The 72089-nt window shown below is 41.0% G+C and overlaps 3 protein-coding genes across 3 annotated transcripts in view; 2 read left to right on the plus strand and 1 right to left on the minus strand.

Annotated features, from left to right (window-relative positions):
- The first annotated feature begins 16019 nt into the window (after window positions 1-16019).
- On the plus strand, window positions 16020-18052 carry LOC120105816 (protein STRICTOSIDINE SYNTHASE-LIKE 13-like). Its single transcript, XM_039118571.1, is given in 6 exon segments — window positions 16020-16137; window positions 16140-16386; window positions 16502-16786; window positions 16909-17076; window positions 17652-17700; window positions 17702-18052. Coding segments are annotated over 6 exon segments (1218 nt in total).
- An 8302-nt stretch (window positions 18053-26354) lies between these two features.
- Window positions 26355-55650, plus strand: LOC120105817 (single myb histone 6-like). Its single transcript, XM_039118572.1, has 6 exons — window positions 26355-26446; window positions 26809-26820; window positions 34836-34920; window positions 53380-53463; window positions 54030-54377; window positions 55259-55650. The coding sequence occupies exons 1-6, from the start codon at window positions 26355-26357 to the stop codon at window positions 55265-55267; spliced, it is 630 nt and encodes a 209-aa protein (XP_038974500.1). The 3' UTR covers window positions 55268-55650.
- An 8197-nt stretch (window positions 55651-63847) lies between these two features.
- Window positions 63848-72089, minus strand: part of LOC103697707 (putative pentatricopeptide repeat-containing protein At1g31840) — a 15950-nt gene continuing 7708 nt past the window's right edge. The window contains exon 2 of the mRNA XM_039118573.1: window positions 63848-65577. Within this exon, the coding sequence (XP_038974501.1) occupies window positions 64202-65577 (1376 nt within the window). The 3' untranslated portion in view covers window positions 63848-64201. The remainder of the gene's footprint in view (window positions 65578-72089) is intronic.

Raw genomic sequence — 72089 nt, forward strand, 5'->3', positions numbered from 1 at the left:
AGCCCGAGTCGACTCCGAGACAGCGCGACCCAAAAAAGACAGAAGACAGTATTGTTGTCTCTGAGACGCGAGTCGACTCCAGGACAGTTCGAGTCGACTCCAAGGCAGCGCTACTCCAAAAAGACAGAAGACTGTTTTTCGGATACTGAGAGCCGAGTTGACTCCGAAACAGTCCGAGTCGACTCCAAGACTGCACGAGCCAAAAGACAGAAGATCGAAAGTTCGGGCTCTGAGCGCCGAGTCGACTCCCAGAATTTCCGAGTCGACTCGAGTGAGCAAAGTTGAAGAATACCTCTATGGATTCCTTGGAATGAGTCGACTCCAAAAGTGCAAGGTCAGCTCCAGTTTTTGGAGAGTCGACTCCCAGTCGAGAAGACCCCTTTAATTCAAATCCGGAACAATTGTCGAGCCGACTCCAGAAAAGCATGAGTCGACTCCTGCTACAGCCGAGTCGACTCCAGATCGCGCGAGTCGACTCCGATCCCAACAGACACATTGTCAGGATGTGCAGAATATGCAGAACGGCTAGTAAAGTGTGTCTAACGGCTAGTTTCCGTAGGGAATGGCTTAAATAGCCACAGAGGACTGTAGCAAAGCAGAGAAGTGACATTCCTTACAAAGAAAACACATAATCTTCATCTGCCAAAAAGGATTTCAACGAAAAGAAGGAAGAGGGCCATTAACTCCATTCAACCAACTCATCCCAGCATTAAAGAAGTCTCCTTCAGCCTTCAAGTCTTCAAGAGATTCAAGAGGAGACCCAGAGTTCAAGAAGCCCTCCTCTACATCATCATAAACTTGTTTGAGGGCTCTTAACTTTTCTCTTATTTATATCGCTGTATATTTTATGGCCGATCTTCTTTAATCCAAAGCTGGTGCAAGCGATCTCATAGGTGGATCACGGGGAATAACTCGAGATAAGAAAGCATTAAGCAATCATTCTACTGGTTGATCCAAGAAGGAAACTGGCAAAGATCAGAGTTCGACGGACAATGGAGATTGAATATAAACATTTCCAGACTGTGGGTGCTTTCTCCCCCGTGACGCAATAGAGAGAGAGATATATGATATTCAAATATATATATAATTTTAAAAAAATCTCATTATATATAGGAATCGAATATACATCCCTTTAGATGTCTATGTATCTATTATTTAATCACCTTGTCTTCTCAAAATAAAGATTTGGCTCAGGATTGCCCATTTTGAATTCCAGGGTTTCTCTGAATTTGGAAGGGCGCAAAGAAAGCAGGAAAAAATGCAGTCAAAAGAAGCCTGCCTTAGTCTCCTTTCCTTATAAGTATTTTGTCTCCTTCATTGATTACTATTCTAGAGTGACTTGGATCTATCTTATGAAATTGCTTTTTAGAAGCTCTATTTTTCTGTTTGTCTTTGTTCAAACCGTTTGTTCCTTACTTGATTCAATCAGGGGATTGAATCAAGGGTGTAAAGGTTTGTTGGTGAGCCTAGGTTGAAACCAACGGTGTAAGGGTTCGATTGAGATCCCGGAAAAACAATCGGGTGGTTCTAGTCGGTGAGCCTGAGAAAACCGACCGAGTTCGTTGTGATCTCGTAAAACAACAAGTTGGGTTATGAGTTTGTAAAACAATCGGCTGTAATCCGAGAGGTTATAGTGAATTCCCAAGTGAGGCTTGGGGAGTGGACGTAGGAGCAAGGGTTAGCTCCGAACCACTATAAATTCCTTGTGTTTGTGATTGCTCTGTTGTTCTTTATCTTCATTTCATTCACAGCACATAGCATCTAATTAATCAACTTGCAAAAGGTGTTAATTAGTATTTCATAAATCAAATAATTGTAATAATTATTTTAAAACCCAATTCACCCCTTCTCTTGGGTTGTCTATCTGGGCAACAAGTGGTATCAGAGCCGGAACTCTTTTACCCAAAGAGTAAAAGATCAAAATGACAACCCCATTTGGATCTTCCCACATTGAGGGCCAGTCCACCCAAAGACCCCCATTCTTTAATGGATCCGACTACTCATATTGGAAGGCTAGGATGAGAATATTTATCCAAGCCCAAGACTATGAGATGTGGACCATCATAATAAATGGACCATACATCCCATCCATTTATCTAGAGGGTGTCACTGTACCCAAACTTGAAAAGGATTGGGATGACAATGACATTAGGAAGGCACAACTCAATGCCAAAGCAATGAATGTGCTTTACTGTGCATTAGATAGAAATGAATTCAATAGAGTCTCTACTTGCAATTCTGCAAAAGAGATTTGGGATAGACTTGAAGTGACCCACGAGGGCACGAATCAAGTCAAAGAATCCAAAATAAATATATTAGTTCATAAGTATGAATTATTTAAGATGGATTCTAATGAAACAATCACTTGCATGTTCACTAGATTTACTGACATTGTCAATGGCCTAAAAAGCCTTGGCAAAAATTATACTAACAGTGAGCTTGTCAGAAAGATTCTTCGCTGTCTACCAAGGTTATGGGAAGCCAAGGTGACGGCAATCCAAGAATCCAAGGACTTGAACAAGCTTCCACTTGAGGAGCTTCTTGGATCCCTAATGACGCACGAGCTCACAATGAAACAACACAGCGAAGAAGAGTCCTCCCACAAGAAAAAGGTAATAGCCCTCAAATCTGTTTCTATTAACAAAAACTTATCTTGCAGCAGCAACAGTGAAGAGGAAGACAATGAGGGAGATGATGATGAGGCTCTTCTCGTACGTAAGTTCAGAAAATTCATCAACCATATCATCAAAGGAGAGGCCCCTCAAGTTCCTATCACAAGGATAAAGGTAAGGAAAGGAAAAATGAGGGAATCAGATGCTACGAATGTAAGAAGCCGGGACACTTCAGAGCAGACTGTCCTTTGCTCAAGAAGGCCAGCAAGTACAAGAAAAAGAAGGTCCTCGTCTCCACCCTATCGGACTCCGATACATCTTCATCATCATCGGATGAGGAACAAGAAGAAAAGGCCAATCTATGCTTTATGGCAAACGAAAATGAGGTAACATCTGAAACGCATTTAGATTTTACCTTTGATGAGTTATATGATGTGTTTAATGAATTAATGGATAAATATAAGACAATAAGCTTTAAGAATAAAGAGCTAAAACTAACCAATCAATCTCACCTCCATAAATATGATAAATTAGTTAAGGATAAGGATTTTATCACTAAAGAAAATTTAGAACTTAAGACAAGCAACCAAATGTTAATTCAAAAAACTAATACCTTGAGTAAAGATAACGAAAAACTAGCCAAGGAAATTTCTGAACTTAAAAAGGATAAACAAACTATTGGAAGTAATTTCACAAAAGACTTAGATGCACTAAAAACAGAAAAACAAAAGTTGGCACTAGAACTTGAGAAGTACAAGCCTTTTGTAGAAAAATTTACTTATAGTTCAGAAAAATTAGAAATGATACTTAATAGTCAACAAGCTGTGTTCAATAGAGCTGGTTTAGAGTATAAACCTAAAAATAAGCAAAAACTCCTTAGTAATTTCTTTGTTAAAGCAGGAGAAAGCAAAACTAAGAAAATAATATGTTTTTGCTGTGGAACATTAGGACACAAAGCAAATGTGTGTGATTATAGAAAAGGAAAAACTAAAAGAAAAATTAAAAGGGTTTGGGTTCCAAAAGGAACCAACATTACTAACCATGAAGGACCCAAGAAAACTTGGGTACCTAAAATTATATGATTTGCTTGTGTAGGAGTGTCTTGCAGCCAAGGTCGACAAAAATTGTTGGTACTTGGATAGTGGCTGCTCAAGACACATGACGGGTGACAAGGATCAATTCTTCACCCTTGAAGCTAAGAAGGGAGATGCTGTGGCTTTTGGAGACAATAACCAAGGTCACATCATTGGTATAGGTAAAGTACAAATTACCCCTTCAACTTTTATTGATAATGTTCGATATGTTGATGGTCTTAAGCATAATCTACTTAGCATTAGTCAATTGTGTGATAGAGGTTTTGATGTTTTGTTCAAACCATCCCTATGCATCATAACCAACTCAAATGACAATAGTTTAGTTTTTAAAGGAATAAGACGTGGGAATGTGTATGTAGTAGACCTTGAGGATCTTGCCAAACATAACCCATGTTTAGTTGTTAATGAAACTAAGGATAATGATGCTAGTTGGTTATGGCACCGTAAGTTAGGTCATGCAAGCATGGACACAATATCAAAACTAGTTAAAAGAGATTCCGTGATAGGTTTGCCAAAACTAAAGTTTGAAAAGAATAAAATATGTGAAGCTTGTCAATATGGCAAACAATCAAGGAACTCCTTTAAATCCATTAATTGTGTCTCTACCTCTAGACCTCTAGAACTACTACACATGGATCTATTCGGACCAACTAGAACCACAAGTCTAGGTGAAAATAAATATGGTCTAGTTATTGTAGATGATTTTTCTAGATACACTTGGGTCATGTTCTTAGCTCATAAAGATCAAGCATTTTCAGTTTTTAAGAAATTTCATAAGAAAGTAACAAATGCTAGAGATACTTCAGTCATAGCTATTAGGAGTGACCATGGAACCGAATTTGAAAATTATTTATTTGATAAGTTTTGTAGTAAAAAGGGGATAACTCATAATTTTTCTGCACCTAGGACACCACAACAAAATGGAGTTGTAGAAAGGAAAAATAGAACTCTAGAGAAAATGGCTAGAACTATGTTATGCAAAAGTAACCTCCCTAAGTACTTTTGGGGAGAAGCCATTAATACCTCGTGTCATATTTTAAATAGAGTTTTATTGAGACCCATTATAAAGAAAATACCTTATGAACTTTTGAAAAACAGAAAACCAAAAGTAAACTATTTTCATGTCTTTGGTTGTAGGTGTTTTGTTCATAATAATGGGAAAGATAATGTAGGAAAATTTGACTCTAAATCTGATGAGGGTATATTTTTAGGGTACTCTACAACTAGTAAAGCCTATAGAGTTTTTAATAAAAAAACTCTAGTTATAGAAGAATCTATACATGTAGTTTTTGATGATTCTAGTGATATCTCTTCTAGCAAGAGAGTTAACCTTGATGATGATGCTAAAATTCTTGAAGAAAAGATTGATGAGATGACATTACAAGATGATGAACAAAAATTAATTGGAAATGCATCATCAAGCCAAGAGGCTATTGTGGATCATGGAATGGATAAAGCTTGGAGGTATGCTCACGGGCATCCTAAGGAACTGATTTTAGATGATCCATCTCAACCTGTTAGGACTAGAGCATCTCTTAGGAACTTAAATAATCATCTAGCTTTTGTCTCACATTTTGAACCCAAACACGTAGAAGAAGCTGAAAATGATGTAAATTGGATAAATGCAATGCAAGAGGAATTAAACCAATTTACTAGAAACAAGGTATGGAACCTAGTTGAACGACCCTCTGAATATTCAATTATAGGTACCAAATGGATATATAAAAATAAGCTTGATGAAAATAGAATTGTAATTAGGAATAAGGCTAGACTAGTAGCAAAGGGCTATAATCAAGAAGAAGGTATAGATTTTGATGAAACCTTTGCTCCTGTAGCTAGACTTGAGGCAATTAGATTATTACTAGCATTTGCATGCTCTAAGGAGTTCAAATTATTTCAAATGGATGTAAAAAGTGCATTTTTGAATGGGTATATTAATGATGAGGTATATATAGAACAACCTCCTGGTTTTGAAAAACATCAATACCCCAATCATGTGTATAAATTGAACAAAGCACTTTATGGTTTGAAACAGGCACCTAGAGCATGGTATGAAATACTTAGCAAATTTCTACTAGAACATGAGTTCTCTAGGGGAAATGTAGATACAACACTATTTCTAAAGAAGAAAAACAAAGATATGCTAGTAGTACAGATTTATGTTGATGATATTATTTTCGGTGCTACTAACAATCGCCTCTGCGAAGAATTTGCTGACTTGATGCAGAGTGAGTTTGAGATGAGCATGATGGGAGAACTGAACTATTTCCTCGGGCTTCAAATCAAACAATCTAAAGAAGGGATCTTCATCAATCAAGCTAAATACATCAAGGAGATGCTTAAGAAGTTTGATATGGAGGGAAACAAGTCAATCAGCACACCCATGAGCTCATCATGCAAATTAGACCAAGATGAATCAGGTAAATCTGTAGATCAAAAGATGTATAGAGGTATGATAGGATCTTTATTGTATCTCACTGCAAGTAGACCTGATATCATGTTTAGTGTATGCATGTGTGCTAGATATTAGTCTAATCCTAAGAAATCTCATCTAATTGCAGTCAAGAGAATCTTTAAATACCTAATAGGAACAAAAAATATAGGCTTATGGTATTCTAAAGAATCTAGCCTGAACTTAATAGGATACACAGACTTAGACTTTGCTGGTTGTAAACTTGATAGAAAAAGTACCAGCGGGTTGTGTCAATTCTTAGGAGAAAATTTAATCTCATGGTTTAGCAAGAAACAAAACTCGGTTGCATTATCTACTGCTGAAGCTGAATATGTTGCAGCCGGGAGCTGTTGTGCTCAAATCATGTGGATCAAACAACAATTGGAAGATTATGGAATTAAACAAGATAAAATTCCCATTAATTGTGACAACACAAGTGCTATTAACTTAACTAAGAATCCAATTCAGCACTCAAGAACCAAACACATTGAAATAAGACATCACTTCATAAGAGATCATGTATTGAATGGTGATGTTATACTTTAATTTATTTGCACAGATGATCAACTAGCAGACATCTTCACAAAACCCTTGAGTGAAGAGAGATTTAGTGTGCTTAGGAGAGGATTAGGAGTGATTGATCCATCCTAGTGATATTCTCCTCTAGTTCATTGATTTTGATGATTAACTTGTGTTAAATATGGAGTTTCTCATATATAATCATCAAATCAGATCATAACTTAGTGATTGTCCCTTGTTTGGTACGAAAATAGCATAATTTTTAGGTGCATGCCAGAGTTCGAGTCGACTCGGATACGTTTCAGAGTCGGCTCATGACGAGGAGTCGACTCGCACATAGACGGGAGTCGACTCGAGGCCGATGGAAGCATAAGGGGAGTCGACTCGCGCATATTTTGGAGTCGACTCGAGGTCGAGTCGACTCGCGACTTACAGGAGTCGACTCGAGGTCGGGATCCGAGTTTTTAACCCTAATCCAAGCATTTAATCAACACTTCTATTCACCGCCTCCACTGTTCACAAACCCTAGAGCCGTCTCCGACAACGTCTTCGACCGTCGTTAGGGCTTTTTCGTCGACCTTCTTCCGTCCCTTAGGTTTTTACCCCATCCCTAGGTCAAGGATGCCTTGGAAAATGGTTGTCCCAAGCCGGAAGAGGCCCCAACCCACGACCGGTGCCGAGCGACGGTCCAAGGCTCGGAACGATCCCGTGAGGCCACAACCTCCAGTTCGTTCCCCGCCGAGGCCGGTTCCCTCACGACCATGCGCCGGGAAGGCGGTCTCCACCGGAAGATACGTCAACTTCGACTATCTCTCCCGGGAGGGCTTCACCATAGGAGATAGGTTGAGGGGCCAAGGTTTAGAGTTCTTTTGTTCATTAGATCTCCCCACATACCCAGGTCTTGTTAGGGAGTTCTATGAAACAGTGCATAGGGGCAATGGGGGGATACAGGGAACCGTAGCGGGTGTCCCTCTATTCATTTCTGAGGATTTCATAGCACAAATCCTACATCTTCCCCAAGTTGGGGTATTTCCTGCACACCCAGAGGATAGGACTGAGGCCCTTACGACCATTTTAGGGAGTCCACCCCAGTCCCCACTCGATGAGGTGTCCGCTAGTTCACTGTCAGTTGAAATGCGGCTCCTCCTGAGCATTATTTCTAGGACACTATTCCCTAAAACCGGCCGTTTTGACTTTGTGTCCGAGAGGGACCTAGCTCTCATGTACTACATTCTCCAAGACACCCCTATTAACTTTCCCAAACTGATCTACAAATACCTATGTGAGCCACTAGATAAACCTAGGCTCACCCTTCCATATGGGATGCTATACACCCTTATCTTTAGGGAGTCTGAGATCCCCATTCCTGAGGGGGAACCCTCTTGCGCACTGCGATGGACAGATCGCATGGGTGAGGGAACCCTACACAGCATGGGATTTCATAAGGTAGAGGGAACCTGGGTCAGAAAACCATCCTCCTCTACACCTACCACTAGACGCTCCCCCAGTCCTGATCCAGATTGTGACTATCCTACCTTTCCCTCCACCTCAGCACCATTCACCTCAGCCGGACCCTCCTCCTCAGCTCCACCCACTCAGCCGATGGAGGTCCGGATTTCTCCTGAGCAGCTCCGGGAGTTGCGGCAGGAGATTGTACAGGATCTTCGGGACGACCTGCTGAGGGAGCTCCGAGGTCCAGCCACTGCCCCTTCTTCTGCGTTAGTTCCCTCCTTATCAGCCGTGACCGAGATGACGGCTCATCTGAGGGAGGAGATCTTCAACGTCAGGAGCCTGATACAAGCCCAATTCTCCAACATGAGCGATGTCACAAGCAACACAAGACAGATGCAAGATGACATCCGACACGACATGGGCAGCCTGAATCAGGGGGCCGAGCGCTTGGCGAATGTGTTGATCGCCAAGCTGGATACACTTCAGGAGACTCTGACTGAGCTCTCCACGACGCACAGTCGGGCCACCTCGGCCATTATCACCCAGCTAGGGAACGTCACGGATGGAGTCAGTCTCCTAATGGAACAATCAAGACTGAGCAGAGGAGCCACATCCTCGAGGAAGCCCTAGCTTATTTTGTGTATTTTGACATGTATTTACTGCTTTACTCTTTGTATTCACAAATGTACCTACACATACATCAATACAATGAGTAGACAATTTTCTTCAATACTGTGCAATTTAATCTCTAACTGCTTGTGTGTTCTGCTTACTTCCTTTTTGCTATGATGACAAAAAGGGGGAGAAATATATTGAATAGACATGTAAAGGGAATCAATGAAAATCAATAAAAAGAAAACTTTTATAACACACAAGAATTTGTTCTTAGTGGATTCGATACCTCGAGGCTCATTATCTCTCTGTTGGAGCTCCTAATGGAGTAATCTCCAGAATCTATTCAAGGGATATTCGGAGATTAGTTGAATCATACTTAAGAACAAATTGGTAGATTTTTCCTCTAAAAACCAAAAATTTAAGTTCAAAAGCTTCAACGCACTAAAAGAAAATTCAGAGAATCGAAACAAAGTTGAATGCATATGTTGAGGGGGAGAATCTGAATTTTTTAAGAAAGCAAAATCATTAAATATATATAAGCCAAACAATTGATTGCATGACATGAAGGCCTATATAATTCCAAATGAAAGGGGGAGCTTTAACTCCAAAATTTATTATTTCACACCTTTCAAGTTTGGATAAATTAAATAACCAGACACTTGAATTCATTTTAAAATTTTATTATAAATTTTCTTATTTGTTGAGCAATTCACTTTACATATACTCAATGTTTTGTCATCATCAAAAAGGGGGAGATTGTGGTGTGATTGATTATAACCCTATTTGATTTTGATGAGCTCAAAGCATTTGAGTATATCTTATGTTTACTAATGAATTCAATCTAGTGTTTCAGTGAAAATCTTGTAAATTTATGGTTAAGTGTCTCTAGATTTGGTTCAAGACATTTTGGATAAGTTAAGAAGTGAATCTGAACCAAAGTCTGAGACTCGAGTCGACTCCGGGATATTACGAGTCGACTCCAAGCGTATCAGAAGCATTGGCATAGGCTTGAGTCGACTCCGGAACGTTTCGAGTCGACTCCGACTGAGAACTGACAGACAAACAGAAAGACCCAACTCAAAATCTGTCAGCGAGTGACTCCTGAAGACGCGAGTCGACTCCGATGCTTGCCGAGTCGACTCCGGAGTAGTATGAGTCGACTCCAGGGAGTTACAGACAGAAAGACAGAGAAGGTATTTTGGTCCCTGAGAGCCGAGTCGACTCCTGAGGAACGCGAGTCGACTCCGATGGTTGGCAGGTCGACTCCAAAGAAAGCGAGAGTCGACTCTCAGTGTAATACAAGGCAAAAGTCAGAGAGCAACTTTCGGACACTGAGAGCCGAGTCGACTCCCGCAAAGCCCGAGTCGACTCCCGCAAAGCCCGAGTCGACTCCGAGACAGCGCGACCCCAAAAAGACAGAAGACAGTATTGTTGTCTCTGAGACGCAAGTCGACTCCAGGACAGTTCGAGTCGACTCCAAGGCAGCGCTACTCCAAAAAGACAGAAGACTGTTTTTCGGATACTGAGAGCCGAGTCGACTCCGAAACAGTCCGAGTCGACTCCAAGACTGCACGAGCCAAAAGACAGAAGATCGGAAGTTCGGGCTCTGAGCGCCGAGTCGACTCCCAGAATTTCCGAGTCGACTCGAGTGAGCAAAGTTGAAGAATACCTCTATGGATTCCTTGGAATGAGTCGACTCCAAAAGTGCAAGGTCAGCTCCAGTTTTTGGAGAGTCGACTCCGGGTTAAGTCGAGTCGACTCCCAGTCGAGATGACCACTTTAATTCAAATCCGGAACAGTTGTCGAGCCGACTCCAGAAAAGCATGAGTCGACTCCTGCTACAGCCGAGTCGACTCCAGATCGCGCGAGTCGACTCCGATCCCAACGGACACATTGTCAGGATGTGCAGAATGTGCAGAACGGCTAGTAAAGTGTGTCTAACGGCTAGTTTCCGTAGGGAATAGCTTAAATAGCCACAGAGGACTGTAGCAAAGCAGAGAAGTGACATTCCTTACAAAGAAAACACATAATCTTCATCTGCCAAAAAGGATTTCAATGAAAAGAAGGAAGAGGGCCATTAACTCCATTCAACCAACTCTTCCCAGCATTAAAGAAGTCTCCTTCAGCCTTCAAGTCTTCAAGACATTCAAGAGGAGACCCAGAGTTCAAGAAGCCCTCCTCTACATCATCATAAACTTGTTTGAGGGCTCTTAACTTTTCTCTTATTTATATCGCTGTATATCTGCTTTTTAGAAGCTCTATTTTTCTGTTTGTCTCTGTTCAAACCGTTTGTTCCTTACTTGATTCAATCAGGGAATTGAATCAAGGGTGTAAAGGTTTGTTGGTGAGCCTAGGTTGAAACCAACGGTGTAAGGGTTCGATTGAGATCCCGGAAAAACAATCGGGTGGTTCTAGTCGGTGAGCCTGGGAAAACCGACCGAGTTCGTTGTGATCTCGTAAAACAACAAGTTGGGTTGTGAGCTTGTAAAACAACCGGCTGTAATCCGAGGGGTTATAGTGAATTCCCAAGTGAGGCTTGGGGAGTGGACGTAGGAGCAAGGGTTAGCTCCGAACCACTATAAATTCCTTGTGTTTGTGATTGCTCTGTTGTTCTTTATCTTCATTTCATTCACAGCACATAGCATCTAATTAATCAACTTGCAAAAGGTGTTAATTAGTATTTCATAAATCAAATAAGTGTAATAATTATTTTAAAATCTAATTCACCCCCCCTCTTGGGTTGTCTATCTGGGCAACAAATACTATGATAATGAAGGTTATATCTTAGCGTATCAATATCCTACTAGTGGAAGTTAAACATTGGCATATCAACACCCTATCAGTGGGGATTATACATTGGTACATCGATACCTTGTTAGTGGGGGTTATATGTTGACACTTATTACCTTGATAATGGAGGTTAAATGTTAGCAAATACCTTACTAGTAGAAGTTATGTATTGGTATGTCAATATCCTTCAATTGGAGGTTATACGTTGGCATATTGATCTCCTACTAGTGGAGATTATGCGTTGGTATTTTGACAATTTTAAGCTTATTATCTTAATTTTTTATACACCTGTATAAGTTATTTGTTTTCGTACTCTTACAAATTATTATTTTTTGCATGTATGCTCTTATCTCAATAAAGATAGAAGTGAAGAAACAAATAATTTATAAGAATATGCATTCATATAGTAAATTTGTGAGGGTATATTTGTAAAAAAATAATTTGTAAGAATATATGTGTGTGTGTGTGGATCTAAGATTGCAAATGGGTCAGGTTGACCCATGACCCAACCCAATTAAATCCGATTCGACCTATTTTAAAGGACCCGTGGGGCTGGGCTAGGTTCTAAAATTAGACTGTCCATTTTTGTGGTTGAGTTGGAGCTTTTGAATTCAGACCCGACCCGACCCAACTTGATCCGTTTGAAATTTGAATAATTTTGGGTTTGCAACCCCACAACTCGAGTTGACTCGACCCGAATCTGCTAGACTATTTGGGCCCGCAGACTGCAGGGGTGTAGGCCCAACTGTCCAGGTAGTTACGTGCAACATGGAATAGAGCAATACATGCTACTACACTCTTAAAATCATTATCAACTAGGCATGTATTGACCATGTGTTGACTTCTATTGCTATGACCTAAATTTAGAAGAAGAAAATAGCTGAAAGCATATAACTGAGAAGACATTTTAACAATAGGAGCTTATTTCTTCCAAAAGGAGCACAATCTTTAGGAGGTAGCAGCGTCACGATGCTACCCCGCTTATTTAAATTGAACCATATAGAAATTTGCTTACTCTGACAAGAAAATGTATATAAATTGTCCATTAGAATTCTTAAAATTATAAACCCAGCTAGTTGACATCTCCACACCACATCCGAATGGCATAGATCATATCATTTTCTCTCTATTTCTCTACTTTTAAAAAATGATCTTAAAATTATAATAAACTCTCTAGTTTTCTGTAGCATATCCATGGGGTTTCCCATCTCATATTGTTGAAGCAATTTTATCTTTAATACAACTAATAATTCTATGACATCATTGATGCCTCCATGTTCTTATGTCGGCAACTAATAATTCTAAGCATCAACTAGATTAGATTCCTTTTCATATACCATTTTTTGATGCCTATTACCTAAGGGAGAAACTATAGTCTCATGGTCATGGGTTTGGAAACCATCCAAGATCACCATGAAAATGGAAACACTAAACATATGAGGTCACATCAGAAAAGAATGATAACTCACTCGTAGATGGGATAGAGGGACATGGTTGTGGGTGATCATCACATCTGATGCTGAAATAATGGAGAAGAGAAAGAGTGCTAAAGCATCGAGAAGAGTTGGGATGATGAGCAAGCCTATAGATGGAAGAAGAACACTCGATAAAGTAAATCATATGAAAGATGAATGTGGTTCTATCTCAGAAGAGAAAGGAGGCGCCTAAAGCTGGGAACAACCTGGGAAGGGAATGGAAGGACCAAGCTACTGATTTCAGCAAAATAAATATTTGCAGTGTATGCAAAGTCATTAGAGTATTGGCTTATATTCTTACACAGACCTGACTTTGACTCGGACCTAAATATTTTGGGTTGGGACCAGATTATACATGAACTTGACCCAACCCGAATAACCCATTAGATTAAAAATTGTAGTTGTGGATCCGACCACTATAGAAAAATTAGTAAATACCAACTGTTATCAGCTGGTGCTAGAAAGAAGTGTCGGTAAGTTGGCTACTACGCCAAAATTTGCCGACGCAATTTATTAACATTGGAAGATTACGATACTTAAAAGTGTCGGCGAGAAAGGACATAAATTTTTCAACACTTTTGATAAGTGTCGTTATGTTATGACGCTTAAAAGCATTATCGGAAGCCAATAACATGATGATGCTTGACAACGCTTATAAATGTCATCTAGTTCCATATATTCCCTAAATTCCTATCTGACCCACCATTAGCCCCTTTCCTCTCTATCCTAGAAAACTGTTGGCCAAGCTCCTCCTCCTCTACCTCTCCACCGGTCTCCTTCTCCTTCTTCGACTCTCCGCTGGCCTATATCTCCTCCTTTGCCGGCTTCATCTCCTCCCCCTCCTCCTTCTTCTCCTCCTCCCTGCGGGTAGCCCCTGCCAATCCGTGGTATTTTTTGAAACTCTAGCTAACTATCCTCCTCCGTCAACATCATTGTTTCCTCCCCGTAGATCTCAGCCGACTGACTTTGCAATAGCGATTTTTCGTTTCTTCTCTCTAATGATATTTTTGCTTGATACCCTCATAATCCCCTTTTGATTTTTTGTTTGATTTGAAGTGATTCACTTCACAATTGGAACATTTAGTTGGTGCCTTCTATTTTCGGTGGAGCTGGTATTTATCACAAGTTTTTGCAAATAACTAAGCTGCAAAATCTGGAGATGAAACCAATTCCTTCTCTAATCTACTTTAGGAACTGAATATCTCTTACAAAAAAAAAAGAGAACTAATTATCATGAAAACAACATTCTGTTAAAATTGTTGAGTTCAAATTAGTAGTTAAAATACTATTTAGTGTTGAGTATGACATTCTGCAGGGATTTCAGCACAGGATAACCAAAACTCTTGCATAGCATCCATCGTTCCTTTTTTAAATTGTCTATAATCATCATACCATCCTTGATTGTTCAAATAACTAGGTTGTTCCAACAAAATTTCTTTGATATGCTTTTTAATTTCTTTATCCTGCAAGATGGAATGATATTATTGTCAATAGGTAAGTGTTGTAATGGGCCCGAGTGTTCCTCGCAAAATGATTGGCTTTGGTATTTCTTTAAGGTTGTCAAGAGGTTTAGCAAAATAAAAACACCTACCAGATTCTTTGCAAAACATGCTTGCGTGCTACTGTAGATTTATTTATTATTTTCTCTCCAGCATGTTCTTGGGGAAGATATGAAAAGACTTGATACATGCATTGTCCCCTCGTATATATGGGAGGTCAAATTTTCAAGAACATGTTCCATTTCCATATCAGGAGTGAAATGCTTTCTCATTGATATAGTGAAGGACATCACCTAGCTGGCATCAAAATCTGATATGCACCTAAATTTCAGTTTTATCTGAGACAATTTTGATAGGCACAAATATAAATATATATATACCACACAATTTCAGTGTTGCTATGAGGGAGATTTCTAGTAGGCAGGAACCGCTTAACTATATATATATACACACACACACATCACCTCTCTCTTCCTCCTTCTTTCCCCCTTTCCTGCTTTTATATTTTTTTACATCCATTCTTAGCACATGCAAAATCTTATTATTATTATTATTTATCGGTTCGAAAGTCCTCTACTCTCCTATTTCTATTAATCACAATTCAAGTACTAACTCCTTATCCCCAATATTGTAATTCTGAACTTATTTAGGGTGTGTTTGGTTCGCAATTAGAATTAGAATTGGAATGGGAAGCAAAATGGATTGGAATGGTCACATTCCTCGAGGCGTTTTCTTCGTGACTAAAATCAGAATTGGAATCAGATTTGAATATTAGGTGAGAGTCCATATTGGATTTAGAGAATTGGGATATTCTCTTTCCCCTCTAGAATCAGAATAGGAATGGAACTCTTCCTAACCAAATAGCTGAAATTAGAGTCACCTATTTTCATTACCACTTCAGAGCCCAACTCTCTCTAACCAAATACGCCCTTATTTATTATTTTTTTATAAAATTCAAGAGAAAGGGAGGGAGGGATCCATGCTTCCGAGACAATGGATAAAACAAATCCATACTTGTACTGCCACTCCTTTTACTATAACTATTAATTGGACGAGTACTACTTGGTTTAAAAGGCAGCGAGGTATTGGGATCCATTTCTTTTCATTATGTTCTCGCAGGTGCTTGTATTAATGGAACAACTTCTAATTGGTTTAGGAATTAGGGTTTAGCCTATTCCTGAAGTACTCTTTTTAGCTTATTTCCAACTATCCTCCTCGAAAACTTTTGTATTATGTAATGGGAGTCCTCTAAAACCGTTATTAGACACCATTATAGACCTCAATCCCATGTCTAGCTCCAACCATGAACATTTTTTTTCCAATGACATGCCAGAGGCATTTTCCAAAGACAAATTTATAGCTAGCCATCTTTTAGGTCACCAAGAATCATAGCACACCAAATACATGTGTGAACTAAAAAGCAAACCTACTCCTAAACCGTCACCCACTCACGCTAGCTTCATGATCCATGCTTCCAATAAATAAACCTCAACGTAAGCTGGAGCGTCCCAATGGGGAGATTGGTTCTGGGTGCGCAGGATGGCCTTCCGCCAAACCCATGCCTCTTCTTCGCAGTCTTGTTTCTTGGTCTAGTTCTCATGGACCCGTTTCATCTAGGTCCACTCAGTGGCATGATTATAGACCAGTGAAGCATGCCATTGCACCCTACAAGCAGGTCATGCAGCAGTGGCCTAGAGACAACCAAAGCAGGCTGAGGTTTGGAAGGCTCGAGTTCGTCGACAAGGTCTTCGGGCCGGAGTCGATAGAATTCGATCCAGAGGGGCGAGGACCTTATGCAGGCTTAGCCGATGGCCGGGTTGTCCGGTGGATGGGCGAAAACATCGGATGGGAAACATTTGCAGTTGTTAACCCTAACTGGTGAGCAAGACTGAAAACATTCATCTCCCTTCTCTGTTTCTCCATTCAATGTTCTGAACACTATATATATATGTTGTATTAAGAACCAACAATGCTATGATTGTTGCCATGGAAGGTCTGAGAAAGTTTGTGCTAATGGTGTGGACTCAACGACTTCGAAGCAGCATAAGAATGAGAAATGGTGCGGCCGGCCTCTTGGCCTAAGGTTCAATGAGAGGACTGGGGAGCTTTACATTGCTGATGCATACTTTGGACTCACGGTTGTAGGATCGAATGGTGGCGTTGCAACACCTCTAGCAACTCATGTGCACGGGAGGCCTATTCTTTTTGCAAATGACTTAGATGTGCATAGCAACGGGTCTATTTTCTTCACGGATACTAGCATGAGATACACTAGAAAGTGAGCATTTTTGGTTCATAGACTTCCATACTATTATTATTGATCTTTTAGTGCTAATTGGAAACTGGGTGCTGTAGAGATCGTTTTATCTTTGTGTTGATTTGTGAAACTGGTTGATGTAGAGATCATTTTCTAATATTGCTAGAAGGAGAAGCCACAGGAAAGCTTCTCAGGTATGACCCAGCATCTAGGACTACTCAAGTTGTACTGCGGGGCCTGGCTTTTCCAAATGGAGTACAGATATCAAAGGATAAAAAGTTTCTACTCTTCACAGAGACCACCAATTGCAGGTATCTCTCTCTCTCTCTCCCTCCCTCCTCCCTCCCTATACATTTGTGTGTGTATGTGCATGCACAGTGTGCATGCGTGTTCCTGCACATATTTGTTCACTTATGTGCTAGTTTGCATGCAGCTTACACCTTGGTTGCAGTTTCACCTATGTTGCTGAATCCAATTAAGAACCTCTGTCCCACTCCCACTTCACCATAGCATGCACTTGTTTACTAGTATTAGCATCACTAGCTACTACTACCATAATTTGATCCAAACAAATTGTATCTAAATAAATTTTTACTAATTAAGTTTGAACTGTTTGAATCTTATGAAGAAAAATCTTATTAGAAATGAATCATTTGGCAAGCTTTTATCCATGATCATTTAGAAACATTCGTATAAATTAAAATACGCCTTTCTTTTAACTAGTATCCTACTTCATGTGATTATCATTGAACACTAAAATGCAACAGGCATTTGGTGATACACGATGCAATAATCGCTTGAGTTTGTCACTGTTGCGATGTGCACAAATAGTTCTCAAAAAGACTTTATGTAGTGCATATCTTAATGGATTCATGGCATGTTGCAGGATAATGAGGTATTGGCTAGAGGGACCAAAGATGGGGAAGTTGGAGGTCTTTGCCAGACTTGCCAGGGTTTCCAGACAATGTAAGGATGAATGAGAAAGGCCAGTTTTGGGTGGCCATCGATTGTTGCCGGACTCCAGCCCAAGAGGTCTTCTCGCAGAATCCATGGCTAAGGAGTATATATTTTAGATTGCCTCTGAAGATGAGCTTTCTGGCGAGGCTGGTGGGGATGAAAATGTACACCGTCATCTCTCTCTTTGACGAGGAGGGAAAGATTGTCCAGGTGCTGGAAGATAGAGGTGGTGAGGTGGTGAAACTAGTTAGTGAAGTTAGGGAGGTGAATGGCAAACTTTGGATTGGAACAGTAGCTCATAACCATATTGCTACTTTTCCTTGCTCCTAGTCTTGCAAAGAATTAAGGTACTCTGAAGAGATGTTATGCATTTGTAGTTCTTAGCTGCGGTTTTAGTGATATATACCTTGTTCAAAACAGTGTAATCACATTGACTTGCTATCTAGTTAAGGTTTGATTGCATGATATTTGCTCATGCCCACAAATTAATTGCTTCACTTGGTCAACTATTCCATAGTAAAAATGTGAAGCTAAAATAACATGATGCACTCCTTACTCTTTTTTAAATTCCATGAGATTCTAAAAGTACCATATTTGATTGGTTCGATCTTTACATTCAGCAAGAGAAGAGATCTAGGGAGAAATTTGTGTTGTCTTCCTTGATCGAAAGTGCACAAATTATTCATCTTTCAGAAAAAACCATGATTTTCAGTACTTGAGAAACATGGTGAATTTATCCTAATCGGGATATATTAAATGGAGTCTTTAGTTTGATAAGAATTAAATAAAATGATAACCATGCAGCATCGGTCCTACTGGATCTGATCTGACAAGTTGAATACTTTTAACCTAGTGAACAAATTGGACTTAAAAATTCAATGTATAGTAAGAGAACCATGTATATTGAAGTCAAATATCACTTCATCAGTGAGGTTGCAAATGGATGGGTGATAGTTGAGAAGATCTGTAGCACATAACCAATAGTTACAATGACTAAGCTTATTACTATTGCCAAGTTCAAGTATTGTTGGACTTGGTTGATGTTCGTGTGGCTACGCCTTTAGGGGCTTGTAGAGGAGATGGTCAGGGAGCTTGGTAAATATAAGTCATAGTAGAGATTTATTATGGCGTCTTATATTTAGAGAATAGATTGCTAAAATAACCTCTATGCTTGAACCCTCAACCTAGGGATTAAGGTCTATTGCAAAGGCTAGAGATTTAGGTGTGAATGTCTTCCAATTGGTCTATCTTGGAGTTTGAGGGTGGAGATCCCAACACCAATTTTTTGAGCATACAAGTATAGCTTTTACCTATCATAGGGCTTTGGGGATTACACCTTTATATTCTTTTTGGATCTTTTGAGTGCTTATTGGATTCAATGCTTTTATAATTGGTACAAATTTTTTTAAAAAAAATCTAAGAACAAAACATAGCTAAAATTGATTTTATTTGATAGAGACCATAGGTTGGGAGGAGGGTAAGACGGACATAGAAAGGAGCTTAACTTTTGTAGATGATATCTAAATAGTGCTCATCTTTGGAGTGGTCATTGATGCTAGTAGATGACAAGGGTCAAAATTTGAACTCTTGGATCCATCCTTCAACTTTATTTATTTTTTAATATTTTATTTCATGAGATTGTAAAAGGTGGAGTCAAAAGGATATTAGAGTTGACTTTTGATTTTTATTTGCATGCTAGACCCAAGAAAGTTGGGTCATAGTCTAGGATCTTGACCTTACTCGTATATAGTATAGATGGTTTTTACTTTTTTTAAGAAAGAGATTTCGGTTAATTGTTCAACTATTTTGAAATATACGAGCTAAAGGTCTATCCCTTAGGTCTTTTGTCATCTCTGGAGTTTGAAAAATAACTTTGAGGCTTTAGTTTTTCACCATTGGTGGGATTCCCAAGTTACATAAAAATTTTGAGTAGTATGGTAAAAGAATAAAGGTCCAACTTTGCTGAATTGTTTTATTACTAATATAAATGTATCCAATTGGTAATTTTGAAGTTAAAGGATCTTTTCTCTTAAATCCATCTATTAGTTTTTAGGGCAAGTTACACTTTGACACTCCTCAACTTTGGTTGAGTTCTCTTGAGTCCCTCTAGTTTAAAAGCTTTCAATAACTAGTCCTCAATTTACTTGTTTGACTTAGTGTCGTCCTTATGTCCATCTCCATTGACATGGTATGTAGGAATTGGGTCAAATGCCTATGATTCCTACCTATTAGTGTCATTCAAGACCAAAATATCCTTAGCAAATTTGTCACAACTTGTTGGATGGAAAGCCATTGGCGCCAGGTAGCCTAAAATCAGATGACCTCACGTGATTACCATCTTTAATAACAAGAATTTCTCTTCTATGAGAGAAACCATAAGGTGAGATAGAGATACTTTTAGAGGGAGATCCTAGAAAGTGAGGGGTGGCAGAGTGGGAGAGAGTGAGAGAGAGTCTCAGCATGGAAAGCAGGTGTAGTAAGCTCTGGTTTCTTTTCCTCTTCGACCCACCTTAAGGACTTTTGCCATTGTGGAAGAACAACCTCTCATTGAAAATTTTGTGGACCAATGAAAATCTTGACCTACACTTTTATGGATACTCATATATGAGGTGTTGTGAAGCACATATCGCCCTTCTAGTTCTTCAAATTTTCAGTTCAATCTCCCATTTTAAAATGTTGTTGGATGTAAAAAGAAGTTGTATTTATTTTGCTTGGAGCAATCCCCCTATAATGCATGAGAGAAAATCATTAACAAGCTAATCTAGTGCAGTAAGAAGCTTAAGGGTGAGCTCTGTAGCTACAAAACAAATAGGAGTTATATAGCTTAGTATATGCTAGCTTCTTGGTTGCGGGTGGTTGTTTGGATTTAGGTTGAAATTTGAAATTTAGAGTGTCTGTGAATGGTTTTCTATAGTTGTCTAGTGGTTTTAAGGGGTCGTGATGGCTATGTATGAGGGTTTCTATATCATTAGTGTCTTAGGACTGAATGTTTTGGCGATTAAGACCATATGGTGGGTTAAATATATAAAGGGATATAATTGGGGAATATGTAATGAGGTCATCATTTACTAAGTTTGTGCTGTAATCAGTAGCTATAATTTAATGAAAATGAATATATCAGTTTAATTATTTACTAAGTTTTTATGGAGTTTTCGCTCTTATAAGTGTCCAGTCGAGTTTCAGTCAGGTCCAGAACTAATATGAAATGAAGCACAACTGAACTGAAAGCAAAATGGATTTCTTGTAGGATTCACTATTATAAGTGTTTAAAATTGATATGAGATGAAGAGAAATAGGACTAAAAGCAAATGAGTTTTTACTCAATTGATCTAAAATGATCCCCTGACTTCAACATAATAGCACTACTATTTAAATATAGTGCACAATATAATCATAATATGTGACCCATAGTCTTTCTCAACATGCTATTTAAATAGAGCTAAGTACTAATATACACTCTCCTATTTGGGTTACTTGTGGCAAATACTTAATATAGAATAAAGTTAATCACATACATTCATAATTAATCACAAGTTCTAACCATAGTATAAATTGCCTCAAAGCTTCAATTCAATAAATTGTCAAACAACCAAAATCACATGGATAATAGTGAAAGTACTATCAACAGTCTTGAAGAGACACTCCTCAAATGCTTGTAAAAAAGAGAGAACTTACACCATCTCTAAATACAAAATGTATACCACATGCAAACACAAACTATACCAATTAAAACCAAAATCTCTATATCATATACACCAAATATTCAATGGCCATAAAACAAACCAAGAGTTAAAAAATGTTTCACAGACCAAACTCAATGTCATATACCAAAAATCAAGCCAAGTTTTAAAAAGAGTCTAGCCTAATATTCCCTTTACATTACCTCTACACATTTGGTTCTTAGGATCTTGTTGAAAGTGAGTGGAAGCATCATCTAGGATGCATCTCTTTTGGTTCTGACAGTTGCATCTAAGCATGTAGCTATAGCAGTCCTAATCACCTTAGCTACTGAACCCACATATTGTCCTTCTACATGAACCTAACCTCTTGGACACCATAGACTGAGGGAATGGTTGGAGGTACTGCTCCATGACTTCTGGATCCCATTAATTTAAAATTTTCTTATAGAAACATGCACCCATATACACAAAGCACTTGCAATTCAATTAATTGGATGGCATATAATCCAGAATCTATGTATAGATTAGTATGTAAGAGATGACATGAGATGCATAGTTGCCTGTACTCTAACTTGAGATTTGGCACTACATCTTGATACTGATAGTCCTAATTGATTATCCTCTGACTGTGTGACCTGAAATTACATCCAATTAAATTGGGTTATAAATGTTGGAAGGAAAAAAGGAGATATGTCATAATAACTAAATTATATGGCTTAGAAGCTGACTAAGGGATTTCATTCCTTTCATTCTTGTGCTCTTTCCGCCTCCCTTTTTTGTTGCAACCTTTTCCTTATGCTTTTGCTTCCATACCTAGCCTTATTTGCTGCTTTGTCCCTGATTCCATGACTTTTTAAACTTCTTTCTTTTTCATTTTTCTTTAAATTCTTTAGAAATCCTTAATTGTGCCCCAACTCCTGACAATTATCACATTTGAGTGGAGTGCCTTTTTTTTTTTATCCCAATACTACAACTCACATTATCATCATTCTTCCTTCTTACTTTCTTATGAGCTTGCCAAGAAGCCATGATTGCATGCCTGCGATTGGTTGATTACTAGGTTCCTATGAGTTAAGGGCCATGATTGCATGTCAGCACCCGGTTGATTAATAGATTCATATGCATTCGTCTATGTTTTCTGAAATTCCATTCACTAACATTGGTCTAAGCATTCTTTCTTATGAACAGCGTGACTACCATAGTATGACAGCATCGGATTTTAGAAATATCCTATTTTTTACATTCACGAACCTTTTCACCCAAGTTCACCACAAACCTTTCATCTTCATGGTCAATTTCAAACCTATCCCTTCTCTCTAGTAAAGTAGTAGTCCATTGCCCCCATCTTGAATTTCTCATGTTTCTTTTGCATATTTGGATAAATGGGGCCTTCAAATTTGCCTATGTCCTAGTAAATTAGTAGTCTAATGCTCCTATCTTAGCTTCCTCCATCTTCTTTTGCATTTTCGGACAAATAGGGCCTTCAAATTTGCTCATATACTCTCTCTCTTTGCTTGAAATCTTTGCATCAAAAATTCTCTTATTATCTCCAACATGGTGATATTGGCTTATCTCTAGCATTAACAATATACTTGTTGAAATATTCACAAAAATTAGTCGATAGCATGGCTAATTTGGGTTTGGGGCTAAATGCATGGTAGCCATCAAGAGCAATGAGTGGTTTGCACCCTTGTAAAAAACCCTTTTTGGAAACATCAAGGCAAACATATAGGCTCCTAAATATAAATCTTTTATTTTACCTAGCCTCTACACGTCCAACAATAGTTATTGAGGTTTGTTATTCTGATTACCTTGTAGTATTCCTAGAGATGACTATATTGCTTCTTATAACTTCTCTGTATGATCTAAGTTGCCTTTTCTTTCAACCTTATGGCACCGTGATACTTTTACGTTCCTCCTAACCTTGTATTTGAATCATTTCAAACTTTATTTACTGTAAGAGCTAATGTCCTCTATGTATCTCTTAGCCAGACATCTAGAGTTAATATTATGGTTATAATATTTTCTTCCACACAGGATGAAAAGTTTAAATATGGAATTTGACCTCTATTTGCATTGGAAATGCATTTATTCTCCACCTATAGTGCTTGCAAACTATTATGACTCTCCATCTATTTTTTTCATGCACTTGAAATCAAATTCCTCTAGAAGAGTACAACTCAAGGGCCTTCTTAAAGACCTTATAATTATTGAATTTCACTTGAAAATGAAGTTTGATAGGTTTTTTAAAATTAGACCACTTACTGACTTCAAAAAACCTTGTCCTTTCATCATCATCAGCTTTACTATCAATGTCGAGACTTCTTATATCCTATTATGATCATTATTAGACTTTGACTTATTTCCTTCAATGCTAGCAACATCTCTAAGCACATCATCCTCAATATTAACCCTAAATTGTTCAATCTACTTCCTTAAGTCTTCCTCAACCATATTTCTATTAATATTCTCCTCCAATAGATTCATCATCAGCCTCCCTTAGTTCACTAAGAGCAACTGGGAAATCATTATTACTTAAATTACTGTCATGCTGCTTGCTCCCTCTCCTCATCTTCATGTTCAATAGGTGCCTTTTCTTTATGTTCTATTAATGTTGTGGAATAAAGGATCTCGAACTTAGTCCACATCGGCTAGGTAGTGGAAATGTCTGTGCCTTAAATGGATTGGGGAACCCTTTCCCTCGCAAGGCACCTTTTGTGGGTAAAATCGTGCGGGAGGAAGAGACAATGAAACTTCTCTCCAAAACGGACAATACCTTGCAAGGAACGCAACCATTCTTCTACTTACGATCGGTGGGAACTAAGGTCCAAGGTCGGAGGATACCTTTGACCTCATCATTGGTGCTTTCATTAAGAGCTAAATGGATAGGAGAGCCCTTTTCCTTTCAAGATGCTTTTTATAGAGCAAAACCATGAGGAGGGAAAGAGACTATGAAACTCCTCCTCAAAGCGGACAATACCTTGCGAGATGCAGCTATTCTTCTGCCTACGATCGGTGAAGACTAAGGTCTGAGGCCGGAGGATACCCTCGACCTCATCAAATGTCTTTACAGATTTTTTCCACTCTCTTTGCCTAGGGACCCTAAAATCACCTAGTATCAATAAGATCATGAACCTACACTTCGCCACCATTATTCGTAGCATAAACATGCTTCTTTTCTTGTGTGGCCTGCTCTCCTAATTGCTATGATGCATAAAATAATTTAGATTAAGCACTTCATTCTCCTTCTCTCTTCCCTATTCTTATGTCTGGATCTCGAGTTTTCAACTATGATCAACTTATATCCAAACACGATCCAATAAGAGCTAGGGTCTAATGTCGAGAACCAAACCGTATCCAATAGCCTATCGGGCCTATCTTTTAAATCAAGTCTTACGCTTTGGATCACTTTGGATGATCAGGTTGCAGAGTTCCCGGTCTCCTCATGCATCCCTAGCCCTACGAGCATTTCTCTCAGGTGCATAGCACGTGACACACGAGGCCTGTACGAACAATATCAGGGCAGCCGCGGCTGTACCGGGATAGCAACAGTTCCGGTCAGGGACCAGCAATCGGGACAACGATCCCCGCGGGCGGGGATGGAGTTGCCGCGCCATCTCTCTTTCTCTTAATCCTAGTCCCCCTCTTGCGAAACCCTAGCGCTTGCGAAACCTTCGCCTCCGCGGCGTCCTCAGACCCCATCTCTCCTTCGCCTTGCTCCTCTCTCACGACCTCCGTGCCGATCGCCGTCCACAAACTCCAGCGAGCGGCTATTGGCGTAGAGACGTCCCGTCTCGACCGCCTACTAGGCAAACATCTGACCTTTGTTACCTTTCTCTTTTCTGTTCTGCGGCTTTCTTCCTCTCTCCCGTTTTTGGCCAGATCGTCGCCGCATTTTCAAGCTCGAAAACAACGCTTTGGGCATTTGTCTAGGACAGCCGCACCGAAATCGGCCTTCACCTCCACTTGTTTTTAATTATTCACCGACCTTCCTCCTGTTGCCGAAACCCTAGACTTTTGTGCGAAATACATTGCGGATTTCTTAACCTCGGGTTTTTTCCAATGGATTGGGGGATATTTTCACGTAACATTTTGATTAGAATCAGTTGTATTAGATCAGGATTGTATTTTTTTCCCCATCCAGCCTTGTTTTCTTAATTAATTCTCTGTTGTTCTCTGAGTAGGGTATTTTGGTTCTACCCGCAAAGATCTATATGCTTGTACTATCTACATCTATCATCCAGAATTTTCTTTTTTAGTTTATTTAGTAGTTAAAACTGGAATCGTTAAAAAAAAATCTTATGTCTTGGCAATTTAAAAGACTCGTTTTGATGACAGAAAACAGGGCTCCAGGACATGATTTGAAATCATTTTTGAATTTTCTGATCTGTGTTTTCCAAATTGGTAGTTACTATCATTGAAACTGAACGTCTTTTATATAATTTCTTATGTCTTCGTACTCCACTATCATAAATTTCTGTGGTTTTTTATGTATGAATTTTCTATATCTGTTAAAATTATAATAGTGGCATCAATAGAAGCGAGGAAAGCATATTCTGTTGTATTTGGATTCTCTCTTCCCTTTGTGTTGTTTATACTTATTGCCAAACGGGGAATCAAGTTGCAATGAACGCAGTTTGGTTGATTCTGTTTTTCATCCATTTGTTTTTCATCAATTTGATTAATTGTCGAACTTTGAAATTGTGATTACGAAACTTCACTCATTTTGATCGTTGAGCATGAAATTTTTTATTTTTCTGTAGCTTTTTGTTTGATCAATATTTCCTTTCAACTGATTGTGGATTGATATGTGAATATAGGTTAGTAGGGTTACAACATCAGATTCCTCCTGAACATTTTTAAGGATTATCCTATGGGTGCTCCGAAGCAGAATGGACCGCAGAGGAAGAGGCTGCACTCAAAGCTGGAGTTGTTAAGCATGGGGCTGGCAAATGGCGCACGATATGAAAGATCCTGAATTTAGTGGCATCTTATGTTTGAGGTCGAATGTTGATCTCAAGGTGAAGTCCTTTCTTGACTTAATGTAACTTAACATGTTCAGTTATTAATGAAAAAGAAAATCATCAAATTTTGTGAATTAAAAACACGAAGTATGGTTTTCAAATATGTGATGTCAAATGCTGCCAATCAATCTAAAAATTGCTATGCTTGTTTTCCTTTTATCTTATTGAATTGGACAGGAAAGTGGCGGAACATAAGTGTGACTGCAAGTGGATGGGGATCACGGGAGAAGGCCAGGATAGCTTTGAAAAAGAGCAAACAAGTTTCCAAGCATGATGATAACCTGATGGCACTCAGTACAATAGTTAAGGATACAATGATGAAATTGTTAATGCGAGCCTCTTGCAGTGTCTAGTGAATCCTTACGGATTCCTGGTCCTAAAGATCTAATTCAAGGTTTGTGTATTTTGATGCTCATTGCTGCCTAATATGTGGTTGCATTACTAGTTTCACTCTTTGATCTGTTGGCCCATTAGTATAATATCAGTTGGGTCCGGATATGTAATTTGAGTGAATGTATTTGCCTTTGTATTTTTGCGAAGGTAGTTTATTTATATATATAAGAGATGCTGCAGGAGATTTCATCTTGTATGCACTATAACAGTGTCAACATATGTTAATGGAAGGTGGTTTAGAGCTGTTGAATGGAAGTAGTTGTTTAGATTAAGCTGGAGAAACAAAGAAATGCATACCTTTTCTAGAATTATATATGTCCATGAAAATTGGGAAAGGTAGTAAGTTGGGCTAGGAAGATAGATTGATGATGTATGCTTTATTGTTGAAATTTTCAGTAAAGTTAAAGTTGCCCTATGTTTATTGAGCAAAAAATTAAAAGTTCTGAATCTTTTGGAAGCTTTGCAAGATTTCAAATTATTATATGGTTTTGTTATAGTTAATAATTTCATTGGTTTAGGAAAAGGGATGAAATAATAGAAAAAGACGAGCCCAGGAAGAAATGGTGTGAAGAAAAGTTATGTAGGTGGAAAGAAGATGAGAATGAAGGCGCAGGAAATAGGTATTAAATAAGGAAGAAGTGATCTATTCTATGAGCAGGGAAAAGAAAAGGTTAGAGGAAGGAGTCATAGCTTTAGGAGGAAGAAGTGGTGAAGGATTGTTGCAATTGATATATTGTATTTGTTGAAGTCATTGAAATAGTTTATTGATTTACATTAAGGTTTAAAGAGAGTCAGAAAGAAGAATCAAAAAACAAAGTGTTAAAAGGGGAGACCTAATAGGTCGAAGATTGGAACACTAAGCATTGTAAAAAGATTTGGGGACGAGGAGGCAGGAATGGAAAAAGAAGAGAAAAATAAGACTAGAGGAAGAGGGCTGTTAAAGAGAAATTGAATGTGAAGATTATTACTTGTCTATCTTCTTAAAGATAGGAAGGAAGGAGAAAAAGTTTAAGAAACACCATGGGAATTTGTAACCCGAAGTCATTGTTTTGCAAAAAAATAAACTCTATTCAATTGGATTCTCTCTTCATAAAACTATAAAGAGTTGAGCAGCCCTAAGATTATTGAAAAGCTGTTGAGTATTGCAGTATTAGTAGTATATCTCAAAATGTAGGTCTGCTTTATTTATTTCAAGGTTTTGTGGTAGGTCTCTTCATGTCGATTTGATGTTTTGTGGGGAAAGCTTCCATCAGGTGGAAAGCTACTTATAAAACAATTTTAGATTTACTAGATCACATGTTAACCATAAAACTGATGAGCATAGTGCAATTGGGCATGTTGATTGTTTCCAAGAACACCTGCTAGTTGACTGGAATGCAAAAATAACATGTGGTATGTAGAATAAAAAAGGCAATGATTGTAGCAAGCTATTAGAGGCTGATTTATAGGAGATCTCTCATTGTTTATTCCCATATTCACCGGTGATCGGCCATATGTCTGCATCCTTATGTAACCATCTATATTTATATTGTTAGTTTCCTTTCTCAGGACAATGTGGCATGTGCATGTCAAATTAGCAGTTCATTGAGATTTGTAACTATGGAATAGGAAAAATTAAGCTTGAAGACTCATGCCTACTAGCATTTAGCACATGCATTGCATGCATTGGTTAAAGAAGAATAAGGATTTGATGATGCTATGATGGATAAGGCTTTCAAATATGCTACACCACAGCACAATTAGAAAATCTATTATCTTCACTAATATTTAACAAAAATGTTGGTTTGTTTCTGATCATGTCATTATTAGGTGCTCTCCTACCATGGATTACCTACATGCTAAACTAATTTCAAGAAGCGGAGGGGAAACAGTTGATTTGTTGTGATCATGTCATTATTATTTAATTCTTTTGGTCCAAGTCACATGAGTTGAAAATGCGCTCTTGCATTTGGTGTTGCATGTTTTTATTTGTCTTCTCTACAAGGTTGCAGTATCGATTTGGGTACCTATACAGGTACCCAACTGGTGTGGTTTTTGTATGTTTCAATTCTTACTAACACTTGGTAAGGGTGGCATAATGAGTTTTAGTTCCCTACTGATAGAAGTCGGCTGGTACATATTGCTACAGTTAGATTCTGCAAACATGCTTCTTTGCATAATTTTTGAAGAGAGAACTAAAGGGGGTTCATTTATTGGAATAGTATGTGCTTTACATAGATAGTCTTATGGTGGTCTTATATAGATAGTCTCTAACCACATGTACTTGATGTCTTTTAAACTTTGATAAAGTTAGAAAAAACTAGGATGTCTTGTTGAGAAAGTGGTGAACCATTGCTAGTAGAGTGTGCCTTCAATAGAATGAAAAGTGTGCTTTTTCAGTATGGACACTCTTGTTTGAGATCTTTAGAAGTTATGAAAATTGGAAATAACTAAGTGAGAGGAGAGAATTAATCACTAACCACCCAAACTAGGTAGAGACATAGACTCATGTATGGGCAACAAAAGTTTTTGCCAAGATCCTCCAAACCGGTATCGGGACTCATACTGATCGGCAGGCAAGTCAGTATGATACCAGTTCAGTACCATACCGACACACGGTATGCTTGGGCATGCTGTTTTCGAACTGGCACGCCCATTTTTTTAATTTTTTCAGGTTTGATTAACTAGTAATCAATTACTTTTAACTTTTTTAATGATCTTAAGTATAATTTGATGTTTTTTTGATGTTTATATGTTCTCGGTTTAACCTAAATGATGCATATTACTGTTTTCAAGTGATACAAAACATAAATAATTAGTGAGATGTTGTATGCTACAAGAAGCAACATGAAATATCGTAAAATCAACTAGTGAGGTAGAAAATATAAAATAATACAATCAATTATATATATTTAAAGTACAACATGCATACCGATACCTAAAATCTCGTCGAATGGTGATGCCTGTCTAACTAAATGGCGTTGTAGTCTTGTATGTTCATTTCATAAGGAACACATTTTGGGTTATAAACACTTTCGGATCTCTTGCTGAAGTTCTGGCTGAGAGGTGTCGTCTGGCTGATAATATGATTGTGGAGGTGTCCATCCGAATATACCAACAGCAAAATCTAACTCATAAGATGCTCCGGACTGCATAGGATGGTAGCCACTGGAAGACGATGCCTCAGATGCATCATATCCATATTCGTATCCATATAGATTACAGACTGCCTATGGCTGCAAATAATAGAATCCAGTATATGACTCGAAATATGATACTCCATAGATCCTACTCTATGTGCGAGGTCATTTGCAGCTGCATCATGTCCTTCTGAATGACCTTGAGGAGCCCATCTCTTATATGCAATCGTATCCTTTGCATTGTGGTTCCTATCTTGTGCTGCATGAGTAAACTAGGACTTACCGGTGAATCTTAGACCATCCTGCGGCTGTCTCATATACGGTGGTCTCATGTCCTCCACTCTTTTCTGATCAGCAGATCTATGACTATCAGAACTATCATCGCTGTTTCTCTTGGTTTCTAAATCTGAGTGAACTGGTTTCTCTTCCACACTCTGCATGGGGGCTGCAAGTGCCTTTTCTTTTTCTTTTTTGGTGTGCTAAGCAACTGCTTGCTTACCTTTCGTGTTTCTCTCTGCCTGTTTATCCTTCGTGCCCCTCTCTGCCTGCTTACACTTCGTGCCCCTTTTTGCCTGGCTATGTTGGAAGGATGGATGTTGCCCTTTTGACCAATTGATCGGATAGCGTAGTGACCTCGTCTAAGCATCTCTCGATCATATCTCTGAGAGGATGTCTTGGATAAGGAGTCATGTGATGATTGGCTCCCCAGTGACCCATGTCGCTGTGGCTGATCAGCTGGAAGGATGCGTGGAATATTGCGAGCTATATTTTGGAGGCCCCCCCCAAAAAAGAGAGGAAATGAGATAGGAAAGTGGAAGCATACCTTTTTTAGGGTTGGATCCTCCTTCAATCATGCTAAATTTGTGTAACTGTCGCCATGGGGAAGGGGTAACTATTCAAAGAATGTTGGAAAGGCCTAAGAAACTTCTCGGGTCTTCCCACGGTCCTTTATAACAAAAGAGAGGGGGAGGGGGGCGGTTCGGAATCGGCCCGACTCGGTGTGAACTGGATGGTTCACACTAGTTTTGCACGAAACCAGTCGGTTTAGACTGTTCCAGCCGGTTTCGGACCAATCCCAAATAAAAGAGGTGAACCGACACGGTCCTCCATTGGGTCAGCTCGGTACGGACGAACCAGACAGTTTGGCTCGGTTTGGTAAACCTTGGTTTTTGCATTACAATAATTAAAAATAGTTTGTTTTAATTTTTAATTATGAGAAAGATTAAGGGATTGCCATTTGCAGGAAGTGGTAAGTGATTTCCTTGCATCCTTATCTAAGTGGCATGATTATATATTATATAAGTTTGATAAAAAAAAGCTAATGATCTGATAGAAATAGTAGTAGTTTTATTCCTAGAAACATAAAGATAGATGAGGCAGAGAGGTGGTTCACTCATGAACATTGAAATTGAGTTGGCTTTGAAAATGCCATAGAAGGGTAAGAGAAAGATGAAATATCAGCTGAGTTTTGGCAAATCACGAGATAAATTAGGTTAATTTGGATAACTAGGTACTTAATTAGACCTTGAAAGTTAGGAAAGTGTTCAAGTGATTAAATAAGTGTTATGCTGCACATATAACAATAAAGATGATGCACAACATTGCAGATTTTATTGCGGATTTTATTGCATCATCTATGTTAGCTAAGTGACAAAGTTATTTATAGGTAAATTTCAATAGATAAAATACAACTTGGATTAATGCTAACTCTTAACCTCTTCACACTGGTCATAAATGGATTTATGATAAAAATCTAGGGGTTGTTTGGATGTACAGTTTTGATACAACCTGTATATCCAAACCTACTAGAAAGAGAGTTTTACTTGAAACAATTTTGTGGTTGGAATAATAAAACTCATTTCTGTTTACTTGGTAATTAGTAAATTGCAAAATTTGAGTTTTATGAAGAACCTGGGGATCCTCTTTTTCAGAAAATGAGATTTTATCAAATGGATTTATTTACTCTCAATAATGTGCGACTTCTTTCTTATCCACACAATATCCTTCCCTCCCCTCTCAAGCCCTTCCTTCTCCCAAATCCCTTCCTCCCTAGCACAAGCTTATCCATATCTCCCATCAGAGAATTCACCGTTCCTTCTTATGCCGAAACACCACGCCAGCCTCTTTGTGAAGATAAGCAGTTGATCTCTATAAACTGTGTACTTGGGGGAAAGGGGTTGACATCTATGAAGTATGTACTTAGGACTAAGTTTTGAAGTGTGTGAAGTATGTATTAGCGGTTCTGGTTTTAATCCTTGTGAAATATTTAGTGGTTGGGTTCATGAAATATGCTTCTTTTGATTGTCTTTCCCTCTTACTATTTTCTGTTACGTGTTTCTTTCTTTCATTACTTCCACGAATGGAAGCTTGGTGTGGTTCATACTTCCTTCTTTCCAGCTCCCCTCCAAAAACAAAACTTTGGCTTTTTATGCTTTCCAGATTTTCAAGCTTGAGAAGACAGTTTCCATATTTTACTTTGTCTGCCATTGAAGTTAACCTATTATCTTTCATCTAAATCTTTGACTTAATCATCTTAATCTTTCTTTAGTTAATAAATAAGTTGGTTTCTCATATATTAATCAACTCGGTTCATTTTTAAGTCATCATTTGCAATATTATAATGTAGCAGGAGGGAGGTTTATGCAAACCAATGGTGGCTATACCTTTAAAACCCATAGTAAATTTGAATAACCAAACAACTTCTTAACAAAGAGCTACTGTTAAACTTTGTTTTAATGAAAATATAGCTAAGTAGCTAAATTTACAAAACGGGATTTGCATATATAAACATGCTTGTATGAAATTCAGCAATAAAACCTGTTTTGTGAAAAAGTGACATATAAAGCTTGACATCCAAACAACCCCTTAACAATGTACAAATAGGTATGTTATTGTGATATAGTATGTATTGATGAAATGAGGATAAGTTTAAATACCCAGTTGGATCTGCAGAGAAAATACTAAAAGACAAGGTCATCAAAACCAATAGAACAAATGGAGCATACGGAATGTGATTTAAATGGTTTTGCAAATGAGTTGTCCATTAAAATTGGTGCTTAGAATGATTAAATTGGGGAGCATGGTTGTGTTATGTAGTGCATGTACTATTTTGATTTCTTTATGAGTCTGACACTTTGATGGAGTAAGGCTGGCCAGCTTGACAAATTTCATTCCTCTTGTTCTACGGCTTGTGGGATAAGCATACTGTTTTGATGACATACAATTCTCAGCTTCAAGAAGGAAAAGTGAACTGTTAAAATTTCAATAAACTTTTAAAAAATTTCTAGAGTTAACTTCAAGGCATGTGAATTCTTCATCTGAACTACTCTTCTAATTCTTAAGCAAACAAAGCAGAAAATAAAATCAGTCAAGGAAGTTATGCCCTTTGACAGTGTTGACTTTTGCACCCTAATCTATTCTTCCAAAATGCAATAATGTTACATATATTGAATCTTAACACCCAAGACTAATCTGGACATGCCTGATGCTATCTAACTAATCCATATTAGTTGAAGTGATTCTTTTAAATCAGAAAGATGTCATATCATGATCATCTTTCTTATTTTGGATCTATTATACCAAAACAGTAAGGAGGGGGATGAAGATATATCTAATACAATAAGAGCATGTTGGATGAAGTCACATGGTCTGTTTGGGGGATGCATGACTTTATGATGCAAAGAAAAATTTATAATGAAATAAGTCATGCAATGTTGTGAAGTTTAGAATGTTTGAGAGTAAAGCAGGCCAGACTTAATATATGTTGCTTTAAGTATATGAGTATTCTATTTCGTAAGCCTTCTCTCAGGCAGCCACCAAACCATGCTGCAGTAATTGCCTTCAATTCTGAGTCTGTCTCTATATTGTCACGGTGACATCAATTTGAAAATAGAAGTTTGATGGCATCTCTGTAGCTTCTACTTAGCATTATTGTTAATTCTGGCAGTAAGCCTACAGTAAGTACATGGATTTTGGTCCTTAGCCAGATGCTTGACATCTGTCTGAAGATTAGTTGTCAAAATATTATCTTAAGTTCACATGAATATACGTGTGTTTACTTGTATGCATCCGACGGTACTAAGGGTGAATGCTTGTAAAGATGTCTTTAGATGGATAAAGCTTTCTCGTTCTGATTAAGTTTACATGGTTTTTCATTTGAGATCATGATGATCAATATTCAGAAGAGAACACTGATCAATCTTGATGGAAGTTCTTGTTAAATCCATGCATTTTGTATTAATTCTTAAATATGTCTGTAGCTTAGTTTTATCGATGGCATGCTGTGCTATTAGCTTGGACACTACTGTCGAGAAAGGCTGCAGTTTTTTTGAATGTGATGATTATGGATACTTTTTGGTTTTGGTCGGCAGTGCTACTGCTTGTTTAGTTTGTTTTGGGGTAAGAAATTATTAAAAAATCTATTTCTATGTATATGAGGATTTAGATATCACTTGTTCTGGTGGCCTTTCTTGCTTGCATGCCTGTTTCATAACTTCATCAAATTTGAATGGAAAAATTTTATTGCAAGCCAGTTTAGATCCCCTTTTTTTGTTATATTTATTTCTTATGAGTAAAGAAGATCCGCAAGGGCAGCAAATAGCTCGGTATCATTATTTTTGTTATTTAGATCAGCAGCAACAGCAATGGCAAAACGACAGAAATTTATTAGTCCTCAGAATGTTGACTTTATTCCATGCTTCCATGCTTGTTTTATCTATACTTTTTTCTTCTCACTATAGCAAATTTAATATTGATTCTCCTCTTCCTAGACAGTTAATCTTATGTTGAAAGTTTCACGTAAGATGTGCCTTGGATTTTGCAATTATTGCTTCTACCTGTCCATGCTACCTACTTGGTTCTATTCTTATCTTATTTCATTTTGTTTTGATGTATGTAGGCTAGAAAATCTTATATTGGAAGCTATAACAACGTTGAAGGAGCCTTCTGGGTCTGACAAGACAGACATTGCCATGTATATAGAGGTGAATTCCTACCGTGGTTAAACTTTCTCAGTTGTTTTGCTTTAAAGAACATGTACAATCAAAACCTTAGCCTATCTTTTCTTGTTGCAGTTCTTTGTATGATTGACAATTAATATACTGATAATTTTTTATTTGCTGATTTTATTAATACTAGGAGCTTATTCAACTTTTGAAACTTTTTATTTTATTTTATTTTTTGTGAATGAAACTGGTTGAAATTGTCAAGTTTGTTTAACCATTCTTGCTGCACCTGAATTTAAGAGAACATATTTTCATGCATTGCTAGTAAAATCTGCACATTTGTATGTATGTAGAACTGAAAAAGTGATTTTATTTAAAGGGAGGAAAGTTAAATCTTTAAAACAAAATTATTTTGATCACTTGACGTATCAGTTAATTAATAACAGATATTATGTGTATACATGTGTAAACATGTCCACGTAGGGGTATAGACAAATCGAGCTTGAACAAGCTAGGCCTATCTCAAGCTTGGCTCATTTTGTAGTTAAGCCAAACCCATGCCAACTCATTTGATTCTGAGCCAAATTTGAACTTCTTACAAAGAGCTCATTTAAATTATCTGGTTAGAGCATGATGTCCTGCATGGTTTTTATTATATATATCTGAGCTAATTTCTTTGTTTATTTCTCGATATCAGAGTTAAAATACATTTTTTTTACGTATACTTATTATTTAATGAGTATAATACAAAACAAATTTTTATGTGTAAATTAATTGTTAATTCTATTTCAAGTTTAATTGAGCGATCATGAGGGAGACAAACCTGGCTCTATCTTGGCTCATTTATTAATTGAGCAAGCTGAACCAAAGCTGAATTTCAAGCCACACACAAACTGCTTGCAAGCAGCTCACTCATTTGATAGCCCTTGTGTACACAAACGGGTCGGGTTACCTTGCTTGCTGCAGTGTCTTCTTATCCTTGCTTTTAGATAGAAGCAGTGTCTTCCCCTTGTCTTTTGCTTTCTTCATGATATCTGGGATTACTGGAATGTGCATGAAACCTTCCCAGATGGTCCTCATTTCTGACTGCTTGTATGTCTCGGGCTTCTTTGTGCTTGCCCTTGGATAAGATAATACTGGGACTCATAGGACATAAGTAGTTCATAATCATAATTATAATCATCAAGCATTTTCCCAACTATGTAGGTTTGGTTTTATGGATCCTCCTCATTTGCCAAGTATAAGACATATGGAGTTCAAAAGGGGAAAAATGGGAAAAAACTTCGTAGAGGAGAAAAAGTGATAAACCTTTCATTCTGAAATTAACAATTCCAAATCTAATCTCATCAAACTTGGCTCGTTGTAGGGTTCTCAAAGGCTAATGCCTTAAAGCCTAATGTGCATTTAGCTTATTTGGAAATGAGTTTTTAACCCTTGAAGAAGAAGGCTTTACACCTTATGTCATCAACCGTCCACAATAACTGAATTCAATTGAAAGGTTCCTTTTTTGGAAGATTGAATTTTAGATAGAAGCCTTCTTGACAATTGACTTTGAATAATGCTTTACTTGGAATGCGCACATCATTGTTTATGACCTTCTAAAGTTTTGCACTAATTAGTTCTTACATCAAGGTTCTAAACTGGTTCTCCCTTTCGGTTTTAGTCCTCTGGATAGATTCTTGTTTTTGGTGCCTTGGAAAAGTGTCGACAGATTCTCACTGACTTTAGGAGTTTTGTTCAAAAAGATTGAGAAAAAAATAGAAAAAAATAAAAAAAATGTCACATCATTCTATTTGCTTTTCATTATTAAGGAACATAGTTTGTGTAGTTGGGGACCTTTAGGTAGTTTTAGATCGAAACTAAACTATGTTAAAGCATAATATATTAAATATGTTAATTTTTCTGTAATTTCTAGTTTATGTTTTCTCTATTTTTTGTAATTTTTCTCATTTGTTCTAAATATTATATTTAATTGAACCTTTTGTCCAAGCATATTTCGTTATATTTTATTTTAATAACCCATATACAAGGAAAAATTCTAAAGTATTGAATTTTTATTTCATCTCAATAACCAATCTAAGCAAGCAAATATCCATCTAATACAAACCTATTTTATTTTTTTTTTATTATAATATATTATTTTATTAAAAAAAAACCTATAAGTAAGAAAAGAAGAATGGTAGAGTCATGTAATGTTCTGTAACTAATAAAGTATAAAGATGCACATTATGATCACATGTTGCCTACTACATATTAACACGCTTAGCCTAGGGTAACATAGATTGGATCATTGGACTCTTTGATTAATCATTAATGTGATATTGAATATTATTGATATTTCCAGAAAATATTAGAAAATTTTAAACATATATACTTATCAAATGATAAAAATATTGGAAAATGACAATTTTGGTTACTTCAGACAAAAATGCCAAAATTGGTTGAAACTTTGCCGAAACTGATGTAATTTCAGCTTAAATTGTATTTTCAGTGAATCGAATTATAACTTATATCCCATGAAACAATCATCAAATAAATGGCATAGTAAATTGTAGTTTCAGTGAATCCAATTATAAGTTTATAACTTATATCCCGTGAAACAATCATCAAATTGAAAAAATAGGAATTCCTGTTAGGCTCCATATTTTAAAGAGAAACAGAAAATATGCTATTGAATTTGACCTGACAGCAAAATGATGACGGTACCCCGTGTGCAGAGGATGCATGTTAGATTAAAGCATGTAATGATGATTTTTGACAAAGGATTCTCTTAGACTGCAGATTTGTTCATGAAGTTGCAATTATGTGTTTCAGCATCATAAAAACTCTAACGGAAATTTACTAGCACAGTTCATTATTTTCTTGGTCCATAGTCCACAATTTGAAAAAACTGTGATGAGAATATTCATTATAGAATGTAATTAGGGGGCACCATACATTTCCATGATGATGCAGTAGCTACTTAATCCACAACTACTGATTAAGGCATGTATCCTTTTTTCATGACATTGTTGATATGTAATGATCTTATGCGAATTACAACCCAGAAAACCTGATTAGCATGGTTGGTCCAAAAAGAGGATAAGATGTTATTCTATTATTGGTGAACAGGTTCATGATCAGGAAAGTATACATGGAATAATAACATTAATCTGACAATATGCAATAAGTAAAAAACGGACTAACACACTTTCCTTTATGAAAAACCAGTGATGGAGTTTACTCTCATTTCACTAAGAAAATGGACTTGATAGAGCAAAAAAAGGAAAAAGAAGTGGATATCGAAGAGCTCCCAACAGGCAGAAACCAGAAAATAAAATGAGACAAAACCACCAAAATCCCCAAAGCTTAGAACAAGGTTTAAAAATCCAGCCAAAGGAATCCAATAACAGCTCACAACACTCAAAGCAAAAAGAAAAAAAAAGCCCTCATGTTAAACTTGAACTGATAACGATTGAAACATTAATTCAAAACATCCGTTAAGCAGTGATATTTGTTGACAACAGAGTCATTTGGTGTCCTGGCCATTTGGTTGATGAGGATGAATGAAGGGTTAAGATTATGCTGTTACCATATAACCATTTGACTGATAACTGGACTAGTATCTTTCCAAGTTTTGTTTATGGCAAAGCAAAATCCAACCCTATTCTTTCACAAAAGAAAGAAGAGACACTGAGATGCGCTCAGAACAAAATGTTCAAGAGCTATCACCAGAATAGCATGCTACCTTAATGAAGCCAATATTTGATTTATTTCTTTCACTCAGACTTGGGTACCGAAAGTAATGACTAAGGAACAACAATTGAAAAAGTCTTACGCTGTTATTTGCAGGATATAGTTCTCATTAAGTGTAAAGAAGAATGATGATAGTAAAACTCCATATATTTGTATTCTTCAGAAACTAATAACTTCTATGATGCTTTTGGTTTGAAAAGTTGTGTTGTGGAATGCGAAGTTTGACAACTCCATAAAGGAACCTTGGAGAAGCACTCTTCTCAGACTCCATGTGTCTGCAATAGATAAAAAAAGAATGAAGTTGTGGGGGTGGGGGGGGGGGGATGTGAAGATGGAGAATATGTAAAGAAGCATTTGGTTCTTTCCTCTTGCAGAAAACATTTGGATATGGAGATTTTAGATGTTCTCACTTTAGGGATGTTGGCATGTGGAATAATTGTGGCTTTAGAGAGAGAGCCCTGTGCGTGCCTGGAATTGTGCTTGTGAAGAAATAGGGAATGGTTTGGAAAATTGTTTATTTAAAGGAAAAAACATTAAAGAAATTGTTTGTGCTTGTTAAGAAATGGTCGGACTAAGAAGGCAACTCTATATGGGTGGATGTTTTAGGAGAGGATGGTTACAGGTTTCCTTATATCATGGTGCCTTTGTCTTGAAAAAAATTAATTGAACAGTAAATACGATGTCATGGAAGCTTTGAGACTAAATGTGGTAGGATATGAAGAGAGAATTGCAAGTTCCTTATCTCATGTTATGGGTTCCTTGCGCGCGCGCGAGAGAGAGAGAGAGAGAAGAAATTTTTGATAACAAGATTAGTGGGATTAAGGAGAACAGTATTTCTTTTCCATCCTTTCTCATAACTCCTTTTCTGATTAGGTGAGCCCATAATGAGTAAAAATTGATGGTATAATCACATAGAGTCGATGAACATTCTCCTCTCTCTCTCTCTCCCCCTCTCCCTCCCCCCCATCTCTCTCTCTCCCCCTCTCTCTCTTGGTATATATATTGCTGAAGATTTTAGGAGGGCCTTCTGGACTTCACATGGTTCCTATGAGTAATGAGCCCACTTATTTTTACCTTCTGGAATAACTATAGAAATACTCATTGCACAGGTTCTTTAAGGCATGTATCTGTTTGTAATTGTCTTTGTCATCTTAAAACAGTTTTCTTATGTAACTGGCTTAAGACAACAATAAATAAGTAAATAGAAATTCTATACTTTTCTTTAGTATGTTACAATTCTTGTGTTTAAAATGTCTTGTTGAGACTGCAACTAGTTTTGGATCACCGATTTAATCCTGATAGGTACTTGCATGTTCTCTCTAAAAGTCAATCTGCTTTTAGGTATATTTAGTTTTATATTTTGTGCTTGGAAATTTGTTAGAGCATTTATTAAGGGAATATGGGCTCTTATGATATTTTCATTTTTTTAATAGTTATGTACCTTGGAATATAATCACTTTTTAGGCTTGCTGACTTTGTGTTTTATTCAGTGTACTCCCCCATCTTGTCAGTGCTGAGTGGGTTTGTTTTTGAGAATTGATTCCTGCAACTTTTTATGATTCCTATAAAATGTGTATGTGCATCCTTTCATTTAACTTAAATTTTCGTCTTATCTTATTGTAAAAATGGATGTGAATTCATTCTTTTTTCGAGAACATCATTGTATACCTGTTTTTATGTAGGACAATTTTTTCTCCTTTCCTTTTTGGTTATGGTTTCAAGAAAAGGGAATTGGGTCAGAGTTATGCCATTACGTGCTTAGCTTTACTATTTTTATAATGATGGGATATATGTGTAAGTTAATGATAAAGGACGTGTAAGCTAAAAGCAGTAAAGGCATGTCCTTTACTTGTTTTTTGTTGTCGCATTATCAAGAATGGAGATCATCTTAATTTGGAGAAGGCTGGTAATCATGCATTAAATGTAAAATTCTGGAACTCTGACATGAAAATGAAGGTGATGTTTGAACATTCTTCTAGTTTCTTATGGATGGCTCAGAATTTTGTCTATCTGATTCATGTAGGATCAATATTGGCCTCCTCCAGATTTCAAACGATTGTTGTCTGCAAAACTGAGGCATTAACAGCAAGTGGGAAATTGATTAAGGTAACTCACCTTTCCAATATCTTGCGAAATAGACAGTGGATATTATTAAGCATACACTACAATATGGTGAAGCTCATCTGATTATATCTATACATTTTAAGCTACAAAAACATAAGGTTTATTGCTACCGAGGCGAAGCATAAAGAGGCTCAGGCTGATCTGCTGAGGGTCTCCTCTGATGCCGAAGGCCGGATTGTGGCGAAGGTCTTGGAGGCCAAGGCTCAGATTATGGAGCGAGCTGAGGCGGAGCTGGCCGAGAAGAGGGCGGAAATCGGGCGTCAGGCGGTAGAGGCTTATCGCCAGTCCGCCGAGTTCGCCATATATGTCGGAGGCAGTGGCGGACCTATCGCCAGTCTGACGAGTTTGTCCATGACGCGTCGGACGCGGGGGCCGAAGCCTTCACCTTGGGCTTCGAGGAGGGCCTGGCAAGGGTGTCGGCTAAGTATCCCGAAGTTGACCTGAGCGAGATCTCCTCCTGGACTCCTCTCCGGCGCCATCGCCTGCTGGTTCTCCTGCTGCTTCCCTACCTCCCGCTGACGAGCCCGGCGTTCCCGACTCGGGGTTCCTCCAAGCTGACCTCTTGTACCTTCCATTGTCTTTTTTATTTTTGTATGTCGGCGTTTTGCCCAATTGTATGGGCCTCGGCCCTGAAAATTAATGCACGTTGAATATTTCTTCATCTCGCCCTCGTCCCCTTTTTTTTTTTTTCTTAGCTCTTGGTTGCTTCTTGTGACTTTTGATTCCCGAAGTTCTTCCGGCGCTAGGCCAGGCATCCGAGGGTTAAACCTCAGGAAACTCTTCCGGCGCTAAGCCAGGCATCCGAGGGTTAGGCCTCAGGAAATTCTTCCGGCGCTAAGCCAGGCATCCGAGGGTTAGGCCTCAGGAAATTCTTCCGGCGCTAAGCCAGGCATCCGAGGGTTAGGCCTCAGGAAACTCTTCCGGCGCTGAGCCAGGCATCGAGGGTTAGGCCTCAGGAAACTCTTCCGGCGCTGAGCCAGGCATCCGAGGGTTAGGCCTCAGGAAACTCTTCCGGCGCTAAGCCAGCATCCGAGGGTTAGGCCTCAGGAAATTCTTCCGGCGCTAAGCCAGGCATCCGAGGGTTAGGCCTCAGGAAATTCTTCCGGCGCTAAGCCAGGCATCCGAGGGTTAGGCCTCAGGAAATTCTTCCGGCGCTAAGCCAGGCATCCGAGGGTTAGGCCTCAGGAAACTCTTCCGGCGCTGAGCCAGGCATCCGAGGGTTAGGCCTCAGGAAACTCTTCCGGCGCTAGGCCAGGCATCCGAGGGTTAGGCCTCAGGCAACTCTTCCGGCGCTAGGCCAGGCATCCGAGGGTTAGGCCTCAGGAACTCTTCCGGCGCTAAGCCAGGCATCCGAGGGTTAGGCCTCAGGAAATTTCCTTACGCTCGCTGGTCGGGCCAAGGCTGGCGCAAGCCGAAGCGAACCGGTCGGGGCTTCCGGCTAGTCTGCTCCCGGGATGATCATCGGGTTAGCTCAGGCATCTGAGGCCGAGCCTCGGGAGATTCCACTCGTTGGTCCGGCCTAGGCTGGCGCAAGCCGAGGCGGACCGGTCGGGCTTCGGCTAGTCCTGTTCCCGGGATGATCATCGGGTTAGCCAGGCAATCTGAGGGTTGTCAAGCCTCAGGGGAATTCCGCTCGTTGCGTCGGCCAAGGCTGGCGCAAGCCGAGGCGACCGGTCGGGGCTTCCGGCTAGTCTGTTCCGGGATGATCATCGGGTTAGCCAGGCATTCTGAGGGTTGTCAAGCCTCAGGAAAATTCCGCTCGTTGGTCGGCCAAGGCCGGCGCAAGCCGAGGCGACCGGTCGGGGCTTCCGGCTAGTCTGCTCCCGGGATGATCATCGGGTTAGCCAGGCATCTGAGGGTTGTCAAGCCTCAGGAAATTCCGCTCGTTGGTCGGACCCAAAGGCTGGCGCAAGCCGAGGCGACCGGTCGGGGCTTCCGGCTAGTCTGCTCCCGGGATGATCATCGGGTTAGCCAGGCATCTGAGGGTTGTCAAGCCTCAGGGAAATTCCGCTCGTTGGTCGGCCAAGGCTGGCGCAAGCCGAGGCGACCGGTCGGGGCTTCCGGCTAGTCTGCTCCCGGGATGATCATCGGGTTACGCCAGGCATCTGAGGGTTGTCAAGCCTCAGGGAAATTCCGCTCGTTGGTCGGCCAAGGCTGGCGCAAGCCGAGGCGACCGGTCGGGGCTTCCCGGCTAGTCTGCTCCCGGGATGATCATCGGGTTAGCCAGGCATCGAGGGCCGTCCAAGCCCTCAGGGAAATTCCGCTCGTTGGTCGGCCAAGCCTGGCGCAAGCCGAGGCGACCGTCGGGGCTTCCGGCTAGTCTGCTCCCGGGATGATCATCGGGTTAGCCAGGCATCGAGGGCCGAGCCTCAGGGAAATTCCGCTCGTTGGTCGGCCAAGGCTGGCGCAAGCCGAGGCGACCGGTCGGGGCTTCCGGCTAGTCTGCTCCCGGGAATGATCATCGGGTTAGCCAGGCATCTGAGGGTTGTCAAGCCTCAGGGAAATTCCGCTCGTTGCGTCGGCCAAGGCTGGCGCAAGCCGAGGCGACCGGTCGGGGCTTCCGGCTAGTCTGCTCCCGGGATGATCATCGGGTTAGCCAGGCATCCGAGGGCCGAGCCTCGAGAGATTCCACTCGTTGGTCGGCCTAGGCTGGCGCAAGCCGAGGCGACCGGTCGGGGCTTCCGGCTAGTCTGCTCCCGGATGATCATCGGGTTAGCCAGGCATCCGAGGGCCGAGCCTCGGGACATTCCACTCGTTGGGTCGGCCACTTGTCGCTCGCCGCCCATCGGGGTTTCTCTGTGCCCCAGCCGCGACCGTGTTCTCCTCTCCTCCAAGCGTTGCCTGGGGGAACACGAGAAGGGTATTAAACGCTAATTAATGCGTTACCTGGGAAATCGGATCGCCAGTTGCTGCTGGTGAGGAGTGTTAGTTGAGCGCGGCCGCGATACGCGGGTTCTCGAGGAGATGCGGCCTGGGCGCGAGCGGAGACACGTGGACCTAGGGGTATACGTCACCCCGGATCGTCCTGCACAAAGAATGCGATTTAAGGAGAATGACGCTTAGGAAATCGCGGGGAGATACGCCTCGGGAGCCGGAACGGCTCCGGATTCAGTGCGCCTGCATTTATTGGAGCGACCCGTATCCGGAACTACCAGGGGGCCGCAGCTTGGCTATAAAATACAGGTGCAGGTACGATGGAATTTGCCAAGCCGGAGCTGCAGGGTTGCCCATGGATCGCGGACCTCCTCCTTGGCATATGACTGAGAGACTCCTGGTCCGAAGGAAAGGGGAGGCGCTCCCCTTACAACTTCAGCCAACTAGCCGTTTCATCTGGGATCAACAAGGAGGGTCTCCCCCGGCGGAACTCCGCTCTAGGCGTTTCATCCGGGAATCAACAAGGAGGGTCTCCCGGCGGAACTCCGCTCTCAGGCGTTTCATCCGGGATCACATCTCCCCTCCTTGAATTCAGCCCTCTGGGTTGAGCTCTGCGCCGGACGCTCAATCCGGGACCGCGCCTCCATATACTCTTCCCCCTCGAATCCCTTCTCTTCCCTACCACTGGGGAAGATGGAAATCCTTTGGAGGCGGCGTTCCCCTGGGGGCAGCGGGAGCTTCTTCTGCGGCGGGCTCTCCTCTTTTTGGTGAGGTGCTGGATGGCGCCTCCGGTTAGAAAGCACCCACTTCTGGTTGGACTGCAGCCGCCCTGGGTTGAGGGTTTGGGTCCCCACCTCTTCTTTACTTCTTTACTCCCTAATTCCCCTCTGGGAATTCCTTGTAATCACACGAGCACGCCACTGGTAACCAGAAATTATTGAAATGAAAAGTATTGCAACCTTTTTAAATTGTCTTTCTGGCCCTTGTTGTTCTACTGGTATATACATCCGCAGGTTAGGCGGAATTCCAGCCCCTTGGAATTTCTCGGCCATCTAGGGCTTCCAACTGGTAGGAGCCAGGTCGGTTTACCCAACGAACTTTATACGGGCCTTCCCAATTTGGCGCTAGCTTCCCACCTTCCGTAGGTTGAGATGCCTTAGCTCGCCTCAGCACCAGATCTCCAATTCTGAAAAGCTTCGGTCGGACTTTGGAGTTGTAATATCGGGCCACCCTCTGCTGATACATTGCCATCCGTACCTGAGCCATTTCCCTTGCCTCTTCCAAGAGATCCAAGTTCCCTCGGAGTTGCTCTGAATTGGCCTCGGGTCGGTGCGCGGCCACCCGAGGCGAGGGGAGTCCGAGCTCCACGGGGGCAACGGCTTCCGTGCCATAGGTTAGGCTGAAAGGCGTCTCACCAGTAGGAGTCCGTTGTGTGGTCCGATACGTCCAAAGGACATTCTCGAGTTCCTCGACCCAAGCTTGCCCCGTCCGGCCGATCCGCGCTTTGATACCTTGGAGGATTGTCCGATTTGTGACCTCGGCCTCGCCGTTGGTTTGGGGATGCGACACGGATGTGAACCGATGCTCGATCCCGAATTCCTCGCAGAAGTCCCGGAAGTGCTTGTTATCAAACTGTCGACCGTTATCCGAGATGAGGACCCGAGGTACTCCAAATCGGACAATGATGTTCTTCTTCACGAACTTCCGGACTTGTGCCTCCGTGATGGTGGCCAGTGGCTCTGCCTCCACCCACTTGGTGAAGTAGTCGATGGCGACAATCAAAAATTTCCGCTGGGCCGAAGCGACGGGGAATGGTCCGAGGATATCCATTCCCCATTGTGCGAAGGGCCAGGGCGCGGTGATTGGCGCCAAGGGGACAGAGGGGACTCTCTGGACGTTGGCGTGGCGCTGGCAGGCGTCGCATTTCCGCACGTGGTCCTTCGAGTCCTCCATCAAGGTCGGCCAATAGTAGCCTTGCCTCATGATCTTATGCGCCAAGGACCTAGCCCCCAAGTGCGATCCGCAGATGCCTTCGTGGACTTCGCCGAGGGCGTAGGCCGCTTCCGCGGGGGCGGAGGCACCTTAAGAGGGGGGCGGTAAACGAGGTCCGATACAGCCTCCCTTCATAAAGTACGTAGTGGGCGGACTTCTTTACAAGCCGCCGGGCCTGATCTTCGTCTTCAGGGAGGATTCCTTCGGCGAGGTAGGCGACGAGCGGGTCCATCCAAGACGGCTCCGGATCAATTGCCATCACCGCTCCAGCCCCGTCAATGCTCGGGGCATCCAGGGTCTCCAGGTAGATTGCCCTCGACAAGTTGTGCGTGTCTGCGTCCACTAGGCGGGACAACCTGTCGGCCCTGGCATTTTCGCTCCTCGGGACCTGCTGAATGTCAACACTGCCGAGGTCGGGAATGAGTGTTTGCACCTTCCGGACGTAGCTCTGCATGGTCGGGCTCCGCGCCTCGAACTCCCCTCGAACCTGCCCGACCACCAGCTGGGAGTCGGTGAAGACTTTCAGACGCCGGATGCCGAGCTCCTTGGCGAGTTTGAGTCCCGCGACTAGGGCCTCGTACTCCGCCTCATTGTTGGTCACTGGAAATCCGAACCTCAAGGCATACTCGGCTATCACTCCATCGGGATTGGTGAGGACCAACCCAGCCCCTCCACCTTCAGGGTTCGACGACCCGTCAATGTGGAGCGTCCAGATCGGGAGATCGAGGCTGGGTGTCTCCGGCGGCTTAGGTTCCGCCTCCTGCACAGTGCACTCAGCGAGAAAGTCCGCGAGTACCTGGGCCTTGATGGCTGGTCGGGGCTGGTAGCGGATGTCGAACTCACCAAGTTCTACTGCCCACTTCACCAGCCGTCCCGCATTCTCTGGATTGCTGAGAATCTGCCGCAGTGGTTGATCGGTCAAAAGGGTGACAGAATGAGCCTGGAAATAGGGGCGAAGCCTCCTGGTCGCAGTCAGCAGCGCGAAGGCGATCTTCTCAGCCTTCGTGTACCGCGTCTCGGCATCCCGGAGGACTCGGCTGATGTAGTATACAGGCTTCTGAAGTCTTGCCTCTTCCCGAACCAGTACTGCGCTGACTGCGGTTGGGGAGACCGCCAGGTAAAGGTAGAGCATCTCCCCCTCTTGCGGCTTGGACAGCAGGGGAGGAGACGCCATGTACTCCTTGAGCTGGTCGAACGCCGCATGGCATTCGGCCGTCCAGAGGAAGTCTTTTGGGCGCTTCAACACCTTGAAGAATGGTTGGCAGCGTTCGGCCGACTTTGCCACAAATCGTCCGAGCGCGGCGACCCTTCCAGCGAGCTCCTGAACCTCCTTCACTTTGGTCGGAGGGGACATATCTTGGATGGCTTTGATCTTGTCCGGGTTGGCCTCGATCCCGCGCTGGTTGACAATGAAACCGAGGAACCTCCCGGCCGAAGCACCAAAAGCGCACTTCGCTGGGTTTAGCTTCATGCGAAACTTTCGCAAGGTGGTGAAAGTCTCCTCCAGATCTGCAATGTGCTGGTCTGCATGGCGGCTTTTTACCAGCATATCGTCCACGTACACCTCCATATTCCGGCCGATCTGCTCCTTGAAGATTTTATTGACGAGGCGCTGGTAAGTGGCGCCAGCGTTCTTCAGACCGAAGGGCATTACCTTGTAACAGTACAGCCCCCGGTCTGTTATGAAGGCAGTTTTCTCCTCGTCCTGTGGAGCCATCATTATTTGGTTGTAGCCGGAGAAGGCGTCCATAAAAGACAGTAGCTGATATCCGGAAGTCGCGTCGACCAGTTGGTCTATCCGTGGAAGCGGAAAGCTATCCTTGGGGCACGCCTTGTTCAGGTCGGTGTAGTCGACGCACATCCTCCACTTCCCGCTCGCCTTCCGGACAAGTACGACGTTTGCCAGCCACTCGGGGTAGCTCACCTCTCTTATGAAACCTGCCTCCAAGAGTTTGTCTACCTCCTGGTCGACCACCCGGATCCGATCCGGGGCACAGTGTCTCTTCTTTTGCTTTACTGGTCGGTGGGTCGGGTCGACGTTGAGGGCGTGAGAAACGACCTCCGGGTCGATCCCAGGTACATCGGCCGCCGACCAGGCAAACACATCTGCATTGGCTCGGAGGAATTCCACTAACCGGAGCCGAGCTTCCAAGTCGAGGTTGGCACCGACCCGGACCGTGCGGTCCGGGCGGTCTTCTTCGAGGGGAACTTCGATTACGCCCTCGGCCGGCTCCCCGTGCCGCAAGGCCACTTCGTCTCTGGCGTCAAGTGACTCGACGCTTAGGGCCTCCATGGGCTTCTTCCCTTTGAGAGTTGCTAGGAAACACTGCCGTGCGGTCGGCTGGTCACCTCGGACCTCTCCAATCCCGGCCGCTGTGGGGAACCGCATGAGCAAATGGTAGGTAGAAACCACCGCGCGAAGGGCGTTCAGTCCGGGTCGTCCGAGGATAGCGTTGTAGGCCGAGGGGACACGGACGACCAAGAACCCGAGCCGCACCGTGGCTTCTGCGGGTGCAATGCCCGCAGTCACAGGCAGCTCGATGACACCTTCGGCCGAGATAGCGTCTCCAGTGAATCCTATGAGGGGGGTGGATGTTTTGTGCAACAATTGTCGGGAAAAGCCCATCTTTTGGAAGGCCTCGTAATACAAAATATCAGCTGAGCTTCCACTATCCACAAGAACGCGCCTTACATCATAGTCCGCCATAGTGAGAGAGATCACCATGGCGTCATCGTGGGGAGTCTGAACCCCCTTTACATCTTCATCACAAAAAGTGATTACATTTCCGACCCGCTGCCTCTTTGCGACGGCCACTCCTGATACTTCCGCCGAGCCCCCTGCGTTCCTCACGGGCCGAGGGCAGCCCCCAGTGATGGTGTGGATCACTCCCGCAACGGGTCGATTCTGCTCCCGAGGCTCCTGAGGGGCCGGGTCGGCTGGACGCGGGTCTGCGGGGGGACGTCGGTCGTTTACATATCGACCGAGACGTCCTCGGCGAATGAGAGCCTCGATCTCGTCCCGAAGCTGGAAGCAGTCTTCGGTATCGTGGCCGTGGTCTCGGTGGTACTCACAGTACGCCCGAGAAGGCTTCCTCCCAGGGATCTTCTTCATCTGCCTCGGGACCGGGAGGTCCTCCCGCCCCTTGACCTCCATGAGGATCTGGGCCCGGGGGGCCAGGAGTGGGGTGTACCGGTTGAAGCGTCGGTGCGGAGAACGAGGGCGTGTGGCGCCGTGGTTCCTTGCTGGTGACGGGCTTCTGCGCCGGCGTTGAGGCGTCGGGCTCCTCCTCTGGGGTGCCTCTTTTCGCCTTTTCTTCCCGGGCTTTAGAGGGGCTTCGGCGGCCTCCTTGTTCCGGTGGGAGGCTGCCTCCTCGGCGTCTGCATACTGGTTTGCCCGAGACAACAGCTCCGGGAAGCTCCGCGGCAGACGTTTGTCCAGGGAGAAGGTGAGTCTGCCCTTCCGGAAGCCTCGCTTCAGGGCTGAGAGAGCCACCTCCTGGCTCAAATTCCGGACCTCCAGTGTTGCCTTGTTGAAGCGGGTGAGATAATCCCGCAGGCTCTCTCCCTCGTTCTGCCGGACATCGAAGAGGGAGTCGGAGACCAGTCTTCGCCGGCTACTGACGGCGAAATGGCTGATGAAGAGACGGGTGAACTGGTGGAAGGACTGGATGGAATTAGCCTCCAGGCCGGCGAACCACGCCCTTGCCGGGCCGCGGAGGGTCGCCGGGAAGGCCTTGCAGAGGAGAGGATCCGATGCTCCATGGAGGAGCATAAGAGTCCTGAAACTCTCCACGTGGTCCCGTGGGTCCGCCGCCCCGTCGTAGGGTTCGATCGCCGGCATTTTGAACCCCGGCGGGTTTAGGGTTCGCAGGATCCTTGAGGCAAGCGCCGGCTGGGAGGAGATTTCCAAGTCGGCGAAGGGATCTTTGGAGTGGCCCTTCAGGACCTGGAGCTGTCTGTGGAGATCGTCCACCCGCCGGTCCAGGGAGCGCGACCGGTGGGTGGGAGACAAGGAGCGGCGCGAGGGGGACCGAATGGAGTGCGGGCCCCTCGAGGACTGGGGTGTCTGAGAACGCGCCCGGGTCCGCCTCTCGTACCCCGCGCAGCTCCGATGAGAAGGTCCTGGCAGAATGGACCGCACTCGAGAATCCTCCCCGCGCCGGCGCTCCTCTCCATGGGAGAGGAAGGAGCGCGGGTTGTGAGGAAGAGGCGAGTGCTCGGGAGCAGCGGCTCCTGAGCCCGCTGCGGCACCCGAGAGATCACACCCTGCAGATTCTGCACTGCCTCCGCGAGGGTGCGAACCTGCTGGGCTAGCTGGTCGAACTGAGCAGGTTCGACCGTCTGAATGGGAGGAGAAGCGGTGGAATGCTGCTGAGAGTGTGTTGGGGACGCAGCAGCCTCCCGGCCAGAGGCACGAGAGGCTCCGCGACCGGAAGCATTGGAAGCTCCGCGACCACCTCGCCGTGCCATTACGATCGTTCTGAGATTCGTCCCTTCCTCTAGCGCCAACTGTTGCTGGTGGTCCAAACCGAGAACGATTGACACGACGGTGTGAACGGGGTTCCGCCTGAGTTGTCTTGGTTGGTGCTGGTTGCGCTCCACCTTCCGCCAAGGAACCTGCAAACAAGCCTTGCACCACCACCAGGGTGGTGATGGCCCTCCGACGGTCAAGTCAGAGGAGATCGGAGGAGGAGAGATGATAATCACAAGTGGGAGAGAGTGCTCTGGGAGGTATTGCTTACCCCCCCCTTCTCCCCCAGCCGCATATATACCTGGCTAGGAGGTCTCTCAGGGGGGTTTGTCGTCGTGGGGCACGATAGAATGGCCACTGACATGGCCGTTACGGGGCGTCGTGGAGCAGCGCCGGGTACGGTCATGGCAGGGCGTAGTGGAGCTCCGCTTTGTACGGTTGATACAGGAGATCGTGGGCAGCATCGGGTACAGCCGTTGCAGGGAGTAGTGGAGCAGGAGGCCGCGGCGTGCCTCTGGAGAATAGCCTGTCGTTATCAAAAGATCTCCGACTCGGGGTCGGAATGCTGGATCATAGGGCAGCCGACCCGGGGTCGGGCTGCGAAGCCGGGGAGGTCCGACTCGGGGTCGGAGTGCTGGATCATAGGGCAGCCGACCCGGGGTCGGGCTGTGGAGCCGAGGAGGTCCGACTCGGGGTCGGAGTGCTGGATCATAGGGCAGCCGACCCGGGGTCGGGCTGCGGAGCCGAGGAGGTCCGACTCGGGGTCGGAGTGCTGGATCATAGGGCAGCTGTAGCTTTCCTGGATACGCGTGCCGATCACGTGGGGCATGGCGGCTCAATTCCCCCATAACAAGACAAAACCACCAAAATCCCCAAAAGCTTAGAACAAGGTTTAAAAATCCAGCCAAAGGAATCCAATAACAGCTCACAACACTCAAAGCAAAAAGAAAAAAAAAGCCTCTCATGTTAAACTTGAACTGATAACGATTGAAACATTAATTCAAAACATCCGTTAAGCAGTGATATTTGTTGACAACAGAGTCATTTGGTGTCCTGGCCATTTGGTTGATGAGGATGAATGAAGGTTAAGATTATGCTGTTACCATATAACCATTTGACTGATAACTGGACAGTATCTTTCCAAGTTTTGTTTATGTGCAAAGCAAAATCCAACCCTATTCTTTCACAAAAGAAAGAAGAGACACTGAAGATGCGCTCAGAACAAAATGTTCAAGAGCTATCACCAGAATAGCATGCTACCTTAATGAAGCCAATATTTGATTTATTTCTTTCACTCAGACTTGGGTACCGAAAGTAATGACTAAGGAACAACAAATTGAAAAAGTCTTACGCTGTTATTTGCAGGATATAGTTCTCATTAAGTGTAAAGAAGAATGATGATAGTAAAACTCCATATATTTGTATTCTTCAGAAACTAATAACTTCTATGATGCTTTTGGTTTGAAAAGTTGTGTTGTGGAATGCGAAGTTTGACAACTCCATAAAGGAACCTTGGAGAAGCACTCTTCTCAGACTCCATGTGTCTTGCAATAGATAAAAAAGAATGAAGTTGTGGGGGTGGGGGGGGGGGGGGATGTGAAGATGGAGAATATGTAAAGAAGCATTTGGTTCTTTCCTCTTGCAGAAAACATTTGGGATATGGAGATTTTAGATGTTCTCACTTTAGGATGTTGGCATGTGGAATAATTGTGGCTTTAGAGAGAGAGCCCTGTGCGTGCCTGGAATTGTGCTTGTGAAGAAATAGGGAATGGTTTGGAAAATTGTTTATTTAAAGGAAAAACATTAAAAGAAATTGTTTGTGCTTGTTAAGAAATGGTCGGACTAAGAAGGCAACTCTATATGGGTGGATGTTTTAGGAGAGGATGGTTACAGGTTTCCTTATATCATGGTGCCTTTGTCTTGAAAAAAATTAATTGAACAGTAAATACGATGTCATGGAAGCTTTGAGACTAAATGTGGTAGGATATGAAGAGAGAATTGCAAGTTCCTTATCTCATGTTATGGGTTCCTTGCGCGCGCGCGAGAGAGAGAGAGAGAGAAGAAATTTTTGATAACAAGATTAGTGGGATTAAGGAGAACAGTATTTCTTTTCCATCCTTTCTCATAACTCCTTTTCTGATTAGGTGAGCCCATAATGAGTAAAAATTGATGGTATAATCACATAGAGTCATGAACATTCTCTCTCTCTCTCTCTCTCCCCCTCTCCCTCCCCCCCCATCTCTCTCTCTCCCCCTCTCTCTCTTGGTATATATATTGCTGAAGATTTTAGGAGGGCCTTCTGGACTTCACATGGTTCCTATGAGTAATGAGCCCACTTATTTTTACCTTCTGGAATAACTATAGAAATACTCATTGCACAGGTTCTTTAAGGCATGTATCTGTTTGTAATTGTCTTTGTCATCTTAAAACAGTTTTCTTATGTAACTGGCTTAAGACAAACAAATAAATAAGTAAATAGAAATTCTATACTTTTCTTTAGTATGTTACAATTCTTGTGTTTAAAATGTCTTGTTGAGACTGCAACTAGTTTTGGATCAACCGATTTAATCCTGATAGGTACTTGCATGTTCTCTCTAAAAGTCAATCTGCTTTTAGGTATATTTAGTTTTATATTTTGTGCTTGGAAATTTGTTAGAGCATTTATTAAGGGAATATGGGCTCTTTATGATATTTTCATTTTTTTAATAGTTATGTACCTTGGAATATAATCACTTTTTAGGCTTGCTGACTTTGTGTTTTATTCAGTGTACTCCCCCATCTTGTCAGTGCTGAGTGGGTTTGTTTTTGAGAATTGATTCCTGCAACTTTTTATGATTCCTATAAAATGTGTATGTGCATCCTTTCATTTAACTTAAAATTTTCGTCTTATCTTATTGTAAAAATGGATGTGAATTCATTCTTTTTTCGAGAACATCAATTGTATACCTGTTTTTATGTAGGACAATTTTTTCTCCTTTCCTTTTTGGTTATGGTTTCAAGAAAAGGGAATTGGGTCAGAGTTATGCCATTACGTGCTTAGCTTTACTATTTTTATAATGATGGGATATATGTGTAAGTTAATGATAAAGGACGTGTAAGCTAAAAGCAGTAAAGGCATGTCCTTTACTTGTTTTTTGTTGTCGCATTATCAAGAATGGAGATCATCTTAATTTGGAGAAGGCTGGTAATCATGCATTAAATGTAAAATTCTGGGAACTCTGACATGAAAATGAAGGTGATGTTTGAACATTCTTCTAGTTTCTTATGGATGGCTCAGAATTTTGTCTATCTGATTCATGTAGGATCAATATTGGCCTCCTCCAGATTTCAAACGATTGTTGTCTGCAAAACTGAAGGCATTAACAGCAAGTGGGAAATTGATTAAGGTAACTCACCTTTCCAATATCTTGCGAAATAGACAGTGGATATTATTAAGCATACACTACAATATGGTGAAGCTCATCTGATTATATCTATACATTTTAAGCTACAAAAACATAAGGTTTATTGGTACCAGTATATCAGATAGGTTGCTCTTCTCCAATCAGATAGGTTCCTTTCCTTCAACCAGATAGGTCTCTTTTCTCCAACATACATAAAGATGCCAGATGTCTTTGATTCTGACTTGCTGGGGCCTATATCACATATCAAACTGTCCAATTGTGGGCAATAATAGATAGGTACTTATATAGTAAAAAAGTTTGGATTTATCTAGCAAAAAAAAAAAGTTTGGATTTGTAGCTCAGTGCGGTTAAACTGTTTCTTGGCAGAATAATTAGCTGTTGAACTTTCTTTAAATGATTTTCATGATCTACTCAGCCAGTAGCACGAAAGACATTCGCCGATCGCCTGTCGGTCCTTTCTTTTAAGGAGATTTCTCATTACTTTTCCATAGGACTATGTCATGCTGGCTTGTTTCAAATCTTTGTGAATCTTGTTACTGCCTTTACAGGTGAAGCGCAAGTATAGGATAGCACCTAGTTCATCTTTTTCATTAGGAAAAAACTCCAATTTGTTGCTCCCTGATGGAAAGCGAAGGGAGTCTTCCGGATTAGAAAAGGATGATGTCAAACCCCTTACAAAATCTCAAGTTGACGCTGAATTGGCACGGATGAGAAACTTGACGGCACAGGAGGCTGCAGCAGCTGCTGCTCAAGCAGTTGCAGAGGCAGAAGCGGCAATGGCGGAAGCTGAAGAAGCAGCAAGGGAGGCAGAGGCTGCAGAAGCTGATGCAGAAGCAGCACAGGCTTTTGCTGAGGCAGCTATATTGATGCTGAAAAACAGAAATGCAGCTAAGATGGTAATGCTTTTGTATATGATTTATTGCATATACTTAATTTTCCCTCTGTAAATTATTTCGTCTCTTTGGTCTGCATTCAGCACTAGGCTGCATTAGTTCATTGATGAGTATTCGGATCCCTATTCACAGTTAGGCAGCTCTCTTTTCTCTTTCCAGTACATATCTATACATGCCTTTGTACTTCAGCTTGGGTTGTAATTTCAGAATTCCTGCAGGATCCTTTTCCCTCCTTTCCTCTCTTTTTTTCCGTCTTTTTTTTTGAAGTTTTTAAGGGATACTTTGGGGTGGATTCTGCTGCATAAAGATATGTACTGGTCATGCGTAGGCACCTCCACCTCAAGCGTGCAGGTGAATGTGAAGTGGATAGTCCAACTGTTCTTCAATAGTCTAGATATAAGATAATCTGTTTGAAGAAAGAGAACATCTGGTTCTTTTGGTTTTGAACCTCTCTCTCCCCCACCCTTTTTCTTTATCTAAGTCTATCATCTGAGGAAATCAATGTTTTCTTATGGTAGCTTACTACAGTCTGGTCTTTGGATCACTTATTTTAGATTTAAATAAATAGCTGGCATCAAAAACCGTGATATGGTTCCTTGGACCTGATTATGTTTTGCCTGACCTCTATCGTGTATTTTTAATTGTGGAAGCGCCATCTGTCCCTGATTATCTCATTCTTTTGGAAGATTTTGCATGCAGATATTATTGTGTGGGTTGTTGTGCATAGCATAGCATGCTTATATTTTCCTCTGTGGATTGTTGTGCAAGGCATAGATGATGATGCTTCCGCTCCTTTCGTGATAAATTCATTTTAGAAACCTTTTTATTTGATTAAAGTTTTTCGAATGTTGAGCTAATTTTTGTTCCTTCTGCAAATTATGCAGATGATTTGAGTTTGATGGGAGTCATCAAGGCTATTCTGCTGTGTTTCCCCATTTTCTCCATACTTGCAAGATATTCTGCCTTTCGTTTTGTCAAATGTGTATAATATAGTCTGTATATAATGTAGGTTTCGTACAAATAATAACCTGGCATACCTGTTTTGGTTCATGGTCCCTACCTGGAATTTCCATGATCATCATGATCTCCTGGGCACCGTCATTTCGTTCGTGCTGTTGCAGGGCAGAAAACTGAGCTGCACAATTGTTTCAGTTGCATGTGTTCTGCTATAGAATAGAGGGGAGAAAGAGGAGCTTAGTACGCTGTTGTATTCAGAGGTTAAAATTTTCACTTAAAAAGTTTGTTTTGGTGCTATGATTCAGTGCCAAGGTTTTCACAGGCTTCTGTCCCTAGCGTTTGGTCAATTGCTATAGTTATCATACTTGTACCACCATTTTAGTTGGCCTATAGAACAGATGATCCAACTTTTGACTCGTGCGGGTTGCAAGAAAATTTTTTTTGCTGGAATATTTTTTCTAAAAACTAAAAAATAATTTCTGAAAATATGATATATAAAAAAATGATTTTGGGTTGCATATTTTAGGGAAATTTACGTTTGGTTGCGTATTTATTTATTCTTTTTTAGAAAGTTATATAAAATATTTATTATACTCTTAATAAAAAAAATTAGTGATGGGTTTTGATGGCTTAAAATTATTGTAAAAAATAATTTTTAATCATTAGGAAAGTTGTTTTTTATATTTCTTATGATTTTTTTATGAAATAGAAAAATTTTATTCTCATAAAAATAATATTTTTTTTATTTCTTTTGACTATTTTTTTGTTTTTTCATTGATTTTTTTTAATTAGAGTCCGAAGTCTCTTTTTAATTAGAGTCCGAAGTCTCCATGGTATTTCATGAGTTTGGAGTTGGTGCTTCATATTGAGCTATTGACATCACCAATTGAATCCTCTTCTGAGCCAACCAGCCTCGACAAGTTCAAGTGACTAGATTTTAGGGGCTGTTTACAGCTAGCAAGAGTTCTAAATAATTCGAACACGTCTTTGAAAAAGTGAAAAGGTCATACCTAGAGTTAAGAAATATCTACCACAGAGAAAAAATTCATTTCAACTCTGTCACATTATTTTATATATATATATATATATATATATATATATATATATATATATATATATATATATATATTCATTAATATTCAATTTTTGTGTATACATATAGTGTCATTTGGATATAAATGTTTTTTTAAAGAATATCACATTTTTTTCTTCATGATAGTTATAACTTAAAAGTGTTTATCAAATTAACTTGTATGTAAGTCTTAGCATTCTCGCAGGGTAAAAAGTCCAAAAACATAACCGGCTCATTGTTAGTTCCAAAAACCACATGCCATGGATGGGCTTGACTCTGATACTATTTGTATTAAAATCTTTACTTAAGGACACAGATTTTCCAAATGTACACTTGTATCGAAGAGGACAAATATCACCAATCTTGAAAAATCAACAAAATTTTAAAAATATCATAAAAAACAATCCCATTTGATTGTCACATCATCTATTATTTTATTTTGCATATTAGTTATTTAGAGAAGTTTGACACACTCTTAATTTGAACCTCTCTAAAAAAATCAAAAAGGAGAGACAAGCCAAGATTTTGATGGACTCTTCTTTCATCTCTCACGTTAATTGTTGATTAAGAAAAATGTTATGGCCGTTAAGCCCGGACCAAATTTGACCGGTGGCCAAGTCATGACCGAAGTGATAAATATCTTGAACCATCTTTGTATCTACATCCCATCCCTTGCATCTTTCTCTCCTACAATGTCTCCATATTACATTATCTCATTATCAGTATTAACCCTTGTTTATCTTGCTCTCATCTCCGCCATGATCAAGATTGCTTAGCTTGTTTTCCTCTCACCATCTCCATCGAGAACCTAGTAAAGGTAGAGAGGTGCTAGCATAACCTACATGAGAAGTAAAAAACCACAAATAAAATAATAGCAAACTAAAAGTTATCTAGCAGGCTAATTAGAATAAGAACTAAAACTAGAAAAGAAACTAGAAGCCATAACCATGGATGACTAGCAGTTTGAGTAGGATCCTCTACGGTGCATGTTTTGCACTGCAGAGAGATATTTAGATCTGAATAGCCACCACATCATTCAATTTGAAACGGACACTTGGCGTTCAATATGCAACACTGTGTTTGCCGCTAAACATGTTGTATTTGGTTCTAAAGATGAACAATAGCCGTATGTCTTCGAGATGAATGACGTGGTAGCTATATAGGATTTTACAACCTCTTATAATGCAAAACACGCATCATAGAGAATTCAAGTCTTAAGTCATTCTTACCTAGTTATGGAAAGTCTTTGTTGATGTTTAGAATCCACTAAGAATCTGGCCACAATTCACCAAAATCTACCAACTCAACGTCAACATACCCAAAATCTACTAAAGCACTTGTAGAATCATGGAGAGAGAGATGCATAAGTGCACTCAAAAATAATTTATTGATACTATTATCTCTTTTTCATAGAAAAAATTAAAAATGTTAACCGAAAATATAAAAATCTTGTCTTTAATTCGAGTTGGTTGCATGATAACATTTTCATGATAACTTTAAATATTATCAACAATGTCAGGTTTTCTTTAAAATCTCCATATTTTCCTCATCTAACATTTGATTGAGAAAATTTAGTAGTGGTAGCCGCTGCTGCTGCTACTACTAGCCATTCCTATTTAACTAAAGTGGAGATTAAATTGCAAGAAAGATAATATGGCTTGGACCAAGTCACACAAAACTACAGAACTACATTGCTAATATTCAACCATCATAGCAAAAGAGTTTAAAATAAGAACGTACTGTAGAAATCTGGAGCACTTAAATCATTGCCTCAAAAATGGCAATTTAGGGCTTCTTTGTCGGCCAATCCGCAAAAGGGCATGACAGTTGACAACTGAATTTATACAATGCCAGTACTTCTACACTCAAGCCTCCTCAATCTGTTACACCCCTGAAAGACTGATAACTCTAAGCTGTCAACCTGGAAGAGTCTTTGCTGGCTCTATCTCAAGGTCTTGCCCTACTCTTCCTGGCAATCAAGGGTTACTATTCCAAACCAAGAATTCAATAGTTCCTATCAACCAACATTACCATTTGCATCTAAGCCAGGGTAATTTCTTGTCTGAGCCAAAATGTCTACCACATTACCCTGATATTTCTTTCATCAACTGGAACATGATCATTAACAGTTTTACCTACAAAAAATGAATAATATAAACCAGCAAGCACACCAAAGAGCACGACCCTCTCCCAAAGGCTGAGTAAACGTCTTCAGCTTTTTGATTTCTCCTTGATGTTACGTAACATTCCGGAACCTAAAGTCCAGAAAAAGCAATTCTGACTACTTCCACCTGGACTTTCAAGTCAGCAAAGCCTAGCTCGAAGTTGAAAAGGCGGTATCGATCGATTTCTCCGTCCCATTCATAGAAGGTACCCTGAGCCCTTACTCTACCATTATTACAGGGGTATGGGATGAAGACTATTCCGAATCATAAGGAACTGCTGTCTAATACACCATAACAGGAACAGAGGCAGTCAAAGTGGAAATTTTTATTCCATAATAGGGAAGCCAAAGTCTAGGATTTCAAATAAAACTAGCAAAATGAAGATACTACAAGATCCATAAGCCTGCAGTTGTGAAACATATGTAAAGAATCTCCAAACTTTATTACAGCAGTCCTATCTTCGATAGAGGAATCCTGCCAAAGCTGATCCACCCCCTATGGAAGAAGCTGTACTGCAACTGTATAGCATAAAGATGTTTTTTGAAAACAATCACAAGCATAATTGGAGGGACCAAAAAACAAGAAAAAAGCAAAAGAGAAGAGACCATGGCCTCCTCAATATTCAACCCTTCACCAACCCCTCCACCAAAAACCTCTATCATCAACCAACATTACTCCTGCTATCCTTGGATACCTCCAAACCCTCCTCAAAATCCCCAATCTTGCACAACTGAGCCAAAAAATTCTTAAAGCAGGGACTGTTTGAACAAGATGTGGCATGAGAAAATGTATTTATAATATCAAAAGCATGCTCAATAATGTCCAACGAAATGATTTTAGAACTATACTCCTGCTATACAGAACTGCAAAAGTTCTACTAAAAATCTTTGGTGCACAAGCAATAGCAAACCCTCTAGAAACAAGAGAAGGGATGATTCTTGGGTGTCTTTTTCAATCATTTTATACAAAGAACATCTCTATTTTGAGAAGCAATACTAAAGATTCTTCATGGAGATATCCTAGTGGAAACTTAAAAGGTAAGAAAGAACAATCAGTTCCTGACTTAAAGAGTTTTCCAAGGGATAATAAAACAAAATGCACAATGAAGTATACTAGATCAAATTATCTACTGAACTGAATCTAAACAACAGAAGAAAGTGAAAAAAAACAAAACATTTTATTGGGTAAGCTAAAGTTTTTATGGTAAGAAATCATTCAAGTGAGTAGCTAAGGTCTCCTCTCCCTTGAAGTGGGTACAATATGAAGGCAAAATGTATAAAGCATCTATAAATGGATACTTCTTCCCCTATTATGGACCACTCAATTATATTTTAGACAATCAAAATCCAACTTGCGATCTATATAACTAATATTATTAATTTCAGTGTTTGCCACACCACCCTAAACTGCCTGGTTCGTGGCGTACTATATTCTACCATATCGAAACCGGTATGAAACACTATTCAGGTTGGTAAAAAATCCGTACCGAGGTAAACTGAGGTGCGTACTAATCTGTACCATCTAGTTTCAGATGATACTATGACAAAAAGTGAGAAAAATACCGAACTGGTGACATACCAGTACGATACCCGATACCAAAATTGTGGACCTTAGTTTTTTTTTCAAAAAAAAAAGAGAATTTACTTACAGCTAATGTTACTAATCCATGATGCAATTTCTCTCAGTAAGACTGCAGAAAAGAAGGCATGGGATATACATTAGCATCATGATGAACCCCATCTAATGCTGAATGATTTAAAATCACAGCTACGTCGGAATCTAATTCTGTTTTAAACAAGCATATGGCTGCAGCTGCATGTATTTGGCTTAAGATGAGGGGGCCTCACAAGTACAAGAAATCAGTCGATGCAATAGAAAAAACACAAGAGTCCTTCAATTTGCATGTAGCCTTTCCTTTCAAAACTCAAACTTTGTTCCCCACTTCTGAATCTGGTGTTTTCAGTATAAATTACATCTGAAAAGTTGGAAGGAAACAATGACTGCAATTCCATACATTTTCTTTTCGTCCAATTTTTTGGTGTACTAGACAGTTCAGGCTTACATACTACAATAGCACAAAGCTGAAATATTAACAAGAGCTAGACTCCTGAATAATTAGGAAAACCATCAAGATATATTTATTAAAAAAGGAGGAAGTTCTGTTTTGCATGACTAACCAGCCAATTTGCTGGTCGGTTGACCTCCCCATAAAAATGGGTAATTTGTACCTCTTGCAAGCTACTGAACAGGATTCCACAATGCTGCAGGCCATATGAGACCACTCATGGCCCATGTAGATGTTTCTGCATGATTCCACGGCCTTACCAGTATAGCTGATAGTCATTGTTTCTCTATTTGACAAGCCATCATTTACAAGATTCCCAAATTTTTAAATTATTAGTACAATCTCCCCCTCATGATAGAGCATCGAATAGAGATCTAACAAAATAATCGACTCTTAACAATAAGCATAGACACCACAGACAAAGCTAGAAGGTGTTTAAAGATTGTAATTTCAATAAATTATGCTTCACGAATAACTAATCAAATGCACTCAACATCCAAAATACTGTGCACAATAAGAGATGTTGAATTGATTAATAAGTTTGAAAACAACAAAGTTCCTATCAAGTTACCTTTACCCTTTTAAAAGGCCCAAAATACTTTCCTAAGTTTGACTTTTTAGTCTATTCAAATTGCTAATAACTATAGTTTTAAAAGACTGTAAGCATCAGAAAGCCAGCCAACAGGCCTAGCACCGAGGGAAGCAACCAAAGGTCCAGGCAGCCCAGAACTAATAAATAAAAAAATAAACAATAAGTACAGAGGAAACCTAAGAGATACCTTTTTTTTCTGTAGATTGATGCAAGGTGAGGGCTAGGGCCCACCCAATTAATTAGAAAATAAAAATATTAGCAAGCAAGAAAGATAAAGTGTACAAGAGACTGTTCCATGAATTCAGAGTAACTAAAAGAGAGAGAACATTCGAAAGCCAAGAGTGTATATTGAATCTAATAAATGAAGTCATCCTATAATCATCCTATAAAATAAGATGAGTTATCTTATATAATAAGATGTTGTTAGTTAACGGGACTATTAATATGCAATGTTTTAAAAACCGGGCGGACAACGAAGCAACAAACTATCCGGTTTCTAGGTCGACTAGTCCAACCGGCAGGTCCAGTGATCCCACCTCGACAACAACTCCTATATTGCATTCTGGTTCGGATCTTCTCCCTTTGCCTCGACAAAACCCTTGATCGTTCTCAGAAGTCTCGCAAAGATTCAAACCCTAGATCATATGAGAGTACCGGAGAGCTTGTGCACTAGTAAAGATTCGATCTTTGGTTGAAACAGTGATTGAAATGTGGCGGAGGAACTTGGGCATGGAAGGAAAGGGGAAGAGCAAGGTGGATTTGAAGGCAGTGAGAGTGGTGGATTTGTAGGCAACAAGAGAATTCAATATTCGGCATGTGGGAGCCCTAAGCTTGATGATTCATCTTCGAATGAAAATATTGGTTCAAGGGAGGAACTAGGACACAGGAGTAGCACAAGTGTGGCATCTTGTTCACCTCTTCGAAGTCAAATGGTTTCAGCTCCTCAAGGTCGTCTTCCGACAAGGAAGTAGGAGTAGTTCGATCAGCTTGGATGTGGATTTGGAGAGAAGGGATGGTTTGAAGAGGCGAGGGAAGATGGTTTCAAGGTGGGTAAAGGAAAAGAAGTAGGCATTGGAGGGATGCTTCTAGTTTCAAGGAAACGAGAAGGGATGGGGAGAGTGATTAGTTGAAGCCTTCGACACGAAGGAGGGAGGGTTAGGGGCGATTTGTCGATAACATCAGCCCACCATGAAACAAACCAATAAAAAGAATCTGAGAACCGGACCGGCTGGTTTGACCGTTTCTTTCGATTCTCCTAGTTTTGACCATATTTAAAGTATCCTTTGTACAAAACTGGACAAGCAAACAGTTCCTGATTCGATCGGTTGAATGGGTCAGTCTGGTCTAGTTTTAAAAACATTGATTATATGACAACATCCAAAATTAATGTATAAATCAATATTATCCTATATATGCAAACATGGAACATAATGTTAAGGTGGATGCCTAGCCAGACTTTTAAGGCATTGAATATGGTTGTCTTTTAAAACCATGCCAATAACAAACCGACGAGTCATAAAAAATTGCACTGCCCAATATGAATACTTTGTCAAACAGCAAACTTGATAGAATTTCAGCCACCAACTCTCCCCCATGTTTAGCTAGCATGAAAGATAGCAAATGTGTACTCTCCTACCAACCACCAAATTCAATCAATTAGGAATCCTAGTTCAAGCCTTCATAACATTAATGCCATGTTCTTCCTCTCTAGCAAGTTCACATGCCTTCCCCTTCTTAACACATTATGTGATTAAGCCTCACTCCAATTGAAGATTCAATTTAACTATAGCATCTTGAATAGAACATATGTACATATGAATGAAGAAGTGGAACTCGAAGGATCATTCATCTATAGTCCCTAATTAACAAATACAGTTTGTGTTCAAGTATATAACATATAGGAAATATAGAGGTGTTGATGATGACTTCACTAGTATGTCCAAAAAAAAAAAGGCTGAGTGCATCCCCTTCCCCTGAAAAAAAAAGGAAACTCACTGACAGAAATGCCTGAACCTGTAATTCATCATAATACCTACCTTAATCAAATTATTATAAATACCAACTAGACACCTTGTTGCAAATTATGTGCACATCCAACATTTGTGGTATAATCCTCCACTTCCTCAAGTTCCAACATCCTAGGAGTAGAGCAAAAGCCGACTCTCTCCTACATCAGTCCTGCCTTGTAAAACTATTACTAGAAGAAAGGAAAAACTTAGTTCATCAGCCATTAGTAATTTGTCACTTTCTCTTGTTATTATCCTCAAGTATAACTTTCTTTTGAGCATGAATGGAAATGGAAGGAGAACCCAGATGAAAGATGGGCTGAAGAAAGCAGCCATTTGCGATCAACTTCTCGCAAATTATCCACCCTTTTAATGAAATCTTCATTCTTGGGCAGTTTTCATTTACATTTTGGCATTGTGACATGATTGACGTTTCAAGTAGCATTTGAGAGAGCATGGTAAAAGAAGGCACATTCTTATGGCATCATGACACTAAGTTACATGATTACCTCACCTAAACCATAAAATGAAACTAAAACATGACATGACTGTTTAATAATGTAAGGTAGATTCAAGATACTGATCATCATTATAGTTTCAAGAAACCCTTTGAATCTTAAGATCAGAGACTAATAATCAATAGAATAATGCTCAATCGGAAGGCACAAAAGAAACTCCAATTATCTTAGAGTAGCTCACGTCACAACGGGCAACATTCAGTTGAACCACTTTTTGTATTGAAAAAAAGGAAAATGCATTATTTCATTAGTAATTTTCCTGGTAATTTAGCCTTTGTGCTCAGAAACCCCACGATTAACAAGGCAGAGCTCAAGAAAGATGCAGTTTGGTACTTCGGAAAGTTATGTACCTTCTCAAAGCAGATGTTACCGATCCAACCCAACTGGCCAATGGACAATCTAAGTCCACCAAGAGAGATAAGTCAATAAGATACCCTGCCATTTTGAATTCTCTAAGCAGCTTCTACTTGCTCAGATACTTCTCCATCTTGACTCAAACCGAGCAACTTCTCGACCTTTGTCCATCCGCGCACTAAATTCTCCGGGAACCTCTTCCTCACCCCATCAATCACCACCTTTGCCTCCTCCACCTTCGACCCCTTCGCCAACCCCTCCACCAAGAGCCTCACTGTTCGGAAATCTGGAACCTTATTCTGCTTCATGCTATCCTTGAAAACCTCCAGGCCTGCCTCAATATCCCCATTAGCACATGATCGAGCCAACAAAATCTTAAAAGTCGTGGCATTCGGAACACAACCCTTCTTCCTGAGACCCTTGTAAACCTTCTTAGCTTCCTCAAGCTGCCCATCATTACAATAGCAAGTAATGAGATAATTATACGTGATGGTGTCTGGCTTCACTCCAGCAGACTCCATCTCCTGAATCAGCTCAAGAACCTCCTCTGGCTTCCCGTTCATCGCTCGATACATGACTCTAACATTATAAGCAGTCAAATCAGGAGAGCATCCCCTCCCCACCATTTCCTTCCACAGCTCCTCGGCCGCCTCTGGCTTCCCTTCCTTGTAGAGTGAATCCAGAAGAGTGGTGTAGATTACAGTGGTCGGCTCGAGCTTCTTCTCCTCCACAATCTCCTTGAGGGTTTCGAAGGCTTTGCCGGACTTGCCGGAGAGGCATAGGGCCTTGATGAGGACGCCATAGGAGACGGCGTCGGGGGTGATACCGTGCTTCTTGGAGATGTCGGCGAAGAGATGCGGGACGCGGCGATGCTGCTTGGACCGAATGCAGGCGGAGAGGAGGGCGTTGAAGGAGACCGGGGAGTGGGGGGCAGCGGTGAGGCGGGGGACATCGTCGAAGGTGCGGATGGCGTGGTCGATCATGCCAGCGGCGCCGTAAGAGAGGATGACGGTAGCGAGAAAGGGCTCGTTGGCCGCGTGGGGGGCGGACTTGCGGGACTCGAGGAGGGCTTCGACGTCGGCGAAGCGGCGGGCGCGGGCGAGGCGGCGGACGGCGAGGTCGACGGCGAAGCGGGCGGAGACAGGGGACGCGGAGGGGTCGGCGACGGAGGATAGGATGGAGACGGCGCGGTCGGGGTCGAACTCCTTGCGGAGGCGGGACTTGGCGACGGAGACGGAGATGGGAGGACCGGAGGAAGAGGATGAGGTGGTGGTGGTGGTAGTGGTGGTGGAGAAAGGGCGGAAGTGGCGGAGGAGGACGAGGGACCGGTGGCGGAGGGAGGAGGAGACGATGGCCATTTTGGCTTCGGCGCTGAGGTTGGGGAGAGGGGAATAGGAGGGACGAGGGGTTCTAGGGTTTTGCGGACGAGGGAGGGCTCGGCAAGCGCAAGGAAATCCTATCCAATGCGGTCGAGCTCAATTAACTCGAGTTTAAGCCTATTGAGGTGGGGCTCGGGGCTCAGGGCTCAGGGTTCAAAAGGATTATTGCTTAGTTTAGGAAGCAATGTGAGAAATGACATTGATCCTCCCTCAGCCCTGAGGATAAATATCAAACAAATTAAATTGATGGATAGAAGTCGGCTAGTCTTGACAATTCGATCAAACAAGCTGACAATTCGACCAAACCAAGTAAGAATCAACACTTCTATAGGGTTGCGAGAATTTCCTTACTCCCATATTTTGTCCTTATTAAATAATAAAAATATCAAAAATAGAGAAGGGGGGGGGGGGGGGGGGGTGTGCTAGATTGCATTTAGCAGGTAAATGAATATAGATGGCTCATTCTCAAACAAATAATCAAGATTAATCTTTTAGCAACTAGTTTTTTTGAGATGGAACCCTCTCTAGTTCAACAATGAGCTGGAGATGGTTGGTCGACCAATCACGGCCATCCGTGTATGATGAGTGGTCGAGAGTGCATCGATCTCACATAATAGAGAGGGTTCCACTCTCTCTAGTCTACTCGCACTCTATCTCTCTCTACTCCATCACTACCATACTCCAATAGATCGCCCCAAGATGATCTTAGACTAGTTCACTACATGAAGGGAGCAAAGTATTAAATTTGGGCTAAAAACTTAAAGGAGAAAGGGTACATCAGTGCAACCGAGTGTAGCGAGGTAGAAATCACACTACGACACGTACAACATAGGGGTGGATAGTACTTAGAAAACAACTAGAGGTAGATCATTCTCTTCCAAGGCCAAAAGCATCATTTTGGCAGGCCACTCCAAAGATACAACTTTCGCACTCTCATTTGCAAACCCTAGGAATCTATCAAAAGGGAAAAGAGAGAGAATAAAGAAAAGGCATTTAGCAGGTAAATGAATATAGATGGCTCATTCTCAAACAAATGATCAAGATTAATCTTTTGGCAACTAGTTTTTTTGAGATGGAACCCTCTCTAGTTCAACAATGAGCTGGAGATGGTTGGTCGACCAATCACGGCCATCCGTGTATGATGAGTGGTCGAGAGTGCATCGATCTCACATAATAGAGAGGGTTCCACTCTCTCTAGTCTACTCGCACTCTATCTCTCTCTACTCCATCACTACCATACTCCAATAGATCGCCCCAAGATGATCGTAGACTAGTTCACTACATGAAGGGAGCAAAGTATTAAATTTGGGCTAAAAACTTAAAGGAGAAAGGGTACATCAGTGCAACCGAGTGTAGCGAGGTAGAAATCACACTACGACACGTACAACATAGGGGTGGATAGTACTTAGAAAACAACTAGAGGTAGATCATTCTCTTCCAAGGCCAAAAGCATCATTTTGGCAGGCCACTCCAAAGATACAACTTTCGCACTCTCATTTGCAAACCCTAGGAATCTATCAAAAGGAAAAAGAGAGAGAATAAAGAAAAGGCAAGGGAAGAATAGTTTCCACAATAAAATCTCCATTACTCAATAACTCAAGTATCACAAGTATGATTACAAGAGGAATCCTAATGAGGTATTTATAAGTAGTATAAAGGGACTATTTTCTTCAACGTTTTAATATAGAATTCTAAGTCCTATTCTAACTCGAAAAATTTTGACTACTAACTTTTATAATAACATCAAAGTTCTCAAAAAGAAGGTTCACAAAAATCAAAATTCTCTAAAATTTACTAACATCAAATTTTTCTAACTAAGATAGAAAAATAACTAATCATCAAAAACTAGTTATGTCCAATGACCCATGTGATTAGGACTCACAACTCGTGCTGCATCACATGCACCCTAGGTGCTCTGGTATTATACTCCACTAGTTGGAAAAAACTTGTCATCAAGTCTAGATCTTCTTGATCTTTTTGGTCTTCATATTAAGGCGATAAGCCAGCTATATTGAATGTTGCAGATACTCCATAGTCTCCTGAAAGTTTAAATTTATAGACATATCATTAATGCATTTCAGAACTTTGAAAGGGCCATCTGCTCAAGAGATAACTTGGTACTTCTAGAAAGGAATTGTTCTTTCCTTAAGTGCACCCAAACAAAGTTACCTTCTTTGAAGATGACAGTTTTTATGTACCAAAAAAAAAGAAGATGGCACGTTTCTTATGCTTGTTGGCATAATAATGGTATTTTGTTGTTTGTCGGTGAATCCTTTCTCACACATCTTCATGTAGTTTTTTAATCTCCTTATCTCATGCATTAGCATCTCCACAAAATTGGCATGTCGTTGGTAGGAGTGCAAGGTCTAATAGGCTCAAAGGTTGTTTATTAAAGACGACTTCAAATGGATACTTTCCAGTCGCTTAACTCACCAGATTATTGTAAGCAAGTTCGGCTTGGGCCAATAAAAGATTCCACCTATTGCATATGGTTACCAATAAAATTTCTCCATAGATTTCCTAAACTTTGGTTTCCAGCTTCAGTCTAACCATCTGTTTGCGGATGGCTAACTGAGCTGAATTAAAGTTGAATACCCATCTTCCACCATAAGGTTCACCAAAAATGACTCATAAACTTCACGTTCCTATCAAATGTAATTGTCTTAGGAATACCATAAAGGTGCACAATCTCGTAAAAGTAGAGTTCAACAAGATGAGAGGCATCATGTGTCTTCTGATAGGACACAAAGTGAACCATCTTGAAGAATCGATCAACCACTACCATGACTAAATCCTTGTTCCATTAAGTCCTAGGTAAGCCCACAATGAAATCCATGATTATATCTTTCCATGGATCCTTTGAAACCAGCAATGGTAAGTAGAGTTTGGCATTCTATCTTCCTGACTTGGCAATGTGGCAAACTCGATACCACTCAATATGATGTATTACATCCTTTTCTATCCTTGACCAAAAAAAATTTTTCTTGATAAGCGCCACAATCTTATCTCGTCTAGAGTGTTTCAACATGTCCACCATAATGGGCTTCCAGGATGATAGCCTATCGAAACGAACATTGAGGCATACACAGGTGGATACCATGAACAGAAATTTCTTTTAGAGACAAAATTGCTGATAAAAACCTTCAGCACTAAGCTTCCAAATCTCTCCAAAATCTAAATTTTTTCATCCAATTTCTTGACAACTTCAAATCTAATAACTTTCAACTATGTATTGGAAAGGAGTGCATGTCATCTACTCAAAGCATCCGCTACTCAATTTTAGATATCCAATTTATGCTTGAGAAGGAAAGGAAAAGGATGAAGGAACTCACTCAAAACGGCATGCCGGTGGTTAGGTTTATGTTAGGAATTCAGGTGCTTGAGTACCTTATGGTTGGAGCAGAGAATAAACTTCTTGTGCCATAGATAATGACTCCAATGATCCAAAGCATGTATGATAGCATAGAATTCTTGTAACATGTTGAGTACTTGAGCTTGGCATCATTCAACTTCTTACTAAAAATAATCCAACGGCCTTCTTGGCTGAGGACGGCACCAATATCAACACTAGAAGCATCGTAATCAACTTTGAAGATTAGGTCAAAGTTTGGAGGTGCTTGCTTTAGTAATCTTCTTCTTCGATTCTTTGAAAATTTGTTGTGCTTCATCTGTTGACCAAAATTGATCTTCCTTCATACACTTAATCATTGGCATAGCGATATAACTAAAATTCTTCATAATTCACCGATAAAAAAAAAAGTTAAGCCATAAAAACTTTTCACCTCATGCAACATCTTAGGTGTAGGCCAGCTAGTGATGGCTTCAACTTTGCTAGGATCCACTTCGATACCTCAGCTTGATATAATAAATTCGAGAAATTTTAATTTGTCAATGAGGAATTGATACTTCTTTAAATTGATAAACAACTTTTGCTCTCTTAAGTCGAGGAACACTTGTTGGAGATGTGTCACGTGCTCTTCCTCTTACTGTAGACAAGAATGTCATCAAAATACATGATGACAAATCTCTTAATAAATGACCTGAAGATTTGATTCATGAAACCCATAAAAGTGTTTGGAGCATTGGAGAGGCCAAACAGCATGACCATCTTATGGTATAGGCTATCTTGAGTCTTAAAGGCAATCTTCCATTCATCACCTGAGTGTAGTCGAATCTGATGATAGCCGCTTCAAAAATCGATCTTGGAGAAAATAATCGAGCCATATAGTTGGTCAAGAAAATCATCAAGTCCATGGATGAAAAATTGGTACTTGATATGATCTTGTTAACAGCTCAACTATCAATGCACATACGGCATGATTTATTCTTTTTAGGTACTAGTACTGCTGGCAAGGCACACGGACTAATGCTTTCCTAGACTAGCACTTTCTCCATGAACTCTATCACATGGCGCTGAGGTTCTTCATGCTACTTGGGATTCATATAGTAAGCAAGCTTGCTGGGGATAACGACATCAGGTACAAGGTTGATGCAGTGTTGGATGTCGCACGTAGGCGACAGTCCGGCTAAGATCTCATCGAGCACAACATCAATCAACTTTTTGGACTCCTTATTCTCTTCTAGCATGATTACATCACACACAATAGTAGACTCCTTATATGCCTTGAGGAGTTCGGGCTTGGATTTGAAGGCATTGCCAATGCGAGCTTGGGGCAATGATCCATCTTCCAGGGTACCAAGGTGATCTTCATGTCATCCTTCTCAAAAGTATAAGTAATTATGAAGTCATCATGAATAGCTCTATGATCATACTGTCATCAACGTTCTAACAATATATGACGAGCGTCCATAGGAATAACATTGCATCATGCCTCATCTTGATATCATTTTTTGATGGAGAATTGGACTAAACAAAGCTTTGCGACCCTTACTTCATTGCCTTAGCCACTGCAACTTGTAGGGATATGGGTGATTTTCGATAAGCAATTTAGCTTGTCAATCGTCAATATTGCAACAATGTTGTCATAATTGCCTCCATCTATGATGACGTTGCATATCTTGCTATGCAAGGTACACTTAGTATGGAAGAGGTTGTGGTGTAACCAATCTTCATTATCAACTACCATGGTAGTATTAAAGGTACGACGAACCATCAAAATTTCACCTTGATCAGCATGCACTAGTTCGTCTCACTCAGTCTTCCTCATCCTACTTAACTATATGATCTTCTTTCTCCACTTTATGCATGAATCTTCTTCCACCAAAGAGACAAGCTTTCTAATTGGGCAGCCAACTGCAATATGCCCAAATTCTTGGCACTTGAAACACTCGTGAGGGTTGGAGGTGACAGTGTTGGAACGGCTGAGGTTGCTGAGGATGCCCTTATCCTTCTTCTAGAATAGTTGGGAGGTGCTGGCTTTGGAGGGTGCTGGCATTTTCGATATAGAACTCCCTTAGTCCGATGCTCCATCTCTATACGTTGGAAAATATGAATTATTTATTCTTAGTTGCTGCTTCGCGACCTTTTGTTGCCAAGCTTATCACATCATTCAGCATCCAATAGGGTTGAAGTTGCATGACTTAACCAATTTCAGGCTTTATCAAGATATCACGCTATAGTTTACTCTTTGGGCTCCTTGATGTTGCACATCATGAAAGGTTGCTTGAATTCTATTGTGTATTTTTCTACAGTCATGTTATGCTACTGAAGATTGTGGAACTTAAAAAATTTATTCTAGTGACAAACTTCAAGGAGAAATTTATGTTTGTGTTTGCAATGCATGTTATCACACATTTGAAACTTGCCACATCTTTCATGCTCACATCGTCAATTCTGATTTTTCTACCAAATTAATGCATACTTCTTAAGCTTTATGGCAACTAGCTTCATATGTTAATTATCAAAAAATGTATTAACTCGTTCAATAGTGTGAAGCCAATCAATGAACTCGTCAGGTTGTAGGAATCCTTCAAAGTCATGGATGTCTATTTTACTACAAAAGTCATGATGGTTGCAATGTAGTCTTCCTTCACGTTAATGCTGGCTATCTTCTTAACTCAACGAAGACACTTTTTTTTATTGTAGAACGGATTGAAATCTTCCACTTCTTCATTGGAACACTCTCTATTATTGTCAAAGGGCTCTTTATCAGAGTAGTGATTGGAATGCTAGTGATGTTGGCATTCACATTGCTCTTGCATTAATGAAGCTCATGCTTTCTTATCGAACTTGTTCAAGCTGGTGGCACAATTCATCTACTTTGATATCTCACAGATCTAGCTCATGTACAACATGTTCTTCGACGTTGTGTTAATAGGGCAGCATCTTAAAATCGTGCTCTGATACCAACTGATACCAAGAGGTGTTGAACTTGGACTAAAGCCACAAAGGAGGAAGAGTATGTCAGCGCAACCAATTGTGGCAGCCATTTTGGTAAGCCACTCCAAGGATATAGCTCTCACGTACTCACTCACAAACACTAAAGATCCACAAAATAGGAGAGAGAGAGAACAGAGAGAAGGAAAGCAAGAATAGTTCACATAATAAAATCTCTATTAGTCAATAACTCAAATATCTCAAGTATGATTACAAGAGGAGTCCTAATACGGTATTTATAAAGGGACTCTTTTCTTCAACTTTCTAATG

Source organism: Phoenix dactylifera, unplaced genomic scaffold, assembly GCF_009389715.1.
Source record: "Phoenix dactylifera cultivar Barhee BC4 unplaced genomic scaffold, palm_55x_up_171113_PBpolish2nd_filt_p 000373F, whole genome shotgun sequence".
Taxonomy (NCBI): domain Eukaryota; kingdom Viridiplantae; phylum Streptophyta; class Magnoliopsida; order Arecales; family Arecaceae; genus Phoenix; species Phoenix dactylifera.

What these genes read in the sequence shown, in the direction of transcription:
- LOC120105817 (XM_039118572.1), top strand. Translation starts at nt 26,355, where the DNA reads ATGGCGCACGATATGAAAGATCCTGAATTTAGTGGCATCTTATGTTTG. An exon ending in ACATTGCCATGTATATAGAG is followed by an intron (nt 34,921 to 53,379) that starts GTGAATTCCTAC and finishes TGATTCATGTAG; the next exon opens with GATCAATATTGGCCTCCTCC. An exon ending in CAAGTGGGAAATTGATTAAG is followed by an intron (nt 53,464 to 54,029) that starts GTAACTCACCTT and finishes CTGCCTTTACAG; the next exon opens with GTGAAGCGCAAGTATAGGAT.